A 72089-nucleotide genomic window follows, 5' to 3' on the forward strand; every position below is an offset into this window, starting at 1 on the left:
ATGAGTTGTCAAAGTCGATTCAGGGGACTCTCCCGTGGTGCATGATGTTCGCAGACGATATTGTGTTGCTGAGAAAAAACAAGATCTAAACATGAGGCTTGAGGAGTGGCGAACAACCTTAGAGACAAAAGGTTTAAAGATTAGCCGATCTAAGACGGAGTACCTACACTGTGATTTTGGTGAGATAAACGACAGTGAAGACGCACACATCACAATTGAAGGGCAGGTGGTCCCGCAGGTAACGAAGTTCAAGTATTTAGGATCATTTTTACAGAGCGATGGGGAATTAGACAGTGATGTGACCCACCGAGTTCAGGTAGGATGGTGTAGATGGAAAGCAGCCACAGGTATATTATGCGACAAGAGTTTCCCGACTAATCTGAAGGGAAAATTCTATAGGGTGGCAGTTAGACCTGCAATGCTATATGGAACAGATTGTTGGGCCATCAAGAAGGCACAAGTGCGGAAGATGGAGGTAGCAGAAATGAGAATGCTACGTTGGATGTGTGGGCACACAAGGCTAGACAGAATAAGAAACGTTGTGCTTCGCGAGAGATTAGAGGTGGCGAACATAGCAGACAAGATAAGAGAGTGGAGATTGAGATGGTTTGGACATGTAAAGAGAAGACAGACGACGAATCCTGTTAGATCCGTAGAAAACATTACTATAGAGGGGAGGAGGGGTAGAGGACGACCGAAATTGACTTGGGATGAGAGGATTAGGCATGATTTGATAGACCTAAACCTCTCTGAGGACATGGTTGAGGATAGGAATTCGTGGAGAAGTAGAATTAAAGTTAAGGATTTTTAGAGAGAATTGAATACCTTAGGGCTTAGACTTAACTTATTTAGGTCACATACCATAATGGTATTTCCCTTACAAACTTTATTATTATTATTATTAGCTTTTATATTGCGGTTAAACTGTGACCTTTTTATTAATATTATTATAATTAGTAGTAGTTTTTTATATAACTGTTAAACTTTGATTTCCTTTTTTTGCTTCATACACATGTTCTTAGAGCCGAGGGTCTCTCTGGAAGCCACCTCTTTATTCCTTTGGATAGAGGTACGGTGTGCCTACATCCCACCCTCCCCAGACCCTACCTATAGCTCTGCTGTCGGTGGGATTTTACTGGGTATGATTGATTGATTGATTGATTGATTTTTTCTTTTGTCTCTCTGTCGTATTTGGTTTTGATCGAGTGTTGTAACATGTTCACATAGGCGTTTCTTATATTTTGCATTATGGTCATTGGTCAGTATTGATGATACTTATCAATATGTTGTTATGTCGTATATGGTAGATAATGGCATAAACAATACAAAACTGTAGTGCAAATAGAATACAGACTTGTGCTAGATGATATTGAGTAACATGAAATGGTGCACAACGGTATCACTATGAATGTTTAACTATATAGTAATATGCAATACTGTACAACTGTAAAATGATAAATAGCAAGGAGTAATATAAATTGCATGATCGTAACTTTTGATAAAGCTATTAAAGTAATTTCAGTTGTTTTATGTTGTCTTGCAACATATTTCGGTTCTCGTTTATGAAAAGTGATATATGTTTAGATCTATTAATTTATTCTTGTTTCTGATTATGCATTGGGACAGGTGTCTGCAACCATGCTTTTCACTTTCACTGCATCAGTCGCTGGCTGAAGACTCGCCAAGTGTGCCCTCTAGGTATCTCATCATACTCTTTGTATGTATATATATGTATCCATGTGTAGTGCCGGTATATGAAGTGGTGTTAAAACTAGGGTTGAAAAAGTTGCTGAAATTGAAACTGAATATGGAGGCTAGCCATCTAGTATGGATCGTTTTAGATTTTTAAGTTCATTTTTTTGTTGATTCACACCATGTGGTTTGTTTTAAGGTTTATCATTAAAGAAAGGAGGTTAACCAAACTAAACAAAACCAAACCCTTTATGTGTATGTGTTGTGTTTGGGTAAAGATATATTCATTCATATTAAAAATTAGGGATGGTGTATGTTTTTAGGTTTCCAACCTTTTTCAGGTCAGTCTAGTATGTTTTTTTGTTTATACCAATTCCGACCCCATGAAATTGTAAAATGACAAAACATACTAGAGTTGTGGACTACAAAATTAAAATATTGGTAATAATATTTTATGTGAAGGATCATCTTTGCATTTTAAAGCTGTTTTCAACAGATACATATATTTAAATGATGTGCATAGTTGGCATTTTACATGTAATTTATGGTTTTGGTCGTCTAAATCGTTTTGAAAGCAAGGACATTTTGTCATATTACAATCTTTTGGCATAAGTTATTGCCGATAATATACTTGGTTGGCCCGTGTCGAGACGTGGGTGATGAAGATATGGTTGAGGTTAACCGATTCTCAAATACACTTTTAGTTGAAACATTATTTATTGCTTATCATTGTGTTTTTGCAGATAACAGTGAGTGGGAATTCCAGAAATATGGACATTAGTAGTCGCTGGAAGGAAAACATTTGGCTTTGCTGCTTTTATGATGTAAGATACTGAGTTGCTGATGTTGGTTTTGGACAAGTATTATGAAACATTTGTGCAGTTCATGACATTAGTCTTTTGTAACCTAAAAAGAAATGAACACTAAGCACATATCTTTAGGATATTAAAATTTGAATTTTCATGTGGCAATGCAAAGTTTGGATCTTGTTTGAAAAGCTTGAAAAATGACGAGTCTTGTTAGAATCGTTCATACACAATCATCAAAGGTTTGAACTGGCTTGTGTTATACTTGTGTCAATCAGACTTCAAATAAGTCCCATATATAAGTTCTTGTGTCTGAATCAGTATCTTTGGGTAATTACTTTAAACCGTTGCTAGCCTCTGCTTATGTAGGATTAAGTTCTTATCATCCTTGAACTGTTTGTCATTAATCATTGATAGATGCTAAATTTTATATTAATGAGCTGATAATTAGGTAGGCCGTGTTCAGTTGTGTCAATTCTTTGGATTAGGTTAGGTAAATCATCATAACCAAACTACTATGTCTAGTAATTATTTATCTATTCTAATAAACGAATCATGTCTATGTCTATGTAATTTTCCAATTTGTATAAATTAATAATAAAAATCAGCCGTTCGAAAAGAAAAATTATATACCAAACTTTCAATTAACAAAACACTGACAGGCTAAACTTACAAACGTAAATCTTATATATTTCACTAATATTTTTATAAGTCACATGTTGATTTCAGAGGCTATTTTTTTTGTAAATCTATATGCTGCTTTCAGAAGACGGCCGCCTTTCGTAATTAAGTAAAAAAAAGGGTTGGACAAATCTTGAATCATTGCTACAAGCCCGACCTTATTAATGAAGTGAACGCAACTAAAAATATATGTTTATGATATCATTTTAATGGCCCGTGTTTATTTCCAAAGATCATTACTCTGTTAAAAAACGATCAAAACCATATAAGCACGTATACATAATCTTCAATTCAATCACAAGCCTACCTAAATCATCACGCCGTAGGAGCATGGAGCATTGTAGTCGATTTCAAAAAGAAAAATATCAAAATGTAATACTTGTAACTTCAACGAACCAAACCAGATTACAACAACAAAAACCACCCAAAGCAAAACTAAAAATATGCATTATTATTTGATATTACCCCAAAAGATATACAACTCCAACCAAGCAGGCAAGCACTCAGATTTCGTAATCGATCATCAATCATTACACTGCCATTCTGTACTTTAAACTACAACCAACACTAACTATGCACCCGAACCCGAACCGTACCTGTGAGATCAATAATATGCTCCACGGTTGACTGGTCAAACCCGCCCACAAAAGCCTACACCTCAACCAAACTATAAACCAACTAACGGAATAACACCCATTGCACTCATTAATCTTACAAAAAGAAAAACCAAATAAAGCCCAACAAGCCCGATTCCCAACACCTTGTTCGGGCGCACATCGTTTCTCAAAAGAATAACAAGGGTCCACACGAGCCCGGATATCAAAAACCCCATTGTGTAGTAAAGGCTATTATCTTGTGGAACATTATATGGCTCGGGTTTTTCTGACCATGACCCGATCAACAGCGAGACCCCCAAACCCATGAGTGTGTTAAACATGGGACCCGCATAGCAACCCGATAAGGCGATCTGGATTCCATCCCCACCGTCCAAAGCTAATGCTATATTTGATACCAAGTCACCCATCGAATTTCCCCACGCTAATACCGTTAACCCAAGAATCGAGGGGTTAACTTTTAAAAACACACCGAACGCTACTAATAAAGCAACGAGTTCGTTTGCAATCATGTAGAACCAAACGATACTCATAAGAAACCCACCTAAAACCCATGGGAATAAGTATCTATAAGGTGGGTTTTCGGGTATCGTATGTAGATATGCAAGTGTTCCAAGAGCAAAACCGACAATAACACCAAAAACATACACGATTATCATGATTTGAGGTGCTAAACCATCTTGTGAGTTAAATATAAACGCAAGAAGAATTGGTGATAATGAAGCACTTGCAACTGCATATGGTTTTGACCATGTTTCCTCTTCGACTAAAGGAATAGTCAACCGTCTGGGGAAAGTCAAAGGGAATTCAAGAAACGAACAAACGGTCCAAAATTTGGCCCACGGTTGGTCAACTTCAATCCCGTCATCATGCCATCCCCATAACTGTCTCTCGTGTTCTTGAAACTTTTGATTAGAATAAATCGCGACGTGTGAAGCCCACATCCACTCGGGTAAAGAATTACGGTTTTGGTAACCGTAACCATCAGCTTCATTTTCAGCATCAAGTAAAGAACTTTGTAACAAATCATCTTCTTGAGAGAATATTCTAACACCAAGTGGAATCAACGGTGTAACAGCTTTTAACTTCTGAACATGTTTCCTAACAATTTCATTAGCCGCAACAAAAACCGCATACAACACGTATATTGACACAAACGCCCCCGCAGCCAAAATGCTCACTTTCCCAATAACAAGAATCAACAAAAGAAACAGTAACGTGAACAGAAAGAACCCAATGTCTCTAATAAACGCCTTCTTATCAATCTGAACCCGTTGACCCGCCACACAAATCGAAACAATCCCAACAACAACACACGTGACAAAAACCGCACCACCCAACACACTATTAAGCCCAACTTCACCGTTATTGGTTCCCATAAACGAAGCAATACTCGCAAACACATCGGGCGCCCCGTTGCCAAGTGGCAGAAGAGTGACACCCGCAACGGTTGGCGATAATTTCAACAAACTCGAAAGCTTTTGTAACGATAAACAGAAGTAATCGGCTGCAGTATTACCCAAAAGGTAGAACAATGCCACAAGCCATATAACTAAAACTATAGCACCGAGCGCGCCTTCATTGCATGAACAATAATAAAACTTCAAGTAATCAAAAAGCCCATCAGACGAACAATGCGGGTTCGATTTTAAAAACTCGCAGCTCGTTGAATAACCTAAATGGTCCGCTAATCCGGTACAGATTTCAGGGCTAACAGTTGCTGAAGCTGATGAATTCACATTTACATTTAATTCAATCATAGACCTAGATGTTGACCTCCGTTGACCATTAAAAATTGGGGCTTTTTTTAATGTATGATCAAATTGGTTGTAAATTAGGGCAATTAAAACTAGGGCAAATGCAATGGTGAGAAATTTACGAAATTGAAGGAATTTAATCATTTTAGGGATGATCGAAGCCTAGGGTTTCGATGCAGGTTGAATACTTGAAGTGGGTACGGATAATTTGAACTAAATTGGAAGCGATTGATTGAATAAAGAAACGAATGAATTGAGATGTGGACTTACGGAAGAATTTGCAGAGGTTTATAGGGTTTGCAGGTGAGGCTACGAATAACGATTATAGGTCGAAGAAGATAAAGGTGCTTTTGTTTTAGGTGATGGATGATTTTGATTGCCGGAATCGAATGTGAATTGGTTATTGGTGACGGTGATTAATATCGGAATTGTGTCGGATTGAAGATTTGTAATGTTTGGGTATGGCAGGTGGGTTTGTCTTGTTGGTCTTGGGTTTGTGATCCTTTTCATTTGATTGCTAATTTTTATTAACTTATAACTTTTTAACTTTTTAAAAATAAAGGTGTTTGGATGGCAACTTACTAATTTAATGAAAGAGTAAATTGTTATTTTCGTCCTTATGGTTTGGCAAATAATGCGAATTTAGTCTAAAAAGTTTATTTTTTGCATATGGACCCTTCATGTTTTCCAATTCTTGCCAATTACATCCAAATCACTAACCCCATTAAATTTAATCGTTAAGTTAGGGATAGACATGTCTTTTCACTCTTTATTATATGAGTAAATTGCCAAAATCGTCCCTGAGGTTTGGTCACATTTGCGAATTTCGTCCAAAAATATTTTTTTCGCAAGTAGACCCTCGATTTTTCCCAACCGTTATTATTATTATTATTATTATTATTATTATTATTATTATGTGTTTGTTCGATGACATATATAACATCTCACGATTCTTCTGTTAGAATCTAATATAGTATCCGTTTGTTTATTCTTCTTTATTTTTAATCAAATAAAGGGTTTAGCTCATTGTAATAATAATAATAATAATAATAATAATAATAATAATAATAATAATAATAATAATTTAAACAAACATGTAAAATGACAGTAATACCCTTGAGTTAACGTTGAATTTTGACCGAGTTAACAATTTGGACGAAATTGGCAACGGTTGGGAAAATTACTCATATGACTACTTGTGAAAAAAAATATTTTTGGACGAAATTCGCAAATGTGACCAAACCACAGGGACGATTTTGGCAATTTACACATATAATAAAGAAAGAGTGAAGAGACATGTCTACACCTAACTTAACGATTAAATTTAACGGGGTTAGTGATTTGGATGTAATTGACAAGAATTTGAAAACGTGAAGGGTCCGTATACAAAAAATAAACTTTTTGGACTAAATTTGCATTATGTGCCAAACCACAAGGACGAAAATGACACTTTACTCTTAATAAAAAGTTACAAGAAGCCAAAAAGATAAAATAAGGAATCTCAAACACTCCCCTACTTTCTACAAAATAAACATATAATGTGTAGTTATATTCTTTTAAACTTTTAATGAACATGCAACATTAAAGAGGTAATTGTATTATTTTAAATGATTGCGTCTAAGATCTATAGAGCATCCACTACATACACACGTTAGTAATAATTTTCTGGTTTATTGGATTTTCTATTGAAAGGTGTTAGCCAATAATAATTCATATATTCATTTTATCGTCGCTGGCGATCCCAGATTTAGGGGATATCGGGCTCAATTTATTTTTTACCCATAACCCATTTGAGGTATTAGGTCTACGGAACTTTTTATTTCATTATTCGTTAGGGCATACTAGTCTTTTTATTTTGGCTCGGCCGAGACAATTAAATTCTCGGAAGCGGCCTTGTACATCCATTTAATTTAGAGAAAATTACTGTTTGTGTCCATGTGATTTTAAGGCGGAGGCGCAAGGAGTCCCTGAAAATTTTTTTTGAACTGGTTGAGTCCCTGTAGGTTTCAAAAATGAACCATTTTAGTCCCTGCTTTTACTTAACTTTCAGGATAAACTTTCATTAAACTGAAACCACAGGGACTCAAATTGTTCGTTTCTGAAACCACGGAGACTCAACCAGTTCAAAATTTTTTTCGGAGACTCGTTGTGTGTGACACCCGGTAAATTCCCAATCCCTTAAACCAAGTAATCAACCTAAATATTAGGTAATTATGTTATGCGCGAGCGCGCCATGATAATCAGCGCGTGCATTTGTTATGTGCGCCCTGCGCGAGCGCGCCATGTTAATCAGCGCGTGCATTTGTTATGTGCGCCCTGCGCGAGCACGCCATGTTAAGAACCAGCGTGGGCATATGTTATATGCGCTATACGCGAATGTTTTGGCTTTATGTTTTCATGTACCTTAACGTTATGTTGTCTAATGAGTTGACCATCCCGCATGATGCTAAGGCGGGTGCATCCTAAATCGTTTGTGCGCGTGCGGAAGGGAACTAACCTCCCCGCATGGCGGGAACATTGAGAGCTAGTTTGTCTGAAGCTCCAAGATGGAATTGACTTCAACATAACTGATCACTATGTTGAAATACCAAGGCCACCTGGAGAATCTACAAATGAAACTCAATGTCCCTAACTGCGAGAAGGTTACGCACCTACCCGCAGCAAAGAAATGTCCTTCACGCAGAAAGCTATGCGCACAAAGTGATACGCACAGAACACTTAGTCTATTCTCCAGACGTAAGGAGATTACTCCCGCCCAAAAGGAAACAGTAGCGTGTTTCAGAGATTTTCCACTTTTTTTTACTGTACACTGACAAAAGTACCTGAAAAAGCACACTGTAACATGAAAAGTCAACTGTCAGCCACCCTATTCTCACCAACCCCAGACCTGCATGTCCTGACCAAATCAAAAATCAAAATCTTTTATCCACTACTCCACTTTTAAATAAATAATAATAATTTCCATACTTTATCATCATTACCCCTAGATATGAAAAGATTACAATCCCCTAAAGCAAAGGATTGTGTTCCCTTGAGTTTGCCTATAAATATGTAACCTAAATTATCACCCAAAACACACTTCAAAGAACTGCAAACTTGCACTAATCCTCTCCCAAGCATCCGTTGTTTCCATTTCCGATCCTGATACTAGGTAAGCCGAGAATGTAACCTTGAGATCTACTTTCCAACCCTTATATTCTCCCATTTCTTGATCTTAATATATATACTTCTTGTTATTTAATCGTATTCTAGACCTTCGATTCCGAGGCCAACACCAAGAAAACCCGAATCTCGATTAACCCCTTAACAAGAACCACAGGTGAGTCTCACAGCCCCTATTCTCGCTGTTTTCACTGTTTTTAAACTGTTTTCGGGGCGAGGGACACGTACTTAAATAATGTTTTATCATGGTATACTTACAAGCTATGCAAGCGATTATGTGTTTAAATTATATTTCATGATGAGCAATGCGAACGGTTATCTAAGGTTTTCGATGTATGTGCGCTAGAACTCGAGTAAGTGATCACTTTACCATTGGAACTCTAAGGGTAGGGACTGCTGGTTTGATCCACCCACTCGTAGGGGTGGCACCTCTTTGCATGGACGAGTGCCTAGTATGGTCATGGGGCAGTACTATGGGTTTGAGCCCGCTCGTAGGGGTCGCGCCTCTTTGCATGGACGAGCGCCTTGTTTTCCGGCACAACGTCCGCGCGTAACCCGCGGGACGGAATTATTGATTAGCTCGTAGTGGCAACGCCACTTTGCATGGACGAGCACATTTTCCTGAAACGTTCGCGCGTAACCCGCGGGACGGTATTACTTATTTTAGCTCGTAGTGGCAGCGCCACTTTGCATGGACGAGCACATTTTCCTGAAACGTTCGCGCGTAACCCGCGGGACGGTATTACTTATTTTAGCTCGTAGTGGCAGCGCCACTTTGCATAGACGAGCACAGTTCCCAGAAACGTTCGCGCGTAACCCGCGGAACGATTTTATCAGAATATGTTGATAGAACTATGTTTTACCAAGCATGTGTTTTAATGATGCTATCAGAATTATGTTTCAGAATGATTTGTATCAAGATTATGATGCAATACGATTTATCAAGTTACTAAAACTTGTGAACTCACTCAGTTTATACTGATTCAAATGTTTTTACGTGTCTTTCAGGAGATAACTAGGTAGCGCATGGAGTCACACTTAGAGCACCTCACGCTGAACATCTAAAACTAGCTTTTTGGAAGATTTTAGTTCTATCCCTTCGATGCGCGTGGTTGTTCCCGCCGCGCAAGGGGTATGGCATGGAAATCTTCAACAGTTTTTATACTTGGATGTTTTTATGTAATTTCTAAACAATGTAATGTATTTTGTATTAAACATTTCATGCGCAATGAAAATCTTTGAATGTTTGCAATGGCCCGTGCTTAATTATCAATCCCCACTCGCGCGCGCCCGGCTGTTTCCGCCGCTCAGGGCCGGGTGTGACATTGTGTCTCCGTCATAAAACCACAGGGACGCAAATAGTAATTTTCTCTTTAATTTAACTAAAATATACATCTATCCATAAAATTTGTTCAACTTGTATAAATTTGCATATCCTCATATATACTCATAACAAATTAAATAATACATTATTTCACCCACAAACATATATAATTATAAGATATGGAATGAATGTGTACACCCAAATCTGGAGTATTAATTTGTTTTTCATATAATTTGTGTAATTTGTGGTATGTGATATGAAGATGGGACTCTAATGTAAGGGTGTAAAGTAAATAAAATCATATATTTTTCAAATAATTTGGGTATATAAAAGGGGATAGAGACTATCGTAAGTGCTATGAATTAAACCTAGGTCTATATAATATATTTTGTAAATCTTTTACTTCTCTCGATTAATATTTGGTTCGTATCAATCAACCATTAATTACGTTTTCGACTAGTCCTATAGGATTATGTTGAATAAAAAATTGTTCAATCCAATTAAGTCCGTAGATTCTATCAATTTTGCAATATCCTCATTTTTGTGATGAAAATCTCATTGCGATCTCGAGTCCTTTTTTCATTTTTATATACCGAAACCGTTGAATTCATTAGATAGACGCCGATTGATTCTTGTCTAGTGAAAGTCGGGCATAAAACAAAAATAGAAGAACCGCGATATCACACATCTACTTTGCATGGACTCTGTAATAATCAAAGTTAAATTTATAGATTAACAAATAGAAAGAACAAAATCAAAAATTGTAAGGCCCCCGACCCGGGTGCCCTACTTTCTTGCTAGTTGGATTTACTCATTCACATAATTCGTAAAATCAGAGTTAATTAAAACTTTTCGTGGAATTAAAAGTCATTCATTCATTCATAACATAACCATCTTGTCTTAAACATCATAACATAAAACATTAAACGACGCGGTGTCTTCTTCATAGCGATGCCAGTATTCCTCTTATTGCCACGTGTCCTCATCAAGCAACTTGTCTCATTCTAGTTGCCTGCGTGCATACTAAAAGTCAGCTACGCTGAGTGAGTTCTAGTTAATTAACGTACATTACATCCACTTACTTACCAATACCGTCCGAAGATACGTATTGATACTTACTCATTCGTCTATCATTCAATCATACATACGTACATACATACATACATTCATACTTTCACACTAACAACATGCCTCAGATACTATAAATATCCAGTCCTCACTTACCTTGGATATTATAAGGGTCCAGTGCCCTACATACCTCGGAATTATAAGGACCCGGTGTCCTTCATACCTTGGATCCCCTCAGAGTTCAGTCCCTACTTACCTTGTATATTATAAGGGTCCAGTGCCCTACATACCTAGGTTATTATTAGGGCCCGGTGCCCTCTAACATACCATACCATTCTAACTTCATTTCATTTCCTTCTAATTCCTTCAATCATAACTAATATAACATTACGTGCATACTAATTAATCAATCCATAACGTTCACATTCATACACAAACATGTATCTAATATACATTTATCATTTAAGTTAAGTGTATAAATCTAAAAACATCGTAGTATGCACACAGCCCCGAAAACATAACACATAAAAGGGGCTAGAACTCACTTGGATCCTGTTACGCTCACCGTTTATAGTAATGTCCTTCCTGAGTTGTGCGCGGCTAACTGTTTAACACATATATTCATTAATTAACCACGTACTAACATAATTAATTAGATTTGTATTTATTAATCTAGCGTACTTGATAGGCTAGGCTCGTTTGTTTGGGCTAACGAATCAAACGGGATTACTTCGTTTAACGACGATCTTTATTTCCCGTTCACATTCTCCAATTATTATATATATATATATATATATATATATTTATATACCTTTATTTTAATTAAATATTATATATTTCTTTGCTTTAACGGATTATTTATCTTAAAAGTATATCGGGTCATACAGAGGTGACGAGGTTAGTTGGTTTGGTTTATCTTGTTGGATCATCTTGGATTAACTAGGAATGGCCCAGTTCACATCGCATGACTCAGTTCGCATCGCACGAACTCCCTAGTTCGCATCGCATGAGCCGGTTCGCTTCGCATGACCCATTTCGCATAAAGAAGTATTTCGCGCGAGATCCGGGATTCGATCCCGTGACCTCTCGCTACCCATATTGTGTCTCAATCACTCCACCAACATGGTCTTGTGTTTAATGTTTATCTTTCCCACCTTTTATACACAAATTAAATGGTCATTATGAGCTCCTTTTTTTTTCCTTTTTCCTTTTTCTTTCTTGTTTCTTCTTTTCTTCCTTGCTCACGAGAATTATTATTATCATTATTATTACTATTATATTATTATTAGTATTATTATTATATTTATTTTTGTTATCACTGAACATGCACAGCATGTTGCTGTCACTATTATTATTATTATATTTATTATTTTATTACTACTACTATTATTATTTATATATTATTATTATTACTATTATTATTATTATTATTATTATTATTATTATTACTTCCTTTACCATTATTAATCAAAAATCTCAACTTGGTTTGTTTCAAGTTCTAATCTTTTACCCAAATTTCGTTAGATCTATGAACGCCTCAAACTTAACTAACGAGCCAAATGAACCCGACTCTCAAAGTTCACATTTTTTTACGTCAAGTTTATATTTTTATTAACCTTTAGGCCCCGATCTATGGTTCTACCAATTTTCATGGAGAACCGACATTTAAAAGGACTACCTTTACACTACAAACGTACCTCTAGCGAAATTCGTTTTAGAGTTTTAGTCTTGACACGAGCTAGATCTTGATTCTTCTTGTTGTTTGGATGCGAAAATCACTAAAACGACTGGGATCTCGTTCTCGGGTTTCAAAGTATGGAGTGTGTGTGTGTGGTTATAATGGAAAGGTATGAGATTATGAGATCTAGGGTTTTAGGGAAGGTTTAAGGGGTATTTATACCCATATCTCATGGACATTAGGCCCATTAATTCACTAAGTCCATGTTTTATTTTTAAGTCCATATCCATTTAAGCCTACCATCTCTCATTTTAATTTATGACTTATTATTATACAACGATTAAATAACAAACTTTATTTAAATATTACTTTATTTATTATTTCTAAAAGTCGGACGTTATAAAAATCAATAACGATGAGTGACTTGACTCCTCTCGTCAGGGGCGAAGGTTAGGAGGGACTGGGGGTGACCCCAGTCACTGCCGTTTTCTCCGTTAATAGGGTAAATTTCGTGATTTTTCTCAAAAATTTTTATAGGTATTAAGCACGGTCACTGCCAATTTATTTTTCCAAAAAGCTACCGGTCACCACCATTTTTTTTAAAATATAATACTATATCGTTTGATTTTTTTTATAAAACCTCACGGTTTTTATAAACAAAAGTTATAAAAATTATAAAAAACTTAGTTTTTAATAACACTCAAATTTGGAGGGGCTTGTTGTAAATTTTTACATAACATAACTTAAAAAAAGAACAAACGGGAATTCACCGCCGCCGCTCATAAAAAATCAATAACGATGAGTGACTTAACTCCTACTTCTTCCCTTTTACCCTGTCTTCTGAGTTCTGAGTTCGCCACCGCCCACCGCCGTCCGCCGATCATCCACCGCCGCCGCTCATTCCTGCTCATCCACCACCGCAAGGTAATAGTCTATTTTCTCTACCTTTGTGTTGTTAAATCAAGGATTATAAAATTAGGGTTTGTAATTGTGAATCGGAGATTTAGGAAAATTAGTCAATTAAGCTTGTAATTGGTATTGTATGGTGAAATTTTCCTCTAACTTACCCTATTGATTCTTCTTAATTAGGTAAATCATGAAAAAGTAAGATACAATTTTTTCTTTTTTCAAAAGAAAAAAGGATGATGAACAAAGGTACTCACCCTCCTCTTGGTTCTCGTATTATTATCATATTAAGGATATTTTAGGTCTTGTTTTTTTTTAATTGTAAGAACAATCGTTTTCAATTAATGAAAAAAAAATTAGATATATAGATGTCATATTGTTTGATCCGACCCGACCCGAACCACCGACATGAACCGAACCACCGACACGAACCGAACCACCAACACGGCCCGAACCACCGACACGAACCGAATCGCCAACCTGAAAATTTTTTGGTCCGTGACTTCGGATACCTCCATAGCAAAGCCCAAGCTTCACCACTGCCTCTCGTGCTAACTAAATCGTTAATTTAGCTTTTTCTAACGTACACCAAGATTATAGGGCACAATTCCCACGTCTACTTTATATTCGTGCATCAAGCTAATATTTATTAATATTAACCTAACATCACGTTAAAACAGAACCTTATTTCACATGTCAACTTTAGCATCAAATGTCAAAATAAGTTCGTATATACATTAGCGATCATGCTACAGTCATAACATCCCAATTTGATTTCACAATGTCATTGACAAAATAGTCGGTCGGACCTTTAGACCAAAGAGCCAAATTTTGAAAACTATTTGAAGAGGTAGGTCCCAGCAGAGCCCAGTTGGACCCGCAAGACTCACCTTAAACAGGAACGTCTGCGCAGAGACCAACTGGATCCGCAGGACCAACCATGCTCAGAGACGTGACGTCCTTACGCGCAGTACGCAAGCTGGTCCCGCAGGAAATGCCTCCCAATGGTGAAGGACTCCGCCTGTCCCCGCAGCCTCGGATACAAGCCATTAGGGAAGGCCACCCGCGCAGCATGGCTACACGCACAAGGCACTTAGCTCTCGATCAGTGTCACCTGAAGGAATGAGCCAAGCCGGGAGCAATCCCGCACAGAGGCGGGAGGGGGAATACTCCCGCCCAAATAAGCCAGTCCGTATACTGAAGGATCTTTTACTGTACCTGACGAGGTATGGGCGAAAGATCTGATCAGAGATACGACAGCTCACTGATACAGTATGGCGAGCAGCATGCTCCTGTACTGTATCACTATTAGCCGCTGCCTACTCACCAACTACTGCCATACCACGTGCGTAGCCGTCAGTTGGTGGAACAGGAATAGTATACAGCAGGCCTGGTCACTATCAGCCGCTACCTACCCACCAACTACCAGCAGGGCACGTGCGTAGGCTACTGTTGGTGGAACAGGAATACTGTTGCAGCCGGCCATACCTCTTTGGAAACCTACCTTCGGCTATAAATACCACAAATGGTATGACCATCTCATCTTATCATATCTTATCATAATATACCTGATATCTGCTCTAGCAATCTCTTAATATACTTTTATATTTAAAGAGCACTCTAGTCTGATTCTCACGCCGGAGGGTGGTCACAAGGAGGAACCCCCCCCTTCTCAGTGACGAGCTCACGGTGTCTGTTTTGCAGGTTATCAGAAGAACCATCTTCCAAGGGTCTAACCCCTCGTGGGAAACATCTCTCCAACCCCCAGGTTACCAGTAACCTGCCCGGGGTTCGGTTAGTGTTTCTTCATTGGCGCCATCCGTGCATAAAGCTAGAACTACAATTTTCTCCAGTTTTTTCAAAACTTTATACAAAAGATGGTTAGAGAAATTCCGGTAACCACAACCCCAGCTATTGGGGGGAATACCGGCAACACAGTTTTTACAAACACTACTCCGGCTACCGAAGCCGGAGCAAGTGAAGTAAATTTTACGAACACTACCCCACTTACTAAAGCAGGGGCAAGTGCAGTAAATGACCGCCTACTGGGATCCACCGATACCCAGTTTGAAAAACGAAGACTCCCCCGCCAGACTCTCGACGAAGTCAAGGCATGGGCGGAGGCACGACAAAAGGAATTCCAGGCTGAGTTGAACGAACGCTTGCGTTCCGTGCAACAGGCCGACGAATTCGAATACTGGGAGGATGACTCGGAGGAATCCGACTCCGACGCGAACCCTCGTCATAAGGCAAAAGGGAAGCGTAAAGAAACGAAAACCCAACCAAAAAGGCATTTTGGACAAGCCTTCAAACCAAAAAGCATAGATGGAAGTCCACGAGACTTCTCTAAAACGTTCAGACCAAACGTTACAAATGCAGGAACGTCCAAATTTGCAAGGGACATTGCTGAAGCAATTGCCCCGAAAAGTGCTAAACAAATGCCTAACATAGGCACATATGACGGCCTATCTGATCCAGACGATCATTTGAACAGGTTCATAGCGGGGGCAACCGTTAGCAATTGGACGGAACCCACGTGGTGTTACATGTTCCAAATGACGCTGGTGGGGGCTGCTAGGGCTTGGTTTGATCGTTTACCGGTTAACCACATTTACGACTGGGCAGACTTCCAGCAGAAGTTTAGCCAACACTTCAGCCAGCAGCGAAAGTATACCGAGGAGCAATGGACAATCCTCAAATGCACACGGGAAGAAGATGAATCTCTGCCAAACTTCATCACTCGCTTCAACTCAAAGAAGTTAAGTTTGGGCAATATCAGCGAGGATCTTGTTCGCGCAGCCTTCATCCAGGGCGCGCAAGACCCAGAGCTTATCCGCACCCTAACGGGTAAAGACGGAATGCCATCCACATGGGATGGCATCATGACAGCAGCCAAACGCTATGCGGAAACGGAGAAGCAACTGGGTAGAGACCTTCCGCAGAACACAAACCTTTACACCCAGAGGACGAGAGAGGACAACGTCCTCACCGCCCGATTGAACAAAAAACGGAAGCAAGGCATTTGGCAGTCAAGGGTAAACTTTGACACCTCATCCGGCTTACAACACCGATTGGGTGAAAGGGATAATGTAAAGCCGCACCGGAACCCCAGATGGACGCCACTTACCAAAAGCGTCACTGACATATTTGCTAATGAAGAGCTCCCATGGCCAAAGCCTCCAGAAATCCGACATCGTCACGATGCCGATCGGAGCAAGTACTGTGACTATCACAGAACAAAAGGCCACAACACTGAAGAATGCATAGACGTAAAAGACATGGTCGAAACATTCGTCAGAGATGGGACGCTCGCGCACCTCGTGGCGAAATAAAATCTAAGCAGGCAGGCAGGTGCGTGTGGAACCACGGCTGGGGTAAACACGAATAAAAAATCAGCTTCAATAGACTACATGCTGCGTAAAGAACGAGATCCCGAAACAGGTGCGTGTCGGCTCGATGGCGCTCCCATCCCAACAACATGGAAGGGAGCTCATTTACACAGTTTGCATGTAAATCAATTCCAATTTGTAAAGAAAAGGCCAAGAGCCACTTCTAATGGAAATGATTCTCTCTAGAACATCGAAGATGATGATTTTACATTTATACTTTTCTGGACACTATTATGCCGGTTTTCACCGCATAATTACGTAAAGTCATTGCATGGGAAGGCGGTCCTACCCGCACGAACCCAATAACGTAACAAACCTTCACGCAGGTCAGTTGAAGGGGAAAAAATTCAGCACCCAAAAATGAAAGTGCCGGTCTATCCGCATGAATCATTAAGGAAACTGAATAATAACCTGTCAACAACCGCGCGTCGAACGGTTAAAACTATCCAACACTGGACGACATTCATATCACGTGAAGTCGTTGCGTGGGAAGGCGGTCTTACCCGCACGAACCCAATAACGTGGCAAACCTTCACGCAGGTTAGTTGAAGGAGTTCATCCCATTAAATGAAAGTGCCGGTCTATCCCGCATGAATCATTCGAGGGAACTGCACCAACAACCGCGCGTCGAACGGTTCAAAACAAAATTCTTAAAAAGATGAGAAAAACCTACACGCAGGTCAGATAAGGGTAAAGTCTTGCCATCCTACTAAGTGCAAGTGACGGTTCTACCCGCACAATCACGAAAGAGGAAGCAAAACTTCACACCTATTATCAACCACGTTCAAAGGTTAACTTATCCTCAAAAGATGAGAAACCTACACGCAGGTCAGATAAGGGTAAAGTTCTGCCATCCTACTAAGTGCAAGTGACGGTTCTACCCGCACAATCACGAAAGAGGAAGCAAAACTTCACCTATTATCAACCACGTTCAAAGGTTAACTTATCCTCAAAAGATGAGAAAAACCTACACGCAGGTCAGATAAGGGTAAAGTTCTGCCATCCTACTAAGTGCAAGTGACGGTTCTACCCGCACAATCACGAAAGAGGAAGCAAAACTTCACACCTATTATCAACCACGTTCAAAGGTTAACTTATCCTCAAAAGATGAGAAACCTACACGCAGGTCAGATAAGGGTAAAGTTCTGCCATCCTTCTAAGTGCAAGTGACGGTTCTACCCGCACAATTACGAAGGAGGAAGCGAAACTTTAACCCACTATCAACCACGTTCAAAGGTTCTTATTCTGAACACTTGGAAAATTGCTAATTTAAACTAAGTATGCAAGTCATAAAGTTTATAAAGCAAGGAACCCAAAGAAGGAAATAACAGTCTTATACGCAAAAAGATTAATATTTCAATGATGTATTACAACAGTGGCCGGGTAACTACCCGCCTAAAAGAAATCTATACAAAGCTGTCTATCCTAACGGTGGGAAGAGATCTTCAGGATCAGGCTTCAGGGCCACCTCCGCTTGGACCAGCACCGTCTGAGCGTGGCTGCCCAAGGAAAGCCTTAAGGATGTTTAGCCCATCATCAGCAGCAGCAGCTTCATTCACCTTCTCCACCACTGGATGCGGGAAGGCAGCATACTGGTTCACAGCTTGGTCATAAGCAACTTCAGTATTAACATTGAATAAAGGGAAGTTGGAGGGCGGAAAGCCTCTCTCAGCAAACCCTAGACCAAGCAGGAAACCAGTCTTCTCCCCATCCTCATGAGAAGCGTTGAGGGCTGCGCTCATTGCATCGTCGTAAGAGGTCTCTGAAAGGACCCGACGCACAACCTACAAAAGAAAATTACAAGTTAGAACATTTTCTAATTACAAGTAGAAAAGAGAAAAAAAAAAGAGGATACCTGAGGCAACGCTTCTCGAAGTAGCCATTGGAGGGTAGCTTGCACTTCGTCACGGGCGCGTTCGGCTTCGCTTTGGTTCAGATTGGCAAGTAATACTTCCTTTGCGGCAGCCTCTTCGACGCCCTTAAGCTTCCGCTCGGTTTGGTCAAGCACCCCCCTCTGGTCAAGAATCTCTTGCAGCTTCTTGGCGTCTTCCATTGCCAAGGCATCATGAGCATGCTGAAGAGCCTTTAATTTGCATTTAAGCTGCTCATTCTCTTCGCGAAGTGGCTCAGCAACAGCTTCAGCCTTGGCAGCCCTCTCAGTTGAGTTTCGCGCAGTCTCCTTGGCCAGCCGAAGCTGTTCATTCACAGCTTGGGCAGCCTTGGAGCGGGCCTCGAGTCGCGCCTGGACTTCAACCTCGAGGGCCTTGAATGCCTTCTCCTTCTCGGCTGCGGCAGCGGCCAACTGCCGGTTCTCCTCCCGAAGAGCCCGCGCTTCAGATATATCTTTGGCGCGAGCTGCTTTTAACTTGTCGTTTTCACGACAAAGCAGCTCGACGCGGGGCTGCGTCCGGGCCTGGAGAACCCGAAGCTCATTGGTTAGCCTACCCTCTTGGTAGCTAGCCATGGCTTCCCCCAACGCACCAGGAGGAGCAGCGTGGCGAGCCCAGTCCACGCACTCCACAGGGGTGCGAAGGGTTGTTCCTCGGCGTATGTTCCATCTTGGAACATACACTTCATTGGAATCCGACACTGCAAAAAAAAAAAAAAAAAAAAAAAAAAAAAAAAAAAAAAAAAAAAAAACAAAGGCAGTTAGGAAAAGATGATAAAAATATATAAGGGAAAAAAAGAACCCTACGTACCTGTAGGGTCAATAACAGGCCGATAGCCGCCAAACCCATCACCTGAACCTAAAGGAAATCCATCCAACAGGTCAGGCAGACGGGAAGGTGGCATAGATCGGCGGAAAGCCCGGCGTGTACCTGATGGTCCGGCCGTCGGTGCCGGTGGCGCAGGTATAGTGGCAGCCGCTGTGGTAGCCGTTGTTGGCACCGCCTCCTCAGCAACAGTAACCGCCGGCTCCGTGAAAGATGCTGTAAAAATTGCACTCACGGCCGGCGGAGACACCTTCTCAGCTGGAACAGCCTCAGGAAGGCTGGAACCAGCGGAAGCAGACGCCTGGGTCGACGCCTCGGGAAGGCTGACCAAGCCTACCGTCATTGGCGGGGGAACACTTGCTCCAACTCCACCCTGGAATGCGTCAACATCCACACCTGCACAAGCAAAAGTGTTAGAAAAATTTATTTGAAACAACAAATCTAGACAAGAATTATGGGGGTACTCACGGGGTTTCTTGAGCTTGAACGCACGGACGAGCGGGGGCGAACCCGATGGAGCCGGCCTCTTGACACCGGTAACCGTCGTCGTCGCTGCCTCCCCGGAGGTAACACCTGCAGCCTCCGGAGCGGTGGTCTCCTCACCACCGGGCTTCCCCGCCACCTCTGCATTATCTGACTCCGAGTCAGATAGGACTACCGGGTCGGCCGTAGAGGCCACCTTCTCCTTGCCCTTCCCGACGGCAGCCTTTTTCTTCCGCACCAGTGGAGGACCTTCTGCGGATTCCTCAGAAGAAGAAATGTCATGAACTCCAGCAGCAGGCACAGCATTGAGAGGTTCAGGGTAGAAGATAGGCTTACCTGGCCGTCGGTGGCTCAGGATCTCTTGGCCTGGCGGGTAAACCTCCACGAACCGACCCGCGGTCTGCTCTAAGATGGGCAACTCGTTCTCGTCCAGAGCACGAGTACCCATCCGCGCAGGACCATCTTCCTCCCGCGGATTCAGGAGCGACTGAAGATCGTTCCCCTCTGAAATCAAGAAAGTTAGTAAAAATCGAAGTCAGCAAAATGAAACAAGACGTACCATAAGGGACAGAGTTCGAACCATATTCAAGGACGATCGGAACCTTATCCGCATTCGCCGCCTTCCACACCCGGCTCATCCCCAGCATCACCATCGCCGACTCCGGAAAACGGAAAACCGGGGACTGTACCCGGGAAATCTTCGAGAACCATTCCGCCTCCTCGTAGTTGAGGGCGGGAAGGTTCGGAAGCGCCTGGCCATTCTTGAACTTCATGGCAATGGGGATGGCGCGAGCGGATATGAAGAAGAACTCTCTTCTCCAGGAGCGAAGACTCCGCTCGGTGGTACAAATCTTTAAACCCTTGATACGGGTTGTAAGAGTGTACCACCCTTGGATGCACCTCCATGTATAGAAGGTCATCAGGCGATCAACGAGGGGCTCAAGGCCCAGTATCCGGCACACCCACTCAAAGTGCCGGACCTTGGCAATGGCCATGGGGTGCACCTCTGTCAGGTGCACACCGTGCCTCTCTAGGACACGGTACACAAACTTTGTCAACGGAAACCTAAGGTTCCCGTAGACAAAGAATGCAGCATAAACCCCGATCTTGCCACTAGGGGCATCGTACACAGTATGGTGGGGTTCAGGAAACTCAGGCTCGAGAGACTCGAGCATGAACTTCCTGATGATATACTGGTACAGATCGACAGGAAGAGAGCACTGGCATTCGCCAGCAGTCTTCTGGTCATCAGCATCATGAGAAGACATGGTGGAAGAAAGACGAAAAGAGATTTCAGGGTAATGCTTTACTAAACAGAAAAATTCGCCGGAAATTACTTGAGAAGAAGAGATGAAAGTGGAAAGTGTGAATTGCAAATAACCCTCTCCCCCTTTATATAGTAATCGCAATTAATGCGGTGAATTTAATGCGGAGGAGAGAGAAATCAAATGTGCAATGAAACTATGACACGTGGCAAAAAGCAAGCTGGCAACAGCTATTGAAAGGACGTGTGCCAGCAATTTCGCGGCCACGCGCCCGAAAAATCGCTCCCACGCGCCTGAAAAAGCGACTGGAATGACCATGTTCTGTCACGTCACCATAACTTCCTGCACGTCCTGACACAGTCAGAAGAAACCGTCGCACGACGTTTCAGAGGTTTATCTTTTCACCAACTCTTCGAATTTCAAAATTCAAAATTCGAGTATTAAAAAGTAAGCGGGAAAATACCCCTTACCCCTTGGCAAGCAAGTAACCGTAAGACGGATGCGGGTACAGTGTAAAGGCAAAACCCTTCACATACCTAGCACCCGCAGGGAATTGAAGCCAAGAAAACCTTGGCGAACAAGTAACCGTAAGACGGATGCGGGTACAGTGTAAAGGCAAAACCCTTCACATACCTAGCACCCGCAGGGAATTGAAGCCAAGTACCTCGGCAAACAAGTAACCGTAAGACGGATGCGGGTACAGTGTTAAGGCAAAACCCTTCACATACCTAGCACCCGCAGGGAATTGACGCCAGGAATACCTTGACAGTAAAGTAACCGTAAGACGAGCGCAGGTACAGTGTTAAGGCAAAACCCTTCACATACCTAGCGCTCCGCTGGGAATTGAAACCAAGAAGGATCTTCTGGGCAATGCTTGCGGAAACGGAAATGGCATCCCCGCATAGCGGGAACATCGAGAACTACGTTGTTTGAAGCTCCAGGGTGGAATTGGTGGTCTTAACATAATTGATCACTATGTTCAAAACTACCAAAACCTCATGGAAAATACATACAACTGGGACTCAATGCTCCTGACTTGCGAGGAGGTTACAGACCTACCCGCATCATACCCAAAGACCAAGCAGGAAACTCGGGCATTTCTGCAAGTGACAAGGACTTCCGCGGAAAGAATCCCCATGGAAAACCTTACAAAACCCTTTTCAAAAACCCTTTGCTCAAGTCCAAAAGTTCACCTTACTTCATTAAACACTCATGAGAAGAACATTGGACTGGGGGGACTTGAAGAGGTAGGTCCCAGCAGAGCCCAGTTGGACCCGCAAGACTCACCTTAAACAGGAACGTCTGCGCAGAGACCAACTGGATCCGCAGGACCAACCATGCTCAGAGACGTGACGTCCTTACGCGCAGTACGCAAGCTGGTCCCGCAGGAAATGCCTCCCAATGGTGAAGGACTCCGCCTGTCCCCGCAGCCTCGGATACAAGCCATTAGGGAAGGCCACCCGCGCAGCATGGCTACACGCACAAGGCACTTAGCTCTCGATCAGTGTCACCTGAAGGAATGAGCCAAGCCGGGAGCAATCCCGCACAGAGGCGGGAGGGGGAATACTCCCGCCCAAATAAGCCAGTCCGTATACTGAAGGATCTTTTACTGTACCTGACGAGGTATGGGCGAAAGATCTGATCAGAGATACGACAGCTCACTGATACAGTATGGCGAGCAGCATGCTCCTGTACTGTATCACTATTAGCCGCTGCCTACTCACCAACTACTGCCATACCACGTGCGTAGCCGTCAGTTGGTGGAACAGGAATAGTATACAGCAGGCCTGGTCACTATCAGCCGCTACCTACCCACCAACTACCAGCAGGGCACGTGCGTAGGCTACTGTTGGTGGAACAGGAATACTGTTGCAGCCGGCCATACCTCTTTGGAAACCTACCTTCGGCTATAAATACCACAAATGGTATGACCATCTCATCTTATCATATCTTATCATAATATACCTGATATCTGCTCTAGCAATCTCTTAATATACTTTTATATTTAAAGAGCACTCTAGTCTGATTCTCACGCCGGAGGGTGGTCACAAGGAGGAACCCCCCCCTTCTCAGTGACGAGCTCACGGTGTCTGTTTTGCAGGTTATCAGAAGAACCATCTTCCAAGGGTCTAACCCCTCGTGGGAAACATCTCTCCAACCCCCAGGTTACCAGTAACCTGCCCGGGGTTCGGTTAGTGTTTCTTCACTATTGATCAGAATTGTCGTTTGACAAATATCTGAACAACCGTTCTGATCAAAGACAACCAAATTTTAAAAACTTTTCGGTCAAAACGATCGTCCTACATTATTCCAAACGACGTGAGATCAGATGTGTTAAGGCGCGTGCATAGTTGGACCCCTTCACAAGTATAAAACTATACATGAAGTAAAGTTACATGTTACATACGGGAAGCAAGAATTCATCTCGTATAAACTCATAATAACCATATACGTAGTGTGCTCGCGTGTACCTTTTGTCTACTATTATTATCTCATCATTTCTTGCAAATCAACGTAAGACGAAGAGGACTCAAGCGTAAGATTACTGATACAGCTCTCGGACCGGCTAATCCTAACGCTACCGCTACTCCTCAACGGACTGCTAGGCATCGACCTCAACGTTCTCGGCGAATCCAAACTCCGCCGGAGTATCTGTCTCATTGCTGCGATTAAATCAACGGTCGAATTCTCCACCGGTGACGCTGATTTCCGGCAAAAGTTCATATGACGTGTCATGGCTTCTTCAGTACTGATCAGCCTCTCACTCCTCCCTATCTCGTCGTTAACCGCCTCTCCACATAGTCCACACATCCAGTTACCGCTGTATCTTTCTCGGGTGCTTTGTATGTACGCTGGTGTACACTCTTCTGTCAATCCGCAGCAATCGCACTTTGCAAACTCTGATTCCGTTATATTTATTGAAGAATCCGTCGCCGGAATCACCGTCGTTGGAGACATCTCTGCTGCTGACAACAATTTTCAGGAGTAAATCATTAGGATTAGCATCGAAATCGAAATATCAAATAAAATTAATACTTAGATCTACCGAGTCAAACTGAACAATACGAGCATATTGTCACGGGCCAAATATTCAAAGGTCTAAATTTTAAAATTGTGCTTTTTAACACTTGAGTTTGCTGGCTAGTCTCTGACTTCATCGGTCATAGCCTCGTTAGGAGTGAAGGTGAACATGTGTTGTTGTGGTTACACAAAGAAGGAATCATTGGTTGCGAGCTGTTGACGCTGGCTTGATAAGTCTAAGACAGACGAAACCAGTGGATATGCTAGCCCTGGAGCAACTTACAGGGCCTCGAAATATGACCACGTGACCATATGCAAGGAACGTTTGATTAAGCATATTAGTGGACTCAAAATTAAAAATCAAGTACTCTGACGTAACCAAATCAAACTAAATTACGAGCATACACAACCAACGTTCGATCAAACACATTACCGTCAAAAACATTAACTCTATGAATCAAAATTCAAAAGCAATAAATAAATCGAATCGAATTAAGTGAAATTACCAGCACAAGCAAGGAAGATTCTATCAAGCATTGAATCTCTTCAACACAAGTAATCGTCGATCGTCCTCAAATATAAATTCTTAAGACTGATTTATTAAATGAATTCTCTCCTTCGGTCTAGATATCAAATCACAATAAAATGCCAAAACCAGGTGTTTACGTTAAGAATCAAGCAAGCACAGTGGTTTTATACACGATTGGAATGGGAATTGAATCCACGTCGGCAGGTCGTTAAATATAAAATGACCTCAGCCGGATTGGGAGGCAGGTAACCAAATAAACAATAATATCACTTGCCATCTGTACTTACTATTTGTCAAACCATTGAATCCCACCTAATAAATATTATTAACATAGTAATTAACTAATTATAAACGTGTAAAATATAATTGTCTTTACTATATTTTTCCTTCTTGTTTTGACAATATAGGCCTAACTTTGGTATATCTTTTTAATCCTGTGTACATTATTTTATAAAATTATACATGATTTACACGTTGGTACATGAATCCACTGTAGTCTTACATCTCCATGGCAGTGCAAATTGAGGTTTTTCCTGGTTTCGGAATATTCTCGTTGGTTATGTTATATACTTATAACCCGTTAAAAGGTTCGTTAGGGCAAAACTCTGTGAGCGCTACGACAGTCAAGTCAATAAACGTGTATAAAGGGTAAACAAGCATCATATGTATATATGTATATGAAAATCACATGAGTATAAGCAGCATTGATGAAAGATGCTTAAGAGACGTAAGTGACTCAGAGCACCGTTCTTAAACCAGATCATACCAGTTACATAACCGGTTTAATTGAGTCCATATGGGCTGGTTGGGTTGACAAAACAAGAAAGGGTGGTTGGACCGAATTTTATATTTTTCTTTCAAGATCAAATTTATTAATTATTTACTTTTTTATACTTGGTATTTTGTTTACATGAATTGTGAGAACATTATAAACACTTAATTATACGTGCCATATTCAACCCGATGTGTATAGGTGTTTATTATGTTACTAGTTTGAGACCAGTCTACTATACGTGTATTTCTTAAATACAATATTTAATAAATAATCTATATACAAGAAATAATAAACCGATTAAACACTATTAATACACAGTCGTTATACAATAGTTTTTAAAACAAATTTAAAGTAAAAGATTATTATAAATATCAAATATTTAAAAAAAATAGGAAGTAAATATCAAATTAACAAACATAAATTTTAAGAATGGTAAATATTATTTTACTATTATAAATTTATAAAAAATTGTGAGGTTTAATGTGGGAGTGACAAGTGGCAAACTTGTAACTTTTTATTAGAGACTATAGATTATTATTGTTATATATCTTACTTAAATAATTGTTTTATTTCTATAAAATTAAATACAATAACTATCGGTGTGGAGCCCGCATGTTGTGAAAAGTGGCATTGGCTTGGTAAAGAACGTAAAGAGAATCGTTTGAAGTTGATGTGGCTTTGTTTTAACTATCAAAACGTGATAAAAGAACACATCGCGATGGTAATTTAAAAGAAGCACGGCGAGAGGCCAATAAAAATAAGTTTGTCATGACGACAATTTAGAGTTTTATAGGACATAATATTTAATAAGGTGTAAGGAAAAACATAAAAAGAAAGACAAAAACAAAAGAAAAAAACCTTAAACCTTGACACGGCCATAACGACTTGAATGTTTGTATAACTTGTAGACTATGCACAAATTCATTCAACTTTCAATCACCTAAACAACTCTTTTTTTCTCTTCAAGTAAATCTGATTAGTGTTTTACAAATATTTATGTACTGCATTAACCATTATTTGTGTTTAACTTAAATAAATTATTTGTATTTATCAATCTTTATGTACACCATTGACCTTCATTGGTATTTAACTTATAAAAAATTGTACAACATTTTGCCGGTAAGTTATTCCCACGTGTACATGGTGGGCGTGCACCGACTCAAGCCTCTTAGAATGACTTTATTGTATTATATTACATATTAGACCAATAATACAATATTTGGTCATACTTTATAGAGTCGTCCTCTCGATAGTCCGGCAATAAATATACATAATTGACCTTTATATGTATTTATAAACAAGAAACTCAATTTCTGTCCTCCAACTGAGAAAAGAAAAACTAGTAGAAAGTTCCCAAAGTGGAAAACCAAATTATGCAAATACTTTTGCAATATCCATGACCAAATTGTCCGTCTTTAGACTTCTACCTAACTCCCGACTAAGCCCCTCAATTTATTAATACGTGCACGATGCTAATGGTGAGGATGGTGAACCGCTAACAAGTGAAGCGTGTGAGAAGCAAAGAGAAATCAGAAATTTATTGGCCGAGTATGAGTAAAATGATAAATTGTATCTATTAATACGAAGTCTTTATTTAAATGTTTTCTCAATCACATAATAATACAATTATAAGCTTTTTTAGTCGAACTATTATATACTAAAATGTTCTTTTTTGTAAATATAGAATTTAAGACCTTGGTTTCTCATAATGTGTATCTTGACAAGAAAATAAATAAAAAATAAGTAGAGTGAAGGTATATGTATAACTAACATGAAAATACTGTATATTTTTAAAGAGATTTCAAACTGAGAAAGGAAGTTTTCTACGTTGAAGTGTTGAACAACCCATTAGGCTACATGTGTCCAGCTATCATTCTTTTCTTGTTGGATCAACTTCGGCTCATAAGTCATACCTTTCTACTCATTTTAATTACCCAGTTATATCTGTAAGGCCCATTGACAGCCACAGGCCCACTGTTAACTGTGTACCGCCTATTCGGCTGTAACCATTAGAGGTGAAAGGAAAAACCGAACCCACCCAGAACCGGACCCCCAAAAAAACCCGGAACCGGTTTTTTATACTCGAATCCGTACCCGACACTACCCATAGGGTACGGATACGGTATGCATTTCAATACCAAAACCCGTACCCGAACCGGACCCAATTTGTACCAGGTAATACCCAAAACCGGAACCGGTTCCATACCCAAAACTGGGTTTTTCCAATACCCGAAAATGGGATTTTCAAATACCCGATTTATACCTGAAATTCCCGTCGAGAAAGGTTTGTTGTCGATGGCGTGAGTGAAGACCATAGATACTAGTCACAATGTTAGGTTTTTTGGTTTAAGCGCCAGTGAACTAAAATTTTTTCATTTCTTTTATTCTAACTTTCTTAATGCATAAATTTCTAGCCTGTAAAATTAAATAAAATTGATTTCATTTTAAAAACAAATTGAGATTAAAGTTTTTTTTATGTGTAATACACGAATTTTTAGTGTGTGTATGTTTGTGTGTGTGTATATATAGAGAGAGAGATGATCATGAGATAACTCCTCTATAAGAGAACTAGATTTACACCGTGGGATGACAAAACCACAACCTTGGGTCAAAGGAACCACACATGTATCTGAATTAGGAACTAAGACTGTAATATATACTGCATATGTTCCATTATGCCGCATATATGTAATAAAAGTAAACCCACGACTATGGGATGACAAACCCACATCCTTGGGTCAAAAGAACCACAACTGTGGTCTAATAAGAATTATCTAGTTCTCTCATTGTACAAACACAAATTAGTAAATGAGAGCGTCACTCTTTATAATTTGGTAAGCACTTGTTACTTTTCACGCTCCCTTTCTTTGCTTAATATACTAGAAAGGTGACTATGCGATCCGACAGTGGACACAAACATCTATAATCATGTAACATGTTATATTTGCGTTTTTTTATTATATATATAAAAAAACTATAACATATCACACTCAATTAAAAATAATAAAAACTCGTTTTCATGCTTTATTTTTAGAAAAATATTAGCAAATAAAAAGGTTACGCCTGCTTAAAAATTTATGGAGAAAGTTGATTTAAATGACAACAATATGTTTAAAATACTTGTAGAGTATGTCAAGAAAGTTGTAACTTTCGAAATATTTTAAATTATCTTTTTTTCTTCTATCATTTTCATATGTGCTATAGTTCTAAATCTTTTACTAGATATAGATGAGTTTGTTTCACGCATTTGTTTTTTTAATCTAGATCTTTTTTACTACCGTTTACTTTTCTCATTTTTTTCTCTTTCCCTAATAAATTATAAATTATAAGTGTGTTTAAAACAAAATATTTTATTTAACTATGGCCACAAGTTTTTAGCCTAGTTTATAATTTTTTAAAGTTGTGTTTCATCGATTATGATATGTAAATAAGTAGAGTTGGGATCGTGTAAGTTTGAGCTCAACTTATTTTGAATTTATTTCTATGGCTCATGAGAGGTTTTTCATACTCAAGTTTGATTCGGCTTTCCTTATTTATTATTTATTCAAAAAGGTTGACCTAATGTAACATTTATTTTACAAAAATAGTCGTATTAGATAAAATTGCATTAGACTTAATGCAACGTTTTTTAACCAATTGCAAATTTTTTCAAAATAATTAAATTCTGAAAATGTTGCATTATGTAACAGAAAAAGTTGCAATAAGTATAATGCAAATTTATCTAACACAACTGTTTTTGTATAATAATGGTTGCATTAGTCTAATTTTTTTGTAGTATTGTTTTATTTTATAATTATAGTAATTGTGTGTGTGTTTTTATAGATAATCACAATTATTGTATACAAAGTAGTACTACACTGTTTATTTATTTTTATAATAATTTTATATATAACAAATAATATAATTTAAAATTTATTTAAATAATAGTATCATTTAGGCTCGCATGCTTAATAAAGCTCGATATCCGGAGATCAAACGCTCTCTTATTGATGATTTGATAATAAACAACGTACAGAGAATTATTGAAGCGGAAGCAATAGATTCAAATCACTAAATTGATTGGATTGAACTGCATACATGATAAAGATTACAAGGAGAACTTAAAGAGAAAAACTCAAACGGCTAATTGCTAGAGAACCGGACAACCCTAACAACTTAAAGATTAGCCAGTTTATTTTGAAATTTAAATAACATAAATAAAACATAAATAAAAACTTGTAACACATCCTTGTATGCATGCAGCTAACGTGGACTTGGATCATATTTTATCACCCTCCCTTGATTCACGCTCCATAACTCCTAACCAGTGACGAAAATAAACAAACTTCTCTCGGGCTAAAGCTTTTGTCAACATATCAGCCATTTGTTCATTTGTTCTGCAGAATTCCAACTTCACTTGTCCCTGATTAACCATTTCACGAATAAAGTGATGCTTGAGCTCTATATGCTTGGATCTGCTATGCATGATAGGGTTCTTACTCAGATTGATAGTGGACTTATTATCACAATACATCACAGTTGCCCCTTGTTGTTTAAAACCCAGATCTTCCATAATTCTTCTCAACCATAAGGCTTGACAGGTGGCGGCAGTAGCAGCTATATACTCTGCCTAAGTGCTTGAAAGAGCAACAGTTGACTGTTTCTTTAAGCTCCAAGTTACTGCAACACTTCTTAAAGTAAATACACAAGCAGATATACTTTTCCTATCATCAGCACAACTTGCCCAATCACTATCTGTGAAACCAGTTAGGCAAATCTCACTTCCTGCAGCATACCATAAACCAAAACCAGTAGTACCTGCTACATATTTAAGAATTCTTCTAGCAGCACCATAGTGTATTTTAGAGGGACATTGCATAAATCTTGAGATCAAGCTCACTGCGTATGCTAAATCTGGACGTGTATGAGTTAAATAGATCAAACCTCCAACCAGACTTCTAAAAGTTACTTCATTACATTTGTCAGCCTGATCTTCAATTTGCAGTTTTTCGCTTGTATTCATTGGGGTGAGCTCATGTTTGCACGATGTCTGCCCTAACTTTGACAATAAACTCTTTGCATACTTTTCTTGACATAGGAACAACCCATCTCTAGTTTGTTTAACTTCAAGGCCTAGAAAGTACTTCAACAAACCCAAATCAGTCATCTCAAACATATGTTTCATACCATTTTTAAACTCAGCAATAAGATCAGAGGAAGAGCTGGTGCATATTATATCATCTACATACAAGCAAACATACATAGCTCCCTGAATTTCATCTTTCTTTACATATAGTGTAGGTTCATTTTCACTTCTTAAGTACCCATTGTGACATTCGTCAATTTCGGGTCTTGTTTGTATTCGTTTTTGTATTTGTTTATTATGTAAACCGACCCGATTTGTAAACCGAAGCTTATGTTATAATCAAAATGATGGATTTATGTTACAATATTGTTTCACACTTGTTGGGTCTTGAAAACATCCTATTTTTATTTTTATTTTTATTTATTTATTTATTTTTTTTTTTTGTTGTTTTGTGTTTTTGTCTTGATCCATTTTGCATGAAAACTCTTGTGTCTCACACTCATATTTGACCACCAACATTACCCTATATATACACCACATTTCCTCTTCATTTTCCCTTGCTACAACTCCAAAAAAAAAACTCTCTCAAACATCAAAGATTCAAGGTTATCTTCTTAAGTGTTCTTGAAGGATTTTGGTCTTTCATCTTAATTAGTTTATGTAGCCTTATTAATACTTGTTTATGGTTGTGCAACATATATATAATATACACCCCTTGTTTACCTTTGGTTGTTACTTCTCTGATTCCGGTCGGTGAGGTTTCGGACCCCATAAGGCAAGGCTTCATGGAGGACTTCGTGTCCTTAATATATATACATCTATATAACTTGTTCATACATATTAATCTTGCTTATTTTAGTTTGTTGGTCATGTTTACAAGTTCCATGGTTATGGGTTTTTAAGAGTCTATGCTTCGGTTTAACCGTAAATAGCTCTAAACCGTAAACCGAACTTTGTTACTAGTTTTTGTTTGTTTAAACATACTTAGTGTTAGATCTTAAAATCATTTTTACAAATTCTATGGTTATGGGTTTGTAGAATCTTACCTCGGTCTTAACCCGAAACACGATCCGAACCGAAAACCAAACTTTTGTTTAAAGACTTTATTGTTAACTTTTGGTATTTTTTTTTATTTGTACATTATTATACAAGTTCTTTAGTGTTTGGACATGTGGAAACCATCTATGAACTTGTTGTGAGATGGAAACCGAACCAAACCGATTCTTGCTCGCTTAAGACACACAAGTGTGTTTTTTTTTAGCCATCAAGACTTGTATATTTCTTTAAAAATAGTTACAAATTGATTTTTAAGTATTTTCTTAAGTACTTGGAAATGTTGGATCCAACTTGATCTCATAACAAAGTTTGGACCGACAAAACCGAACACTCGCTTGACGTGCGTTGTTAGTTCTAAAACAATGGAACTACATACTTGGTTAAGTCTTATTAAATTTTATTGAGTTATCTCATAACATTCAATATTTTGGAAAGTTGACTTTGGGTTTGACCAATTATCAAGACCCGAACCGACAACCCGAACACTCGATAAAAAAAAACCCGTTTTAGTATCTTTATTCCAAAGGGATTTGCATTCTTGCATTTTACCCACCTTATTACTTAACATAGGTTGAGTAAATATTAAGGTTGGATACTTTAACTCGGTTTCGAGCAAACTTACATTTTTAAAGGGTTATTATTATAAATTCTTAAATAGTCACATTTTAAACCTTGAACTTTAATTATTTACATTTCTCAACATTTATTTTGTTTAAAGACCTTCAAGACAACCTTTCTAAATTCAAGACTTCTTTTCTTTTTAGGCATTGTGCGTTAAACTCGTCGTTCCGACAAATCTCCAAATTATCATCTTTCAAGTTTACTACTTGAAGGTGAGTACTTCATACCCCATTTTCCATCTTTTATTTTGGGGGTGACATTTCATACTTATTCAACAAAATGCTTTATATTTGAATCTTAAACTACAAACGTAGTTGTATACTTTACCTAAATAATTGCTCGATTTGGTGTTCTATGCTTATATGTCTATGTGTTTATCGCTTTTGGTTGGTGGAACTATAAAATCCTAGACTATTTGGCATCCCCTTATTGCTAGGTGTCGTTAACGTAATGCAATTAACGATAACTATAAAATCCTAGACTATTTGGCATCCCCTTATAGCTAGGTGTCGCTAATGTGTTTAGCGATATCTATTTATCCAAATTACCACTTTTATTTATCGTTTCGTATGCAAGTTTTGTGGCTATCTTTATTATATACTGATATGATTTAACTTATGAATTGTTCACCGACCTTTGTGTTGACAAACTTTATTTTATGAAATGTTGCAGGTTTGCATCTTGGTTGATTTATGATTGTGAAGAAAACGACATCAAAGACCTTAGGATATTAGTAAAAAAATGAACAATATCAAATTTGCCATATTTTGTGATATCTTGTTTATGGTTATTTTATGGATAATTGTTATGTGACATTTTCGATGTTGTGAAATGAAATGAGTTTATTAAATACTGTCACTTTAATTAGTGTCATGTGCTTATGGAAAATCGTTACACCTTGGCATGTTCCGTCGCCTTTGGTCGGGGTGTGACACCCATTGCTAATAAAGTACCCATCAATCTTAGAGTACCAGGCTCTTGGTGCCTGCTTCAGGCCATACAAGGCCTTCTTTAGTTTATAAACATAGTCTTCCTTTCCTTGTGTCACAAAACCAAGGGGCTGTTCAACATAAATTTCTTCAACAAGATCACCATTGAGGAAAGCAGACTTCACATCAAGTTGATGAACATTCCATTCTCTTTGAGCTGCAACACTTAGAACCACCCTGATAGTTTCAAATCTAGCCACATGAGCAAATGTTTCTTGATAATCGATACCTTTTTGTTGAGTGTACCCCTTTGCTACTAGCCGAGCCTTATACCTCAGTACCTTTCCATCAACCCCAACTTTAGTTTTGAACAACCATTTTAAGCCAACCACCTGCCTGTCACATGGCTTCTCAACCAACTCCCATGTCTTGTTCTTCTCTATGGCATCCATTTCTTCAATCATGGCATCTTGCCATTCTAGTTTCTGACATGCATCATCATAATTTGCAGGATCAGTAACATTAAGAGCAAATTGGCAAGCATAGAAATCCTCCTCCACATCAATCTTATTAGCTTCCTCATAAACAGTTTCTAGGCCTTTTAATCTGTGTTGTCTATGTGTAGGGGTGTAAGGAATGGTTGGGTGAGATGAGGTAGTAGATTGAGATGAGTTGATAGTGTGTGTGGTTTGAGAGTTGGCTGATTGAGGTGAGTTGACAGTAGAAGTGGTTTGTGAGATAGAAGATTGGGTAGGTGTTTGTGTTTGATTAGGGTTTTGAGAGTTAGGAGTATGAATAGGACTTTGTTCATATGTTGGCTCATTGGTCATAGATGGTTCAGAGGTAATAGGAAATGGATCTGTATAATAGGTCTGGGAAGTATTGGTTGAGGTACTACACCATGTCCACTTTTCTTTTTCAAAGAAGGTGACATCCCTTCTTGTAATGAACTTTTTAGTGGCAGGATTATATAGTCTATACCCCTTACTTTGAGTAAAGTACCCAATAAAGATACATTTCTCAGACTTGTTATCCAGCTTCCTCCTAAACTGAGATGGAATCAGCCCATATGCCACACACCCAAACACCCTCAGATGGTTCACAGTTGGCTTCCTGTGACTCCAAGCTTCTAAGGGTGTCTTGTTTCTTACTGCCTTGGTGGTTGCCCGATTGATAAGATAAACCGAGGTTGCAACAGCCTCAGCCCAAAATTGATTAGGCAAACCCATCTGCTTCATCATGCTCCTTGTCATTCCCATTATGGTCCTGTTCTTTCTTTCCACAACACCATTGTGTTCCGGTGTATATGGAACAGTCAATTCCCTTTTAATACCAAAGGATTCACAAAAACCATTAAACTCGTTAGAGGTGTATTCTCCACCTCTATCAGATCTTAAGACTTTGATGGTATGTTCACATTCTTTCTCTACCATCAGTTTAAAGCTTTTGAATTTTGAAAAAACTTCTGACTTCTCAGTTATAAAATAGACCCAGCACATTCTTGTAAAATCATCAATGAAAAGCAAATAAAACTTACTTCAACCAAGGCTAGTGGCTTGCATAGCACCACAAACATCTGTATGCACCAATTCCAGAGGTTTAGTGGCTCTCCAGGACTTGAACGGGAAAGATTCTTTAGCTTGTTTCCCTACCACACAGCCTTCACATTTGTCTGCTTGCTTTATAGTAGGGAGCCCGATAACCATTCTCTTGTCATGCAACAACTTTAAGCTTTGTAAATGGTAGTGACCATACCTTTATGCCAAAGTATAGATACATCATCAATTGAAGTCTTGACCTCAGGGGCACTTTCTTTTACTGATTCAGCAACATTCAATAAGAACATGTTATTATTTTGTACCGGTACTTCCATAAGAATAAGACCAAATGCTTTGCTTTTAATAGCACACTTCCCATCATCAAAGAGAAGGGAATATCCCTTTCTCATAAGCTGGCCTACACTTAACAGATTGTACCCCATCTGAGGTGCAAAATAAACATCTTCCAGCAATCTTGAACTTCCATTAGGGTTTTGAATTTTAACTGTACCCTTACCTTCCACTGAAAGAGCCTTCTTATCTCCAAGCCTCACCATCATCTTGAAATTGTCATCTAAGGATATGAAACTTTCCTTAGAACCGGTCATGTGATTGGATGCTCCTGAGTCAAGGAACCATAGATAAGAAGTGTTGGCCTTATCACCATTTCCTGCCATGAGGAGTAATTGATCATCAACACAAGCCATGAATAGGTGTTGATCACTTTCTTCATGATTATCTTCAGAATCAGCAGCCACATTAGCACTTGAGGAATCATTGAGATACCAACAATCCTTTGTCATATGACCAAGTTTGCTGCAATTGGTGCACTGTGGAGTCTTGCCTTTATCTTGATTTCTTCCTCTACCTCTACCTCTAAAGGACAACCGTCCCCTTCCTCGGAAGGAGGTATTGTTCTTGAAAGGCCTATTACCATCTTGCATAGCCTGCAAAGCTTGTTCATCACTACTGCTTTGTTTTTCAGGAGTTGTTCTACTATTCATTCTCTCTTTTTGTGATTGTAAACATTCCATCAATTTGACAGGAGTAAGTTGGGACAGATCATGACCAACCTCAATAGAATGAACTACATAATCAAATTTGGAGGTTAAACTACGGAGTACCTTTTCCACAATTGTCTGATCAGTGATGTTCTCACCATAGGCCCTCTTTTGACTAACAAGAGCCATGACTCTCCCAAAGTAATTACCAACAACCTCACTTTCCTTCATAGTAAGGTTTTCAAAGTCTCTCCTCAGACCTTGTAATTTAACAGCCTTAACCTGAGAATCACCTTGAAACTCCATCTTTAGAATCTCCCACGTTTCTTTGGCCGTGGAAGCAGCAGCAATACGTGAGAATAGCTAATCATGAACGGCTTGTTGAATAATAGCCATGGCATGTGCATCTCTTTTTTGAGAATTCTTCAATTTTCCAGAATCTTTTTCTTTGTCATCAAAACCATCAGTAACTAGATCCCACAAATCCCTTGATCTAAGTATAGTCTTCATTCTCACACTCCAGTATTCACAACCTTCCCCTTTAAACATTGGGATAGGGAATGGAGCTGTAGGAAGGGTACTAGCATGATCGGCCATGAGTTGTGAGTGGATGATCGATTAGGGTTTTGTGGATTAAGAGATCAGATCAGGGAATTTTGTGGATTGGGGGATCAAATCAGATTGGCTCTGATACCAATCTGATGGTTTGATAATAAACAACGTACAGAGAGTTATTGAAGTGAAAGCAATAGATTAAAATCACTAAATTGATTGGATTGAACTGCATACATGATAAAGATTACAAGGAGAGCTTAAATAGAAAAACTCAAACGGCTAATTGCTAGAGAACCAGACAACCCTAACAACTTAAATTTGAAATTTAAATAACATAAATAAAAACTTGTAACACATCCTTGTATGCATGCAGCTAACGTGGACTTGGATCATATTTTATCACTTATTACATGAGCTCTTATTTAGCTTGAGTTCAGGCTTGAACTTGTTTAAACTCGACTTGATTCGAGCTTTTGAAAGGAGGATCTCAAGTAACTTGTTAACAACCCGGCTCGTTTACACTCATGAGAAATTACAACATATACTTTATTTTGTGTTTAGTAAAAGAATGACTAAAATTGGTCTTAATGCAACAATTGAGATACTTAACGCTGATTATTAATTAGATCACGTACTCTACGATTATTAGATGCAATCTATTTAATTAGCCGTTGATTACCAACATCAGATTATAACAACACATTTTTATAACATTATACACAATATTTTTGTTATTATATATATTCTGTTTTTTAGAAAGTAGACAAAAAATAAGCTACTGGTAGATCTATCCTATAGCTTTCATAGTATGATATTTGTATAAAAACACTGTGGATGCATGTGTTATAATAATGTTTGATATTAAAACGAGTGAAAGTGTAAAACTGAAACGGGTGTGCCGGAAAAGATAGCGATGGCATGCGGCAGTAGGGTTGGCGAGGCTACTGCTCCAAGTTGACTCAACACTGTTGCCCATTTCACCGTCTCTCCACAACCACCACTTTCCATTCCATACCCTATATAACTATAAACTATTACTTTTACAAACATTTTTCATTTTTATAATTTTCTTCTCACCTACCGAACAAAAACAAATCAAAAAGGATGTGAAACAGAAATGCTTTATTTTGGATGGTGTATTAGAAGTTGTTTAAATAATTAAAATTTAAGAACAAAAGAAAATCCGGATAAACTTTGTTGCATGTCAAGAGGCATGCGATGCACACTTGTTTGATACAACATGATTTCCGGATTTGATGAAAAACTTGACTGACTAGCTAGGAGGCATTGCCAACCAAGTACCCGCCAATACTATTGATTTGAACCATGTGTTAATAACCCACCAAAACAATGACGTACCGGTTCGAGCCAACTGAATTACCAACCAAACTCATGCACTTGTTTATGAGAAAATGTTGTCATTTTTTAACAAAACAATGTGATGATTTGGTACTTGTAGAAATATAATTCTGTTCTATTTTGTTGTTGGACACTTAACATGTACACGGACACATACATGCTTGTTTTCCTTTTCTTTTTGTAATATTTTTCATCACCATATTCCACTATACCTTGCACTACAAGAATTTAGCTTACTAGCTACCACATTTTTATAACTACCTGCTAAGATTCTGAATAACCCATCTAAATACTTTAGCTAGTACAATTGCAAAAACTTATCTAGAGTAATTAATTCTCTACATGGGAGAAGTTATTAGCTTTTGATGATGCGTCACACATTCGGGTCATAATTGTTACTATGAATTATTTGGGTTAATGAGACAAAACTGGATTATTAAAATTCAATTTGAATAAATTTTTTTTTTTGTATTTTTAAGAGCTTTTACATTTTCTTTTGAAGAAAACTATTTTGAAGTTAGTTATTTGTATGTTTCTCTCATTTAAAAGAAATTAATATAATATCGAGATAATTCAGTGTGATACAAAATAGAGATTAAAAGTCGATGAGAAAAGGCCGACAATTGTATAATAAGGATGTAACATCAAACAATGAAGAATATCCGACAAAATCCCACTGCATTTATCCAAAGTACACTTGAAATAAAATAACACTTTTTAACGAAATAGATATTTTTAAAGAATTAATATCAATACCATTAAATTTTTAATAAAAATATACACATTTTAAGAAGGTGATTTTATAAAAGTAAAGTTGCATTGAGATGAAGATATATTGAATCGATTTAATCCAACTTATATTACTGTCTTCTTTAATATTTTTAACTTACGCCAATTGGTGTGGATTAACCCCGGGGCCGCAACTATTGTTCATGTCGGCCACCACTCGTCACGTTCCATTGTGCTAGCCCCTTCTAGCGTTAACCCCTTACTACCCCCACCATTTCCACCTCCATAATGCCCCGTTAACCCCTCCGGCACAATGTTTAACCCCCCCTCTCTCTCTCTCTCTCTCTCTCATACACACACGTTGTTGACTCGGCGCCACCATTAGCCCACAACGATTAACCTTAGATGTTTACTCAATGCTTTTAAAACTAAACATGCTATAAAGCCATTGTTCCACCGATTAAATAGTTTCACATTCAAATATAACATCTTTATCAATTAAAGACGTTAAGAATACAAAAAGTATGTATAAATTACATAATCCAAAAATCTCAAACATTTGTCATTGAAATATAAACATGCTCAAAGTTCTTTTCAAAAAATTATAAACGAAGCAATCAAACATGAAATGTTAAATATAAAAGAAAGAATTCATTCGTCTAATTGATTCAAGATATGAAAAGCTAGAAGTTTTAACCTTGTCAGCCATTAGCATATAAAACTATGGTTGCAAAACTCACGTTTAGATGCTAAGTACTCAACGAGTAATTCTCGAGTACTGTGACTATGCAACAGCGTATATAACAATGAACGAGGTGCATGGTTATCTGCCTAGCAAATTTAATTTGTTTTCCAAGAGAATGCTTTTATTATCATAATTTTAGCAATCTTAAACGGTTAAACCACATTATATCAAAACTTAATTAATATAAATATAAGATGCAGATATAGTAAATTTTGTCTAAGAATACACACAGTGTTCTATTTTAAGTTACGTGTGTGAACACGATGGTAAAATCTTCAACAAATTTCATCTCCACTTTAGACACGTACCACTCTTTTATGCACGTTTATTGATGTTCATTTCAAACTTACAACCATTTCACATGTTCCTTTTTACTAACATCAATATGAATGATCACACAATTTTAATCTTCTATCATTCATTTGCTTATTGATTTTTAAGAAAAACTGTACGGATCTTACCTTTTGGAAGTTTAAAAAGAAAGGCAATTTTAAAAGATTCATATTAAAACAAAATTAAAGTTACCATGTGTGACCGATGAGCTTTCACTAATTGATTTAAAAAGTACTGTTATGTCACTGTCACATAGCCATATATATATTCATTAACTTTTCCATAGAAAACGCATAATGATTTGGCTAGTTATTATTTAATAATACCCCTCTCATTCTCTCTAAAATGGTGTTTGGCACTAGATTAAAGTAACATGACAGTGGGTTAACGGCCACCACTCATTGTCTTAAGAACAATGGTATAAAGTATAAACGAATCTTAAGTCACACATAAAATGCCAAGATCGATACGCTAGTTGCAAACAACTTGAATCAACCCATACTTGATCATAAATTGTATTTTATTTAATAAGAAAACTTGAACTTTATATACAAAGCTTAATAAAACTCGAAAGCCTAAGTAAACATAATCAAAACAATAAACAATCAAAAACACGTACATGCACATAAATAAATGAAAGTCTAAACTAATAACAAACTAACTGTAACGTAAGCCTCACTCGAGTTTGTAAAATTACTAACGAATCAAAAGCTCATGCTTTAGACGTAAAAATTAACAAATCAAGCTCGACTACAAGAAACTCAACAACCCAAACTCAAGTTTAACTACGCTCGGGCTCGACTCTACTCCACGCCACTCCAATTGGTTTACATTGAGAAACAGTGTAGTTAATTTATAATTACAATTACATGAAGAGATTATTAACAATGGATGGATTATTATGAAGATTAGTTGTGGCATATATAGGCAACTCTTCTTGATTACTATGAACTCGTATAGGAGAAAGGCTGTTAAGCTCAAATAAATCCGAGCTTGAATCACTCTTCCCATCTTCATCGAATTCGCATTCAACTTTCTTCAACAAATTCCTTGCAGCTTCACAAATACTGCGATTATTATCATCGATGACAGCACTTACCGGAACCTTGTTTATCAACTTGCCTCTAGACGACGGCGTTTTAGCTAGACACGAACGCGAAACCGAAGACGCGGATGAACATGTGGACGCATATCCAGACGTTGTTTTTCTGTTTAACCGAGCACTCCTCGCCTCCTCCGTATGATCTCCGGCGGTGTTTGATTTCTTATTGAATACTGAATTTAGAAAAGCGGATAACCGACCTCCGGGAGAAATCGGCTGCTTCACTTTCTTCAATTCATTGTAGATCTTCAACGCTTTCAATTTGGTCTTCACGAATTTACCTTCTTGTTTAGCTTTTACTTGCAAGTCATCGGGTTGATACAATCCGGTGCGGATAGGTTTAGGTTTAACCAGAACGCCGCAAAACGATTCACGTGTACATCTGATGGAGCTTCTATCGAGACTCGACGCCGATGAATGAGATTCTGTTCTGCTTCTCTCAAGAGTTACACTTTCTTTATAAACACCAGGTTGGGTTGGTCGAGGACTAATCAGTAATTCAGTATATTTATGTAGTGTGTAATTAAATAGCATTATTTATGGGAGATTATCTATTTTTATCTCTATAATTACAACAATGATAGAGTCCCGTGTTAAAAACAACAAAAAAATTAAATTTAGTAATATACATAATAACATACGTTATAGATTCATATGATGTTAATAATGATAAACAAAATTTTACAATTCATAAATCTCTGAAAGCCTCTTTAAATACAGCATTAGATGTTAACTTAATTGTTTAATGATTTTCTGGTACTAATTATAAGTAAATTAACAATATATCATTTATAAGTCAAGAAATCCAACACAATAACTACTTAATTGGAGTTGGTAAGCATCTTTAGTTTGAAACATGAGGTCTTAGGTTCGAGACTTGTATCACACATTAATTTATTTTTCAAAATTTTACAAAGTGTTAATTTTCATATGGAGATGGTTGTATATGAAGAGAAATCGGGTCATTAGTTATAACATAACTAAACAGGTTCATGCTCCATATTGTGTTTAGAAGAAGAGATGATAAAATAGAAAACTGTTCACATGACATCTATGTAGGTGAAAGCCTAGAATGATACCATGTGGAAAAATAATGTTGATTTAATATATAGTTAGATTAGATTAGACTAAAAACACTAAGTTTACCCTCTTACCTCTAATTAAATAATACTTTTTTAAATCTTTATCATTATCTTTTTCTCATCAACTCACAACCACTTTTAAATATATTAAAAGATAAATAGAGGATGGACCTGTTTCTCCAAATTTACTCACCTGTTTAAAATTATCTTCCTTCCACTCACAGGCACTTATAATCCTCTAAAAAACATTTAGAGAACCCCCTTAGATAATTATAGAGGAGCTGTCGAGAATGCTCTAATCTAAATCTAAAACATAATATAATAATTTCTTTATTATTATTATTATTATATATTAAACAGATGTTACAACATTCCCAGATCTCTATAATTACACTAAAAAACATTATATTTTCTCTCTCTTTTCAGCTAATTAATACTTTTTTATACATCTTTCATTTATTCAAAACTACTTTCAATAAACAATAAACAGTTATAGAGGGTGAACAGTGTTTCTTCAAATTTACTCATCAAAAAAGGTTTCCTCATCTTCTTTACTCACAAACACTTACAAGTACTTTATAATATAGATAACCCACTCAAAATAATATAGAGGGCATGCTAATGCTCTTAATACACCATTTTGTTCATGATTAAAAACACGATGACAAATGGGGCCCTAACTTTTTTATATCATTGAACAAGGCCTGCTCGGGGGACGTAAGTTTCGGGGGCCCAAACTTTTTTATGCATATATGTGTTTGATATACAAAAGATCTTTAGTCAAACGACATCATCAATTGGTCGAATCGGTTGTTAATTTTGGTGCTTAAAAGTCACTGGATAACTTTGCCAGAAAGTCTTAGTGGAGAAGACAACAAAATCAAGTTTTAAGTAATGACAAAAATAGTATCTGCCCTTTTATTTCATAATTAAACATATTATATTTACGTATTCACTCCTTTTAGTTTTGTTTTAGTTATAATTCACCCATAACTTTTATTTCAACATACCGTTTAAAATCCTTTAAACAATTATAAAAAATTGAGTATATATTAAAATAACTATATTAATTTTAATAAATTTTGTATTAATAACTCTTATAAGCATTAAGTTTTAGGGTTTCGAAAATTTGGACTTTACATTCATATTATATTTTAGTTATATTTATTGTTATAACATTAATCGTCGTTTATAAAAATTAGCATATATATTTCGTTATTCGTTAAGGCCTACAGGTCTTTTTATTTCGGCTCTGCAGTATTTAAATTCTCGAAGACGGCGCTCTCACTGAAAAATAGGTACAGAACGTATAGTTTTACAATATGTTTCATAGAAACCTCAAGACGAAATCATCTCGCATAAAAATCTTCATGGAAAAGAATGGAATCCATAAACGTGTGATCCAGTTGAATTGGGAATTCCCATGGTGAATCATAACGGAAAGTGGAAGAATAGGGAGATTCCATTCATTTCGAATCATGAACAAAGACCATTGATTTATTTTTTTCATTATGGAAAATAAGAACATAGCAAACGAGTGCACGATTGGTTCCATTCAAACCAAAAGTGATGCAACGTTTGTACATGAATGCATGTACATTGTGGGACCCTCGAATATGGAAGCCAGAATAATTGTTTGCCATCAAAATTTCTAAATCATTCATAGAAAATAACTTTTAAAATTTGAGAAAGTTACAAATTAATTATTTTATTCAAACTATTTTCCTCAAGACTTATGACAAACTACCAAAGTTAACATCTAAATCAAGATGATATGTCTCGGGTAATCAAAGGGAATGGGATACGGTTTCGTATAGTGAATGTGGTTAATAAAAATAATGATGAAGACTTGATTCCTGCTTCGGTTATAAGAAAAAAAAAATAGGAGATGGAAGTGAAACTTTGTTTTGAAAAGATGTATGGATTGGAGATTCTAGTTTATGTTCACGATTTCCTAGACTTCTAAATTTGAGGGTGAACAAAAATTGTTTAGTAAAAGAGAAATTGGTTAATTTAGCTTGGGTGTGGAACTAGAGTAGATGTCCTAGGGTGGGGTGGAGGATGTTCAGTTCAATGAGATGATCTCTCTTTTCGCTTCAGTTTTTGAGTGGTTCAGACTTCAGATGATAAACGGATTTGGGATTTGGATTTCGATGACGTGTTCTCGGTTAAAGGAGTCATATCTTACCTGAATAGTCGGGAGCTGCCAAAGGGTCCCATCCCTACAAGATGGAATAAATTTTTGCTAAGGAAGGTTAATATCATGCTTTGGCGCTTACTTTTAGATCGTCTCTCGACTAGATTTAATTTAAGTCGCAAAGGTTTTGATATTTCATCTATCTTATACCTGATATGTTTGAATTCAGTGGAAGTCTTGGATCACGTTTTTGGATGGTGTCACCTTGCTTCAAAGATTTGGAATACTATCAGTTGTTGGTTGAAAGTGGTTCTTCCAGTTGATAAAGGGGCAAAAAGTATTTTAGACTAGTTGGATTCGTTTAGATGCATGGGTGAAAAAGAAAAAAAGATGTTATTAAGGTGATCATCATTATTGCGTGATGGATTATTTGGAGAGATCAGAATTATGACATTTTTCTTCAAACAAATGACAACAAAGACAATCAATTTGATTCGATTGTTTATGTTTCATTTTTGTGGTTGTCTTCTCGTAACTGTAAATTTCATGTGAACTGGGTAGCGTGGCTAAAAAATCCGTTACTTAATATGTAATTTTTGTTTTGTCCCCGGTTAGGTTATTTTAACCGGGTGTGGTTTTTTTTTCAAGCTTACATTTCAAGAAAAAACAGTTTTGTTAAAAATATCTAATGATCCAGCTATCGAGAACACAAACTGTCAGTCAAGATTTTGAGATTGTAACACCATTATAACAATGGTCAACTACTGTTGGGATTTCAATATAGCAACTTAGATTATTTATAAAGTCGTGTGATAATTTTTAGATTAAAAGTTATTTTAGTGGTTCTCCAAAACACTTTAATCGGATAAAACTCTAAACTGAGACAAGAATTTCATATGGAAATTTGTGAGGAACAGAGAAAAAAAATCAATCAAAACATGAACGATATATTATCACTAAAACAATTTCCAGGCAGTTTCCAAGTTATCTATTCAAAGTTTAAAATTTGTTAATAAATAAACTCCAAATTAAACTTATGATTATGTGTGACATAATCATAAAACTCATTTTTCTAATGAATTTTTAATAAAGCCTTTTTTAATGAAAATAAATTTTTTCCAAGCTAACCTACCCAGTCAGGGACTCTGCCCCTTGGACCCTGACCCTAGAACGCTGTAACGGGGGGCAGACCCCGTTCGTTAGGGACTTTGCCCCTAAAGTCATGGTAGACTAAAGCAAGCGTGCACTCCGCACATCCCAAACTTACTTAATGTTTATTATGATTACATTGATCGCCCAGTTATTACAATTACACTAAAATACTAACACTACAAATGTTACTTCACGATACATATGCGTCAAGATCTCAAACCTCAGCACACCGAAATTCCATTGGTTGGACCGTATTTCTTTTAATGAGTCGCTCACAATCATAAAAATTTAAACGATGTTAACGATTTTCCTTCAAAGTTAAGAAAAACAAATTTTAGCATGATAAACACACTCAACTAAAATAATCTTTTGTGCTTTTCCCTACAAAATTTTAAATTTTCCAAGTATAATATATTACGTAATTTTTTTTTCTAGAGTCATATCTACTTACTTTTCATGGTACCCACACATCTTCGAATAATAGCTTGTCATTTCATTATTGGTCGAGAAAAAAAAGACCTCCTTCCACTAGTAGTACTCTTATTAAATCATGTGATTTGATAACAAAAAAAAACGATATTTTTAACTACCTATATACATCCGTGGGGAGGTTGATAAAAATAAATATAATGTCATTTTTATCAACCTTCACATTGGCAGGAGTTGTTGCTGTCTAATCACATGGCCCAACAGGCAAAACAAAGTGCAAGAATTTATCTTTATGTTTGTGTCCTTGTTCATATTATTGTGTTTCACCTGACAAATTCAGATGAGAAGTACTATGAAATTACCGCTTGTATTTCGGTGGTTTGCCATGGTTGCTAATTGTGGAACGTGACGTGCGCATATTTAGGAAGAGATTAAACTATCGTCATATGAGGCAAGGGCATCTCCAACGCACAATGCCCACAAACCGTCACATCAACTTCATGTCATATTCCAAACTTTCATCAAAAACATTATATTTTCGTCAACAACAAACCTTCATAAACTTATTAAAAATTATTAAATGTGTATGTGAGACTTATGTGAGACCATGGCGCACCTCGTCCACCTACTTAGTTTACAACCAGAGACTTGGTCCATGGACTTCACCTTCACAATAGTGAAGTTCTTGTCTTTCAAGTTCCGTGTCCAATTCCACATTATTTGGAATTGCTCACAAACTGTCACACCCCGCCAAGGCGGAAACGCGAGCGCATGACGTCATGTATACCATAAGCATATGATTATCACAAACATAGTAGTATTAGGATACCATTAGTTTTCAAAAGAGTTTTATAACCCACGAAATGTTTTTAACAAGATAATTATACATAATAAGAGATTTCTCGTATATGACCCAAATATCAATCGGGTTATATATCTAAAATCCCTCCAAAATAGGTATCCTAATTATGCATCGAGGTCTCGGTTTCATGATTTCCTTACAAGGTTGTTAATTCCCTGAAAGAAACATACAATTTAAAAGGTCAACACAATGGTTGGTGAGTCCACAAGTTTTAAGACTCGAAGTAAAATCATGTTGTTTATAAAACGTTGAATCAGTTCACAAACATGTATACGATAATTTATTGAAACAAATACGGTAATCCTCCGTAGAGTGCGCAAATTCTACGAATTAATATACGACCCATGAGCCTATAACCAAACCACGACTTATATCATTTTTGCCCTGTTCAAATCTCACAGATGGAATATACGCACCCTGTTTCGATGCAATATAGGGAGGTCAGCGCGACTAACCTAACAGTAGGGGGAAATGTCAACGTCAATAGTACTATTCGTATATTCCTGTGGCTAACTCCGTTAGCTAGTGGTTATATTATGCAAGCAAGGGACTTATAGCACTACATAGTTCAACTCAAGTTCGTATAAGGATCGGTTGTTTTGTTTCTAACTATCGTATATAACAGCAGTTGCGTATGTTTCCCCCCCCTAGTTAAAAGCAATAAAACAGTAAAAAGGGGTCGTGAAACTCACCTTGTGAGTTCAGTGATCAATTCGCTAGCAATTTTATATTAGCCCGGTCCTGCTGCCTTCACACGTCCTAAACGCGTAAGGTAAGTTAGTTCGTTATCGACTCACAAGTTGGTTTATGCTAGTCGCTTTCACCCAACTAGTCGTTTCGTTTATTATATTTGTGCCGGTTGCTTTCACCAACCAAACGTTTCGTTTGTTATGTTTGTGTCGGTTGCTTTCACCAACCGAACGTTTCGTTTAATTCTCGAATGACCCGTTAGTGATAAGTTTTTATATTCTTTTTGGAGAATAAATGTTTATGTATATACTTATATAAATATTAAGAATAAAATTCTTATTAGTGTCTGTGTCATTTGGATATAACATGTCCGTTTGGGCGAGTATTAATTATATATATTCGTGTCTAGATAAATTTTTCGTTAAGTTACGACCAATATTTTTGTGAAACATAATATGTTTATATTTTCGCCCAAAAATTTTAAAACAAATTTTATATATAGTTTTGTTCGTTTAACTCGTAAAAATATTATTTTTACGTCTAACATATATGTATTTCTCCAAGACATATATTTATGTAAAAATTATCGTTTCGACACAAAATATCATTATTAAAGGTAATACTTTTCATTTGCCATTTTCAAATGTAAAATTTATAGTTTTATTAAAAAGCATATTTTATTTACTCGGCTATAAAACGCATTTTGGTGTTAAGAATACGTTTATTTTTGTAATAGTCCGTATGTACTATTTTTAATCATATTTTCGTATTACAACTTTTAAAACCCGTATTTTTGATGTCAAAATTTATATAAATATTTCCAAACAATTTCATATGTCCCACCAAACTTAATATTCTTTACATATTTTTCACTAACCCGAGTCTTAGACTAACATCAAGTTTTTACTCGCTTATCCATATTATCCAATTTATAACACCGTTATATCATCATTTGTCCATGAAAATAATATTCACATATATATGCATGTAGAGAACATTCTTTTACCAACATCTATGTACAAATACATCTTAGACATATGACACTAAGTTTTTAGCCATCTTACTAACTTTGTAATATATAAACCACATTCAAGCATGTTTTTAACCCCTTATCTTTTAACCCTTTCAAATCTCTAAATATTTTCCAAGAAAAATAAATTTTATGTTCAAGTTTCTTAAGTTTTAACCAGAGGTGTTAGTGGGTGGATTATTAGTTGGATGTTAAAACTAGCATAAACACGATTTATATAAACATAAAGATAGATTGGTGAAGATTAGCTCACTTAGTTCTAGGTTTAGGATTAAGGTTTAGATAGAGATTAGAGGATCTCGAGCTTGTTTCTCCACGTAAAGCTCGTTTAACTTCTCGGAGGAGATCTTCTACGCCATCTTGGTCTTGAAACACAAGGAAATATAGATTGGTTAAGATGGTGATGTGTGTTTGTAACAAATAGGTAGAATATATATGTAAATTTTTAGATAAAGAGAATCGATGTGCGTGTGCATGTATTACCTTAAGAGAGATTTTAGAAAGAGACAAGGTGACGGATGTTGATGGTGGTTCACGGTGGCACGAGTTGTCGATAACGTACTAAGGTGGTACTAGGATGCGTTACGAGGAGTTTCGTTACGTGGCGGTGTCGCTTCGGGGATGTTACGGTGATGTTGCGGTGGATTACGGTGATGTTTCGGTGGCGAAGGTGTGTGGTGAAGGTTTGGCGGCAATGCGTTGTGGTGACGTTACGGAAATTTTACGGTGGAGGTGGTGTGCGGTGAAGGAGGGTGTGCTATGGTGGCCGCTGCATATTGTGAAGATGGCGATGAAAGGTGGTAAGGTGTTGGTGGAGCTATAACCTTGAAGTAAGGGAGGGAGGCGGAGATGGACGTGACGGTTAAAGGTGGCAGTACTGTGGTGGCTATTTCATCACTTGAAAGAGAGATGGTAGGGAGGTGGTTGTTCTAAGGTGGTAGCGGGACTGTGAAGCCGGTTGTAGCATAGAAGAATGAGAGTGGAGTTTTGACTTTTGAGTTTGAGGGTGTGCTTGTTCATAACCAACCTGGATTTGTTTATATAGGAAAGTGGAGTATGGTGTTTTTAAATTATAATAATCCAAGTTACTTTCTTTTGAGTGTTGTATAAGTTAAAAACCTTTTCATTGAAAAGAGTATGGAACATTGAAAGAGATTGGTCAAGATACGGGTAAGTAGGATATGAAGTTGGAAAGAGTTAAGATAGTGGTGTATACGATAGATATTATGATGATTAGATTTTCTTATTTTGTCCATGCATGTATGCATGCATCATGTATCATGTATATTAGTCTTTTTTTTTATTATCCTTTTCTTTTGTGTAGGATTTAAGTTGGCGAGCTTTTGTTTTATAACACACAAAAACAAGTGTCCCAAAATATTAGAATTTTGTTTCAATGTTTATTAGTTTATAAGTTTTGTAAAAGTTTGTCATAGATGGGTCTAGGTGTTTATTTACTTACATAATTGTAGATGAGAAGTCTCGTCTATAATTTAGTGTAAGATTTTTCAACCTCATATGTAGGTGCATGTATCTTATAATAATCTTTAACGCTCGAACAACCATTTCGTATATGTTATTCGGATATATATATATATAACATGTAGTTGTATATCATAGAGTTCAAGCCTATTGGGTCGTTTAAATATGTATTCGAGCCGTTTAAAAATATCACCAAAGTCCGTATTCGTCGGACAAGTTCCGTAAGTTTAAGTAATTTAATTATAAATAAACTACTTCTATGCAATATATCGTGCATATACGGGTCTATGCTAGACTTGTCGTGATTAAACTTAACAAAATTTAATCATGTAAGAATTAACGTTAAGAAACCATAATTAAACATTGTACGGAAAAAGGGCCTGTTTAGCGGAGTGTCACACAAACCTCCCATTGGAGGTGCCCGACATGAATAGTCATTGGTTCATTTTATTAAAAGTTAATATGATTTACACTTAATCAATTTTCTTAATAAATAGTTTTATTATAATATCTTTTTAGTCATTAAACCGTACAAAATTCTATTTATATTGTTCAGTTGTACAAGTCAAAGTGGCAATTGCATAAACAAAATATGAAAGAATTCAAATGAGAAAATAAAATACAATATTATTACCCTCGACTACTATAAAACTCCATCGTAATACTAATCTTTTAACCATGCTAGTTATTTTAATATTCTCTCTCCCCTCTCCACACACGCACATGGTGCGCTCTCTCTCACCTACTTTTATCGGTTGGCAGCTTCCGATTCACCATCTTTCAACCCCTACTAGCTGGTAGCCGCATGGCAAATGCAAACCGATTAAGGGTTGTCATGCCGACCCTTTCCCTCACAATATATTAGAAGATGATGATTAATGATGCAAAAGTATTTTAAAGTAGAGGTGTACAAAAACAAATTAGTTAAGCGGAAATCAAACCAGTTCGTTTTAAAACCGGTTTCTACCAAACCGGTTCCCAAACTGAACCAGACCTCCGGTTTGTATATTGATGTGGGGGCTAAAAGTTGTGTTTTGAATGCTTAATATCACATGTTTTAGTTGACTATTATTGCTTTGAACGTGATAACTTTGTGAAGATGTTTGCTTGTAGGTGATTGGAGCTTAATGGAGTATTTGGAAGATTCTTAGCGTGAAGTTTAAGCGAGCATGGAGGTGTCGGAAGCACATGGGAAGTTCGGGCTATTTGCGAGATTGAAAACGAAAGGAAACAGAGAAAAAATGGTATGTGCATAACTTACTCCTTGCTGGGTATAGATGGGCGTAGCAGTTTTTTTGGTCTTTGCCTAGACCTAGAGTAGCTTACGCCTTCCCAGGGTAAGCTACGATGGGAGGCGAAATATGATTTTTTGATGCAGTTTTTAGGGGTATAAAAGTCTGATGTTAACCTAATATGAAAGACATTTTTTTAGCCGTTTTAGGAGCTCTTCCACCAACTCCAACCCTCTCTAATCAAGATTTGTTCCATGGTGATTCTATCAAACATCATATTTATTGATTCCATCATGTTTCTTGGCTAAAACCTCTTTGTATTCATCTTCGGATGTAGGATTCATGTGAGAAACTTTTGTTTCAGTTTTGTTCATGGTGTGGGATTAAGCTTTTATTTAATCGTTTGATTTCGTTAAATTTAACTTGTGTTTTGAAAGTTAAACAGTCTGATTGTTATCTGTTCTTCGTATTAATACCATATCGTTCGTGATTAGTACTTCATGGCTAGGTATTATATTGACAAATTCTGATCGGATTGGTGATTTTGTAATAGAACCCGTTAAGTTTAGTTTACTAATCATTACTTAAAATCAATTCACGTATAGCGTCCCCGTTAAGGATGTCCCATTGAAGAAGACTGGGTTATTAGTTAATTACAGAATCTGAACTCCAGGGTGGTCACTATTTTCTCATTAGTTTTTTTACAAATCTCTTTTAAACCACTTGACATCGTTTGTCCGCCTCAATATAATTATTTTAAAAGCAATTAGCCAAATTAGTACTTTTCAACTGTTTTTGCATAGTAGGACTCAAACCGTTACCGATGCTAGTTACATGCTAGTTAAGGTAACATTAGTAGAGTTTGGGTCCGTTTGGCTAATTGAAGTAGCCAAACTGATCCAGACTGGTTTGATTGTAAAATACCCAAATTATTATATGATAACCGTCGTCAAGTCATGCAAAAACATTTATAAAACTCATGAAAAGTACGGTTTGATTGTAAAATAACGGTTTCTAAACCGAACATGTTTGATCAGTTCGGCTAATTCTATGTTTAAACAGGTTTCTAAACCGAACATGTTTGATCCAAACCGGTTTTGAATATGCAAAAACCAAACCGGTTCGGTTTATAAAAAAACGGTTTGGAACCGGTTTTATGCAAACCGAACCGAACCGGTTTCGCCAAAATTGGTTCCCAAACTGCCAGTTCTAAGACTGGTTCCCCTTAAGATCTGCCGAACCGGTTTGAGAAAAACCAGTTTAAAGTCGGTTCTAAACCGGACCGAACCGACCTGGACCAGGCCGACCTATCTTGCTTTTAAACCGGTTTATAAACCGGACCGGTTTGACTCAAACCAATTTTGACCAGCCGTTGACTAAACCGGTTTGGTTTATAAACAGGTTCGGTTTGGGTTTAAAACCGGTTTTGTACACATCTACACCTCTATTTCAAAGTACATGTATAAGGCCCAGCCCATAATCAGACCTAAATAGCCCAGTAATGGTCCTAGGCAAAGTATTTCAAAGTACACAAGGCCCAGCCCATAATCAGACCAAAATAGCCCAGTAATGGTCCTAGGCAAAGTCCGTTTGTTACAATTCAGACTTCAGAGTTTCAGACCCTTACTGTTTGCATACATTGCCATAACTTAGCTGGGAAATATCTTTTCAGTTTTTATATATAAAAAAAGCGGCAAATGAGAGGATTTTCTGAGCATGAATTCATAAATTTTCCATAATTGTCAAAAAATGTATCAAGAACTTTATTAATCTTCAACAACAAACACAAAACCCGATTCGTTACAATTAGATATGATGAATTACAATACAATATCTACAAAATTGTCAACACAATGATTATGTAACTAACAAGATAAAACGAATACACTCGTACAACACAATGAGAACATTAATGCGATGAACTCTCAATCTCTAACCTAACCAGTGATAAAACGAATAAGATGTAAACGACAAGTGAATCGAATGAGGATGGGACAAATGGACAATACCTTCTCTATATACATCATGCACAAATGAGCTCCGGATGCCAAGCCCACCAGGCTTCCTCAGCTACAAGCCCACTTCATGAATATTTTATACAAACCCAATCATCTTTATTTTATATCCTGAAATCCACAACAATTCACGCAAACAAAAAATAAAACATTCGAACACATAAAATGAAAATGAAAACTAAACTAATAAAAGCAACCATTATCTAATTCAATTAAATGTGTATTACGAAAAAAATAAATACATCACAACTTTCACAGGTCGAATATAAACCCCTCAATCTTTTAGTTGTGAGGCGCACCACTTAAACATCAAGAAATCCATCCCCTTGAGAATTAGATGGGAAATATCTACATGTGTGTTCTTTTTAAGAACGACGACTTTTTTTTTTTGTGTGTGTTTAGGCTATCGCACTCTTCAATTTGGAGAGCTCTGTTGTCTCACTCTAGCCAGACTATGTTGTTTTAACCGGGCCGACGCTGACTTTAGAGTTTGGCTTGGGCGTTCCCCCGGGAAACCATACCGCCAGTTACCAATTGACAGTCGTTGTGCCGCCACAAAAGCATAACTCTCTGACGTAACACACGATGGGACGAAAACCTGAATAGGCTTGGCAACCTGAATTAACAACCTCACAAGACCTTACTCAAATTATTCATTACCAATATTCACATAAAGTGACACATATGACGTATAGTTAACAAGTAATTAACTTTCTTACTTTAATATTAAATGTGTGGGAACTTGGAAGTAGCTGTATCAAAATGTTAAACAAAACATTTTCTAAATAAAATTAATTAGGTTAATTATATGTGAAAAAAATAAAATAATAAAACAAAAAAATATTAAGTTACAAAATCTAGAGCAAGTATGAAACTATTTAGAGGAAATGTAGTAAGCTCCTTAATTGCCCTTTAAAATTTTAAAGTTAAAAATCTTAAATATATGTCAAGGAAACCTTTAAAATCTCTTTGGTTGTTCTTTACATTCTTTCAAGTCATCAGATTGCTTTATTTGTAAATGAAGGATTCTTATGCATTTGACCCAAATTCACAGGTATCAGCATCACCAAACCAGGTAGCCCTTAAACGGGTTATAACATCTCATTAAATTAATAATTAATCTCACTATAAAAATCCCATAAAATAGGGATATGCTAAAAACTAATACTTGATTTTTTATATCATTTATAATTAAGAACAATTTTATAGTAAAAAAGAATAAACGGGTCATAGATCTCACCAAACTCAGATAGTTTTTAAACCGAGTTATAGCATTTCATTTGTTTGTGACACTCTTTCATCATCAAATCCTAAGTATATTATTAAATTTCCTTACAATAAATAAAATTAAAATCCAAAAAAATATATGAATATTAGAAACGAATAACGTAAAACAACGCCTGTAATACGGGGCACAAAAGCTAGTGTATCTATATTAAAAACAAATATATTATTTTTGCCTTATATAACATAATTTAAATATTTACTAGCTATTTAAGTATCTCTTATAACATAACCAAACCCAAATAACATAATTATCTTTTATAACATAACCGAACCCAAATAACATAACCAGTTTTTAAAAGCGATAACTCAGTTATAAATGCTTTTATTATTCGGTAATGGTTATATTTGGTAAATAATCAAATGAACTGAACTGATATTAAAACAAATTTTTCTATATAGACATAATGCTATATGGAATGGTTTTATTGTAACTTTGTAGAAATAACACTAATAGTTTGGTCGATCTAATATAATATTGGATTTATTAATTGAATGTACTTAAACCAAAATAACCAAACCATGTTTTTCAGTAATCAAAACGATTGCTTATATAGTTATGTGAACATAAAAACCAAAACTTTGTTTATAACTTCGGTTTTAGCCAATAACCAGATCGAGTCATCGACCCATACACTTTTATTTTCGAAGAATGATTTATAAACAAACCGGCCAACAAGACACCCCTCTCCATGAGCCGGAGAGAGGGCCCACAAAAAGAACTTACAACAAGCTAAATTTACACCGTTCAATGGTCTCATAGTTGGACCTATACTCACACTTGAGTTGCTAGATCAATATATAAAAGTATCATACAATAGAAATAAAAAAAAAAACCTTTTTTTCTTGTATATAATGATTAAGAAAGAAAGTTACATCTTTAAACCATACACAAGAACCATAATACATAATAATAAAGGAAGCTTAGGTGTACAAATCACTTGATAATAACATAACTTCAAAATGGCCTTCAAGGCTTTCACTAGTTTGCATAATTAATAGGTATAATAACATCTTCAATATATGTAAGCTTTCTAGACCCAACATTCAAACTCAAAGATATTGCTGCTGAATTCTGGCTCGGTTCTGTTCCCACCACATTCTTGCATGCATCTCTCCGAATCTTTCTCGACTACATATCAAATATCATAAAGCGTCGTTTAGTATAATCAGAACAAGTTGTAACATGATCATGGTTTAAAGTTTGTACCTGAATCGGACCCGCCTAAGCTCGCGAATGCCACCTGGTAAGGTTCTGATAGTAATGTACACACCGGGCTCATCCTGCTCGACACATTCGTTTTCCAATTCACTAACATTGCTCAAAGATGGTTCTCCAGATTGATCAGCCCCTTGAGAAGAACTGGTTCTTCTAGAAGCTTCTAACGAGGATGTCTCGGTTTTGGGCCCGCTTATGTTGGAGAATTTGGTAAGATTGGGTTGTTGGTCAAGTGAATCTGATGATGAATATCCTATTCCAGTTGGATTGTAGAAGTTTCTAGGTGGGTGTTCTTTGCTAAGTGGTGGTGTTACAGGACTGGCATCAGTAGATTCAGCTATTGAGCTCTGAAAAAACACAAACTTTTAATCTTTTATGTATGATTACAAAAATAATATTAGTACTATGGTCTATGGTAATCTTGATTAGAAGTGATATTAACTACAAAAGGTTAACTGACTAACATTTTAGTTATGATCGAAAACTTATTGTGTTTCTTTTGTCACATCTTAGAAAAATTACAATTAGTTAATGTAACGTATTTTCTAGGCTTGTAAACGAACCAGGCATTCACTGAACTGTTTAGAGGGAAGTTCGTTTATTTAATAAAAGAATGAACACTAACACACTTTTTGGTTTATTTGTTTACACGAGCGAACATGAACACATACCTAGCTTATTCGTTTATGTCCTTGAAAGCCGGTTTTATTCTTTAAAATTCATTAATGTCATTTTGTTTACGATCATTTATGTTCGTTAGTTTACATTTGTTTAAGTTTCTTCATTTAGATACATAATTACCAAACTAACCTTAGCTTCCGATCTTGGTGGAGACGGCAGCGGTACTCCTGCCTGATTAAACCGTTGAACATTGTACAACTCCATAATCTTCTCACAATTCTCAGACCACCATCTTTGAGCTTGCCATTTGTTAAACATTTCACGACTGATAATACACAACACAATAACATTAAAACGTGCTAACTATTACTTAATAACATAAAGGTTATTTCTCTGTAAATTTAATTACTTTTTATAACTAACACGTAAATATGCAATATTTTCAATGAAATAAACACGGGGTGTCGATGCATATGAAGAAATAGGCACAACATGGGATGACACCAACAACAATCAATCAAAAACATTAAAATGGATTAAATTGCCAACAAAATATTTAATAACAGGACCCATTCTGAGGGTTAATTAACAGGCAATTATTAAATTTAATACTGTTATTGCTATATAAAATCAAAAATTTTGTGGACACATATCAAGCAGACCGGACCCACAATACATTCGGAGAGATGTCACACTCTGTTCCTTGGACTGTTTTTGTTTTCTTATGCAGTCTGGGTTGTTAGTTGCTATGCCCCATAAATATGCTACAGAACACGTTTTACTGTTTTAGGATTCAAATATGAATAAAAATTTAAAAGAAAAAATAATCATTTTATAATAAAGTTAATACGAGTAAACGGCGCTTTTTGTCACATTTGTTCAAATTTACTATTTCCATTCAATATTTAATAAGTTATTTTGGTCCCTAAAGTTCAATATTAATAACTTATTTTTGTCACATTTTATAATAAAGATAATATGAGAAAATTACGCTTTTTGTCACACTTGTTCAAATTTACTATTTCTGTTCAGTATTTAATAAGTTATTTTCGGTCCCTAAAGTTTTATTCTGTATAAAATTTTGAACTGAAATAGCAAACTTAAATAAGAAAGCGAAGCTGAAACAAATTCGTTTAAGGTCGTTGCCACCATGAGTCAACGAAACGAACGTGATCAGGACACCGGGCTCCACCTGAGCGACCCATTCCTTACCCTCATCCTCCTCCATAAACACGACCGCAGTCTCAGTCCGACCACTCACCGACGCTGGAGTACTTGCACCGCTCGAAAGCCCCTTCAATCTAGCTTCCATCTCCTTACCCCAAACCCGAGGTGTCGAATTGCCAGTCCTGTTATACCCGCTAAAAAACCGACCCGACATTGAACCACCAGATTCAGAGTCCGTATAACCCCTACGGGTCAGGTTGGTGTTAGCTGATGAACCGGTACATGGCTTGCAGTGTTTGTACGCCCCGGATGCCTTCAATGCAATGTCCTTGATCTATAAACCAATAATTTTGTTTTAATAACACAAATAAACTGCTGTTTATTTTTTTTTTAAACGATAAATGTTATTTATACTCTACTTTACAGCAATAATAAATACAGGCATTAGACAGTTATAATATGTTATGTTATAATCGAAACAATTTTACCTGAGAAGTTAGTGATTTAACGGCTTGTTTGGTTCTCGGTGTAGCGGCCATGTCTCCGTCGTCTTCCTCATGTAGCGATCCACCGATCGGCTGCTTCGAACACACGATACATGTCAACATTTTCGACAATTGGCGTCAATTGACAAACCGAAACACTCTAATTATATATATACTAGAGAACTTTTAATGGGTGGAACCAAAGGTATAAATATGTAGAAACAACGGTTGAAGGATCAGAAGATGTTGGTGTAAAGTGAAACAAGCAGTGATGACACAAACGCACGTTCTCTTTTGGGTAGATGAAGGGTGAGTCGGCTAAGAATATTGTGTTGTGTCTGTGACAGAAGAGGGAGGTTATGATGGAATGGAAGATAAGAAGCGTGTGGGTTATAAAGGTGATGGGTCCGAGAGGTTGCCGGTGAGTGGTAACGGTGGCCGTTGATTAATCGATGGAAAAAGGTGAAAAAGGAAGCCTAGTGAGTAGCAGCTACTTTGCATCGGTACTCCAAATTACTTTCCTTTAATGTTTATATTTCTAGCTTCTCTTGGAAATTTCATTTTTAAATTTTATTGGGAGAAAATGGAAATTTTTGTATTTTTGGTGGATACTACTACAACTTTAATAGATATAGAAATGAAATAAATACTCCAAATGAAATAAATTTATGAGAAAATTTGCACACTCTCTCCTTTCTTTTTATGATTTATTTTATTTGGAATTAACTTTTCATTCTCTCTTTTTAACTTGTCTTTTTCGTGTGTATTTCAGTTTTGACATGGGTTAATAATTTTCGTGAACTTACCATTAAAGATGGTCTGACAACCCCTTTCTATACACGTGTATATGTAAATATATGAGGTGTATAATAAAGCACTTTTGTTAAAACCGTAACAAAACTTTATAAACATAAAACATGGTTTTAAATATTTTGATTATACAAAAAAAAAACAATTAGTAACATGGATATTTATCTTTTTCTTGGTGGGGGTGAGTTGTGAATTCAGGAATGGACGTCAAGGATGAGGTGGCAAGTCGTTCGTTAGGGAGCAGTATTGCACCCTAGCGGCAATGACATAACAAGAGAGATGTGCGGCATATACTTGTCAATATTGTTGATATTAAAATGAAATATGCTTAACATATAATAAATTTGTGAGAAAATATGGTCACACGATCCTTCGTCTCCCCCTCCTTTTTACAACTTTCCACCTTTTAGAGTTATTTTTTTTTTCATTTCTCTACTTAACACATCATTCTCGCATGTCTTTCAGTTTTAACATAAATCTCAGGATTTTCATGAAATTGCCGTTAAAGATGGTGAAACAACGTATATGTGCATATACCATGTATATTAAAAAACATTTTGTAAGAAGTGTAATGAAAAAAATTTTAGTAAACACGAAACACGTTTATATTATTTTTAATCTAACAATAAATATCAGTAACATGTATATTTTCTTTTCCTGATAAAGATGGGTGTTGACTGGGAATGAGATATGAAGGGTGAGGTGGCAAGCCGTGTCGCTAGGGAACATCGCCTCACCCATTGCGTCAAGGACAAAACAATAATGATGGGCTAACCATTTTGGATATTTTACGTCTCTAATCATACCTGCCTTTAGTAGTTTCTGTACCTCTTCTTGAATGATCGCATTTCTCTCTGGTGCAAATTTCCTTCTTTTTTGATGAATGGGCCTGAAAGAAGGATCAATGCCAAGTTTATGGGTTATAACATCTTTAGAAATACCTATCATGTCTTCGTGCTTCCACGCAAAGGTTGACTTTCTTCGTTTTAGGAAGGATACTAGATCCTTCTCAATAGATTCTTGTATTTCAATGCCTATCAGGACTTTGCCGTCAGGATCCTCAGGATATAAGACCACTTCTTTGGAGTCTTGTTCCCCAGTTTCCATGACATTTCTCCTTGTTTTCTGTGATTGCTATGCTTCCCTCAACTTTTTTGTAGACTTCATTGAGGAAGTGTAGCAATCCTTAACGTCTTGCTGATCACTTTCGATCTTCACTATTCCCCTGGGGTAGGTAGCTTCACACATTGATGGTAGGTGGAGGGAACCGCCTTCATTTCGTATATCCATGGCCTGCCAAGAATAACATTGCAACAAGACAAGGAATCGATAACACAAAATTTTTGAATAGAATTTACTCCCTCTATATATATGGGTAGTTTGATGTCCCCCAATGTATTCTTTGTTTCCCCACTGAACCCTACAAGAACTGAGGATCGTGGGACAATTTCCGACTCCGGGATATTCATCCTTCGAAGTAATTCTAGTTGGATAATGTTAACTGAGCTTCCTCCATCAATGAGTATCCTGCGTACATAATGGTTATAAATAAATAAAGTAATGACTAAACCGTCATGATGAGGATCCTAAACATTGACTCGATCATCCTCATCAAAGAAGATAGCTCTTTGCTCGGCCATTGTAGAAGTCTTGATTAGCCTTTCACCATTCTCCAGTTTGCACTCTTTGGCGTACTTATTTGCAGCCGAGTAAGAGGTTCCGCATATGTCGAATCCTCCAAAGATCATGTTGATAACTTGAGCGTCTGGGGAGGTGGAGCAGCCTTTTCTGGAACCGGTTCAGGATCCTGGTTCCTAGGCTTTTGTCTTCCAAATAGCTCCTTAAGGTGGCCCTTGCTGAGGAGGTATCTTATCTCCTTCCTCAAGGCTATGCAATCATCTGTCATATGGCCGAAGTCCTCGTGAAAGGCACACCACTTCGATTTGTCTTTGGGGAGAGGTGCCTTCTCATTTTTTCTCGGCCATCTTGCTTTGTCGCCCAAGTTCCTAACGGTAAGCATCACTCATCCCATATCTACAGAGAAGCAATAATCGGATATTATCGGGCAGTATTCATCGTCTTCCTCCTCCTCTACAGCGTTGATCTTTTGGCCACCTGGCTTGTTGTGCAGCTTAGAGTTGCTGTTTTTGAAATAGGATCCTTGTTTTTTGTCTTGAGATTCATTTGTCGCCGGAGTGCTCAGTTGATCTTGTATTCTTTGATCCTCTTCCAACCTGATGAATCTTAAAGCTCTGTTTCGGACTTCATCCAAACTCCTGCAAGGGGTCATCACAAGATCTTGATAAAATGGAGAGTCCTTTTGTAACCCCATTTTGAATGCCTCAACAGCTGTCGGGACATCCAAGTTTGGAATTTCTAAGGCCTCTCTTCCAAACCTTGTAAGGAATTGCCTAAGGGGTTCCCCACGAGGTTGGACAACTCTATACAAATCACTAGTTATTTTTTCGAAGGATCTACTGCATGAAAATTGACTATTAAATAAATTGATTAAATGAGAAAAGGAAGTAATAGAGTAAGGAGGAAGACTTAGCAGCCATTTAAGGGCGGATCCAGTGAGGGTTAAGCCAAAACCCTTACACAAGCAGGCTTCCTTCAACCTATCTGGGATCGGGTTGATTTCCATTCTTTCGCGATGTAAGGCTACATGTTCCTCAGGATCTGTGGACCCATCATATAACTTCATACTAGGGGTAGTAAAACGCTTTGGTATCTCAGCATCGCAAATTGGTGGAGCAAACCTGGATATGTTATGGCTTCCTGTTGGTACTTCGGGTGTGACATCTGCCCTGATCCGACCCGACCCAGGTACCCGTTTCCCTTATCCGATCTCTTTCTTTTATGATTTAATATTTATTTATACTTATATTTTACTTTTAATAATAATAATATATTTTCCTTCCCGCCTTTTTCTCTCTCTTTCTTTCCGCCGTCCCCTCCCCCTTCCTCCTCTCTTTCCGCCTTCTGTTCCCTCTTGTCGCTGTCCCGCCCTTAAGCCTTGTTTCCTCTTTTTCTTCTAACTCTTTGCTTGTCCTTTGGTTCCTCCCGCTTAAGGATGTCTGCAGCTCCACGCGCCAGACTCCTTACATGGAAGCCTGCGTGAAGACATCTTGTTCCTGCGATGCGTGGAGAGAACTCTTCTCGCAGCGCGCTAAGGATGTATGTTATTCCCGCAATGCGCTAAGAATGTATGTTCTTCCCGCGATGCGCTTAGAATTCTTGTTCTTCACGCAGCACGCGAAGGATTTGTGATTCTTCCCGCAGTGCGCTAAGGATTGTTGTGCCAGCCTTCGCGCTCGCGCACTCAGCCTTCTCGCGCTTAACCCTTGTATCTTCTGTTTATTCCAGCCTGTATGCTTTGTGTTGTCTTATCTTCTGTGCTGTTGACCTAACCTAGCTAATGTCTGAATAGTTACTTTCGGCGCTGCATGCGTACCAACCCCATTGGTTGGTAGATAAAGTGACTGACATTATCTTTTGAGATCTGCTTTTGCCATGCTTGACCAGTACCTTTATCTGAACCGCCCATGCTTTTTACTGTTTCCCTGACAGCTTTATCTTGCCCCCCTGCAGCTGCCATATCTTTTGATATCTTTACTTTTCAGAACTTTTTTACCGTTGATATCTTTTCTTTTACTTTTTGAGATCTTTTCCCCTTTTTCTGGATTTGTGTCTCCTAGGGTTTTCCTATAAATAATAATAATATTTTCATAACACATCACACACAAACACTTAATCTCTTATTATCTCTTCCTCCCTTTTTGCTCTCTGCCGTTGTCCTCCTGCCGTCTTCCTCTCCTGCCTCCGTCTTCCTCCCTGTTCTTCCCTGCTTTTCCGGTAATATATATATATTATATATAATAATTTACTTATTAATTATCCTAACTTATAATCAAGACTTAAAACAGATCATTAAAACAATAATCTTATTTATAGGTTAACTTGTGCTTGTTTAAAGTTGGTTCTTGCTTTATCTTACACCGCATCGTTTAGCAAGTGAGTTATCTCGTATCTAATCCCTTTTTATTTTAAATGCTTTGGGATGTTCATGTGTTCATACAAAACTTGAGTCTTAAACTGTTTATGAACTTTAGTCGCGCAGTATCCCATGTGTTGAGGACGTAGACTTGGCTGTTTATTTGTATGTGTGGATCATTAACCGTATTGACGGTCTATTCCGCAGTTTTCATGGTACCATTAGATGAACACGGGAGAACTATCGTTTATGATTTTCTCTTTTGTATACACATGCACAGTTAGTCTTGTTTGTGAGCTCAATTGTGAGCACTGGCAGTCTTGTCTCTTAGAGTTGGTCCCGATCAGATTACACCCTTGTTGAAAACCAGACATACACATGTTGCGCGCAGATTTATTGTTATCTATGTATTGTATTAAACTTGATTTCTCACCAACACGCAAGTGTTTGACGTTTATTTTAACACATGTTCAGGTTTGCAGTAGCTGTTTTGGAGCTTGTGGACACGTAGGACGTTTTCACTTTTGGACCTAGAATTAAAATGTATCAAGACAAGTTAATGTTGTTTGAATGTTATAATTTATATTAATTTATGTTTGATTTATGTTCTTTATTTTCCCCGCTGCGCGTGCGCGATAAAATGTGTATTAATAAATATTGACACCAATAGTGTCGCGAGTAATGAAGCAATATGTGGCGCCCCGATGTATAATCCGCCTTTGGTCGGGGTGTTACAGATTGGTATCAGAGCTCGTTGACTTTAGGATAGGTGGTTAGACGTAACGGCCTAGAATACCTAAGAGTCCCTTCTCGCGCATGAGAGAAATCTCATGTTTGCGCGCTTATTGTTAATTACTCGTTATTTGTGAATATGCTCGCGCTTGCGCAGTATATGATTTTATGTTTTAATTCGCGATATTTCGATTTTTGTTGAATTTCGATTTTTATTGATTTTACTTACATATTCGTTTGTGGGATTTGAAAATCCGAAAAGTCATGGTGATACATGAATAGTTGATTTTCAATTTCCATTTACGATTATGTTCTGAGGTTGGAGACTTGAAAAGTCATGGTGATACATGAATCGTCAATCTCCAATACTCGTTTACTCATCATTTTAAATTGGGAATTCGGAAAGTCATGGTGATACATGAATTGTCGATTTCTGATTCGAATTTGTTACCTTTATTAAGTCTGCATTTAGGGTCATTTATTTTACTTTAACTTTTGATAGTATCTAACTCCGTGAAACCAAGCTTTTCGAGGTTAAACTTTGTGCTAAAACTAAGATATTAACTAAAATTAAAATTTTTATAGAATGCCTCCGCTATCTCGCCGATTTCAGAGAAGAGAAGCCTCGCGCATGCGTAGACAGCAACGTTCCCAGGAAATGGCCGCCGCAATAGCCCAAGCTTTGAGCCAAAACAATACCAACACCTCCAGTTATAACATTAAATCCTTCAACGCGGGTAACCCTCCAAAGTTCACAGGTCTTGAAGGAGCCACCGTGATGCTCCAGTGGCTTGAGAAAATAGAAAACACTTTCCTCCACACCCAATGCCCCTCAGACAGACGAACCCTGTATGCTTCCAGTGTCCTGGAATCTAGAGCGCTTACATGGTGGAATGGAGTAGCTCATGCGCGTGGCGCAGAGGCTGCTTCTAGCATGACATGGGAGGAATTCAAGGAAATTCTTACGCGAGAATTCTGCCCTCCCAACGAAGTTAAGCGCCTGGAGGAGGAATTCTGGAACTTGAAACAATACAGCGGTGAAGCGCGCGAGTACGCGACGCGCTTCCACGAACTAAGCTTACTGGTCCCTCACCTTGTTACCCCTTCCCGCCGAGCCATAGAGAAATTTCTTGGGGGTCTTCCCATGGAAATTCAAGATTCTGTATGGGCCAGAAACCCAGTAACCCTCTCTGACGCCATCGAGTTGGCCGCTGTGCTCAGCGACAACCATGTCAGAGCAGGAACCCTGTTCCTGCGGGGAACTGAGAAGACCAAAACTGCCCCTGAACCCGCAGAAACCAAACCTGAACCCTCAAACCATAACCAGAAACGTAGGCGCAGACAAGCTTACGCGCTTACCAACCCGCCCATAGTCCAGCAACCCGCTTACCAGCCTCTAGCATACGCCCCTCAACCTCTGTCGGCCTACCCAACACCTCCTATAGGCCACAACTATGCCTTAACCAATCCCGCACTCCCTGCCCCGCCTCCTAAGAAACCTTACACAGGAAACCATCCCTTTTGCCCAACCTGTAGATTTCACCACCCAACCCAAACCCCGTGTCGACTTTGTACCCGATGTGGCCGCACTGGTCACATTGTAGAAAACTGTAGAGTCCCTCTCGCCAATCCAATTGCGCCAACACCACCAGTCTACCCGCAGAACCCACAACCAACCTACCAAAACCCACGACCCAGGTCGTGCTATAACTGCGGTGATCCCAGTCATTTCCGGAACGCGTGCCCGAGACTACAAGTTCAGATTACGCAAGCGAATCCGGTGAACCAGATTTCAAACCAAGTAACGCGTGGACGAGCTTTTAACATAACCGCGCACCAAGCGCAAGCGAATAATGACGTAGTTAATGGTACATTTTTACTTAACGGATTTTATGCTTCTGTACTTTTTGATACTGGCGCCGATCGAAGCTTTATCTCTCGCGCCTTCGAGCAGAAGCTTGCGCGACCGCGCAACGATTTAAAAGAAGATTTTTCAGTTGAATTGGCTAATGGTGAAATTATTTTAATTAACTCAGTGATTAAAGATTGTACGCTTAATCTTAACGAAAACGATTTTCTAATCGACCTCATCCCCATGCCTCTTGGAAGCTTTGATGTTATTATTGGTATGGACTGGCTTTCGAAGAATCGCGCCGAAGTTATTTGCGCCAAGAAATTGATTCGCATACCTCGAGAGAATGGTGATCACATCTACGGCGAAAAACCCTCCAGTGGTCTTAAGCTTATGTCTTGCGCCGAAGCCCAAAGACTCATGCGGAAGAAGTGTGTTGCATTTCTAGCCCATGTGGTTAAACCTGCTGAAGAAAAGAAGCTTCGCGATATCCCTGTCGTGCGTGATTTCCCTGAAGTTTTTCCTGATGATCTTCCTGGTATCCCTCCCGCTCGTGAAGTCGAGTTTCGTATTGATCTTGTCCCTGGTGCTTCCCCCGTGGCTAAATCTCCTTATCGTCTTGCACCCGCTGAGATGCAAGAATTGGCCAGCCAACTTCAAGAGTTGACTGCTAAAGGATTCATCCGCCCTAGCTCTTCGCCCTGGGGTGCTCCGGTGTTGTTCGTTAAAAAGAAAGATGGATCGTTTCGCATGTGTATTGATTACCGCGAGTTGAACAAACTCACCATTAAAAACCGGTATCCCTTACCGCGTATTGACGACCTCTTTGATCAACTCCAAGGTGCCTCTTGTTTCTCGAAGATTGATCTCCGCTCTGGCTATCATCAGTTGCGTATCCGCGATGAAGATATTCCGAAGACTGCTTTTCGAACTCGTTATGGCCATTTTGAATTCTTGGTCATGTCCTTCGGTCTAACCAACGCACCCGCCGTTTTCATGGATCTAATGAATCGGGTGTGTAGGCCTTTCTTGGATAAATTCGTGATCGTGTTTATCGATGATGTTCTGGTGTATTCTAAGACCAAGGCCGAGCATGAGCAACATCTCCGATTGGTATTGCAAAAGCTTAGAGCTGAGCAGCTCTTTGCCAAGCTCTCCAAGTGTGAATTCTGGTCTGATGAAGTACAGTTTCTTGGTCATGTTGTAAACAAGATGGGTATTCATGTTGACCCATCCAAGATTGAAGCAATCAAGAACTGGATCACGCCATCCTCTCCTTCTGAGATCCGTTCCTTTCTGGGCTTAGCTGGTTATTACCGGCGCTTCATTTCGAACTTCTCGAAGATCGCTTTGCCTTTAACAGCTCTGACGCACAAAGGTAAGCCGTATATTTGGGGCTCGAAGCAAGAAGAAGCCTTTCTAACGCTCAAGCGTTTGTTGTGTGAAGCTCCTGTTCTCGCGCTACCTGAGGGTAATGATGATTTTGTCGTGTATTGCGATGCATCCAACCAAGGTCTCGGTTGTGTTCTTATGCAACGAGGCAAGGTTATCGCTTACGCATCAAGGCAACTTAAGGTTCATGAAAAGAATTATACAACTCACGACCTCGAGCTTGGTGCAGTTGTTTTTGCCTTGAAGATCTGGAGACACTACCTTTATGGTACTAAGTGTATCCTCTACACTGACCATAAAAGCCTTCAGCATATCTTTGATCAAAAGGAACTTAACATGAGGCAACGCCGATGGAACGAACTCATCAGCGATTACGATTGTGAGATCCGGTATCATCCTGGTAAGGCTAATGTGGTAGCCGATGCGCTCAGCCGAAAACCCTGCCAACTTAACTGTATCTTGCCGCGCACCCAGCTTCACTTCGCGCCGATTCAAAGCAACCTTGAATCGCGTATTCGTGACGCGCAGCGCGCATCCATCAGTAATGGTAACCTTCGCGCCGAGTTAGCGTGTGGCGCGGAAGCGCACTTTGTCCCTAATCTGAGTGGAATTCTCTGCTATCTTAATCGCATCTGGATCCCTTGTGATGAGAATCTTCGCGCTGATATCCTGTGTGAAGCGCATAAATCTCGGTATTCTATTCATCCTGGCGCTGATAAGATGTACAAGGATTTGCGCATTACTTATTGGTGGCCCGGTATGAAGAAGGATATTGCTGTGTTCGTAGCTAAATGCCTGACTTGTTCTAAAGTAAAAGCTGAACACCAACGCCCGTCTGGTTTGCTCGAACAACCAGAAATTCCTACGTGGAAATGGGAATGTGTAGCGATGGACTTTATTACCAAGTTACCTTTGACAGCAAGCAAACATGATAGCATTTGGGTAATAGTGGATCGATTGACTAAGTCTGCTCACTTCCTGCCCATTCGTGAAAACTACCGTGTTGAGCAACTCGCGCAGCTTTATGTCAAGGAAATTGTCTGCCGCCATGGTACTCCTTTGAGCATCATATCCGATCGCGATGGCCGTTTTATATCTCGCTTTTGGAAATCTCTCCAATCTGCGCTAGGAACTCGCTTGGACATGAGTACGGCATATCATCCTCAGACTGACGGTCAGTCTGAGCGAACTATTCAAACTCTTGAGGATATGCTTCGATCTTGTGTTCTTGATTTTGGAGGTAATTGGGATTCACACCTGCCTTTGATCGAGTTCTCTTATAATAACAGCTATCATTCCAGTATCGGTATGGCCCCATTTGAAGCACTTTACGGTCGTAAGTGCCGCTCCCCGATCTGTTGGAGCGAAGTGGGTGAAACTCAAATCACAGGACCCGAACTTGTTCAAGAGACAACCGATAAAATCGCCAAGATCCGTGATCATCTGCTGACTGCCCGAAGCCGACAGAAGAGTTACGCAGATCGTAGGCGAAAGCCTCTCGAATTTCAAGTTGGTGATCTTGTTCTCCTCAAAGTGTCGCCTTGGAAAGGTGTTGTCCGCTTTGGGAAGAAAGGTAAGCTTGCTCCTCGATATGTTGGACCATTCAAGATTCTCGCGCGAGTGGGAAAAGTTGCCTACAGACTTGACCTGCCGCCCGCGCTCAGTAATGTGCATCCAACGTTCCATGTATCCAATCTCAAGAAGTGTTTAGCTGACGAGAACCTTCACATTCCACTTGATGAAGTTCAAGTTGATGAAACTATGCATTTTGTTGAGAAGCCTGTTGAGATTATGGATCGCGAGGTTAAGCAAACCAAGCGCAGTCGCATCCCTATCGTGAAAGTTCGTTGGGAGTCCAAGCGCGGAGCCGAGTTTACATGGGAAAGGGAAGATCAAATGAAGATCAAGTACCCGCACCTGTTCTCTGCGCAACCTACTTCGAGATAAATTTCGGGACGAAATTTCTTAAAGTAGGGGAGACTGTGACATCTGCCCTGATCCGACCCGACCCAGGTACCCGTTTCCCTTATCCGATCTCTTTCTTTTATGATTTAATATTTATTTATACTTATATTTTACTTTTAATAATAATAATATATTTTCCTTCCCGCCTTTTTCTCTCTCTTTCTTTCCGCCGTCCCCTCCCCCTTCCTCCTCTCTTTCCGCCTTCTGTTCCCTCTTGTCGCTGTCCCGCCCTTAAGCCTTGTTTCCTCTTTTTCTTCTAACTCTTTGCTTGTCCTTTGGTTCCTCCCGCTTAAGGATGTCTGCAGCTCCACGCGCCAGACTCCTTACATGGAAGCCTGCGTGAAGACATCTTGTTCCTGCGATGCGTGGAGAGAACTCTTCTCGCAGCGCGCTAAGGATGTATGTTCTTCCCGCAATGCGCTAAGAATGTATGTTCTTCCCGCGATGCGCTTAGAATTCTTGTTCTTCACGCAGCACGCGAAGGATTTGTGATTCTTCCCGCAGTGCGCTAAGGATTGTTGTGCCAGCCTTCGCGCTCGCGCACTCAGCCTTCTCGCGCTTAACCCTTGTATCTTCTGTTTATTCCAGCCTGTATGCTTTGTGTTGTCTTATCTTCTGTGCTGTTGACCTAACCTAGCTAATGTCTGAATAGTTACTTTCGGCGCTGCATGCGTACCAACCCCATTGGTTGGTAGATAAAGTGACTGACATTATCTTTTGAGATCTGCTTTTGCCATGCTTGACCAGTACCTTTATCTGAACCGCCCATGCTTTTTACTGTTTCCCTGACAGCTTTATCTTGCCCCCCTGCAGCTGCCATATCTTTTGATATCTTTACTTTTCAGAACTTTTTTACCGTTGATATCTTTTCTTTTACTTTTTGAGATCTTTTCCCCTTTTTCTGGATTTGTGTCTCCTAGGGTTTTCCTATAAATAATAATAATATTTTCATAACACATCACACACAAACACTTAATCTCTTATTATCTCTTCCTCCCTTTTTGCTCTCTGCCGTTGTCCTCCTGCCGTCTTCCTCTCCTGCCTCCGTCTTCCTCCCTGTTCTTCCCTGCTTTTCCGGTAATATATATATATTATATATAATAATTTACTTATTAATTATCCTAACTTATAATCAAGACTTAAAACAGATCATTAAAACAATAATCTTATTTATAGGTTAACTTGTGCTTGTTTAAAGTTGGTTCTTGCTTTATCTTACACCGCATCGTTTAGCAAGTGAGTTATCTCGTATCTAATCCCTTTTTATTTTAAATGCTTTGGGATGTTCATGTGTTCATACAAAACTTGAGTCTTAAACTGTTTATGAACTTTAGTCGCGCAGTATCCCATGTGTTGAGGACGTAGACTTGGCTGTTTATTTGTATGTGTGGATCATTAACCGTATTGACGGTCTATTCCGCAGTTTTCATGGTACCATTAGATGAACACGGGAGAACTATCGTTTATGATTTTCTCTTTTGTATACACATGCACAGTTAGTCTTGTTTGTGAGCTCAATTGTGAGCACTGGCAGTCTTGTCTCTTAGAGTTGGTCCCGATCAGATTACACCCTTGTTGAAAACCAGACATACACATGTTGCGCGCAGATTTATTGTTATCTATGTATTGTATTAAACTTGATTTCTCACCAACACGCAAGTGTTTGACGTTTATTTTAACACATGTTCAGGTTTGCAGTAGCTGTTTTGGAGCTTGTGGACACGTAGGACGTTTTCACTTTTGGACCTAGAATTAAAATGTATCAAGACAAGTTAATGTTGTTTGAATGTTATAATTTATATTAATTTATGTTTGATTTATGTTCTTTATTTTCCCCGCTGCGCGTGCGCGATAAAATGTGTATTAATAAATATTGACACCAATAGTGTCGCGAGTAATGAAGCAATATGTGGCGCCCCGATGTATAATCCGCCTTTGGTCGGGGTGTTACATCGGGAATGGGTTTGATGACTCCTGGTACACTCGATATCATATCCTTGAGCTTTTGTATCTCGCGGGCTATGGTTTGATTGATTCCAGTATCCTGCATACCACCATGATTAGTGCCAAAAGATAGGTTATCATAAATGTTACCTTTTGTGTGATCGAAAGATCTAACTCCATAGCTGAGCCCGGGGTACGTCGTTTCAGCATCAACACTTGGTCCGGTAGGAGCAGTAGTCTGCATAGGTATGAAGTCGCTTTCATGGATTTCCGATGGCCTGGATTGAGGTTCTTTTAGAGGCTCATTTCCATAAGGATAGTAGGATTCTGGATGATGATGGATGATGGATTCTGTTTGGAAGCCCAAGGATCCTGGTTGAAAGGTTGAGGATCCTTGGAGTTGATGGGTGGAGGATCCTTGATAAAATCCAGAGGGTCCGGATTGGAAGGCTGAGGATCCTTGCGAAAAGTGATTGGAGGATCTCACGGGTTGACCCAAAGATCCTTGTTGAAGGATAGATGATCCTTGAGTGTACTGGTCAGAGTATTTCTTCTGGAAGAGGTTAGAGGATCCTTGTTGAGGGTAAGAGGATGCTGGATATCTCTGTCCCGGGAATTCCGGAGTGTTAAAGTTAAGCATTTTTGGCATGATGGGGCTTGCGTCTTCAGCAGCCTTTTTAGCTCTTCTAATTTCCTCGATCTCATGGAGGATCCTCTGGTTGGTCTTGTTCTGCTGCTCCACATAGCTCTTCATCTGCGAACACAAAATAGAAACATCGTTGTTAGCAGTTACCGTTTGGGAGATGGTAGTGGATTTTGATCCGGAGAAAACAACAGTCTCCTTCTTCTGAGCAACAGTTATAGGTTTTTGTGGCTTCATATAGACATGTAGTGGTGGTAAAGACACTTGAGCCGAAACTCTTGATGCAGCGGTTGTAGAAACGGCTTTTCCTTGAGAGGCCATTGAGTTATAACTTTGAGTGTAGGGATTGAATAAAGGTAAGAATTTCTGGGATTAAAGCACCAATAGCCCCACGGTGGGCGCCAAATTGTTTTGGTTAAAAATCGGGCTAAGGATCAATGAACCAAATTCATATGTGAGGATTGGTGAAAAAATGAACGAAATAACCAAAGTAACGATTATAGGCAATGAACACGAATATTTATACGAGGAAAAGCCCTTGGTAACTAGTATCCCGCCAGCATAAAAACCTCGGGTAGTGAAAACTATCACTACCAATTATATTGAACTAAAAAAGATTACAAATGGTGGAACAATAGCTGATCGTGATTACAGAGTATTTTTGCTAAAAATTGTAAGTGTGCTTGAGTGTTGTGTGTTTTTTTTTTGTTTGATCAGCTAAGGTTCAATATATAGATACAAAGATTACAACGTAAACTAACTAACTCCTACAAATCCGGTCATGTTTGTTTACTCCTTCAACCTGACCGTTTACGAGCTTGGACGAGTGGGGAGGACCAGGTAAAATACTTCATCCGCAAGAATAGAAATTTCCAATAGTCACGTGTTTTATCTGCAAAAATTAGATTAGAATATAATTGAAATTGACTGTTGAGGATCCTTGAACCACAAAGGATCCTTAGTCCCGCTGTTT

General features: G+C 38.2%; 6 protein-coding genes across 6 annotated transcripts in view; 1 reads left to right on the top strand and 5 right to left on the bottom strand.

Moving 5' to 3' along the window:
- The window catches only part of LOC143542389 (RING-box protein 1a-like), a 5329-nt gene extending 2725 nt beyond the window's left edge, over nt 1-2604 (top strand). Inside the window, exons 4-5 of the mRNA XM_077034984.1 lie at nt 1627-1698; nt 2436-2604. Of these exons, the coding sequence (XP_076891099.1) occupies nt 1627-1698; nt 2436-2473 (110 nt within the window). The 3' untranslated portion in view covers nt 2474-2604. The remainder of the gene's footprint in view (nt 1-1626; nt 1699-2435) is intronic.
- A 1077-nt stretch (nt 2605-3681) lies between these two features.
- On the bottom strand, nt 3682-5982 carry LOC143542425 (cation/calcium exchanger 4-like). Its single transcript, XM_077035012.1, has one exon. The coding sequence runs from the start codon at nt 5692-5694 to the stop codon at nt 3847-3849; it is 1848 nt and encodes a 615-aa protein (XP_076891127.1). The 5' UTR covers nt 5695-5982; the 3' UTR covers nt 3682-3846.
- An 18044-nt stretch (nt 5983-24026) lies between these two features.
- On the bottom strand, nt 24027-24497 carry LOC143542408 (uncharacterized). The gene has a single exon (XM_077034999.1). The coding sequence runs from the start codon at nt 24495-24497 to the stop codon at nt 24027-24029; it is 471 nt and encodes a 156-aa protein (XP_076891114.1).
- A 10764-nt stretch (nt 24498-35261) lies between these two features.
- LOC143542409 (uncharacterized) lies at nt 35262-36380 on the bottom strand. Its single transcript, XM_077035000.1, has one exon. It carries the CDS (start codon nt 36378-36380, stop codon nt 35262-35264), a length of 1119 nt encoding a protein of 372 aa, XP_076891115.1.
- Nucleotides 36381-40660: 4280 nt separating this feature from the next.
- On the bottom strand, nt 40661-41431 carry LOC143542410 (protein BIG GRAIN 1-like A). Its single transcript, XM_077035001.1, has one exon. The coding sequence runs from the start codon at nt 41429-41431 to the stop codon at nt 40661-40663; it is 771 nt and encodes a 256-aa protein (XP_076891116.1).
- Nucleotides 41432-55071: 13640 nt separating this feature from the next.
- On the bottom strand, nt 55072-57907 carry LOC143542390 (protein Brevis radix-like 3). The gene is made up of 5 exons (XM_077034985.1): nt 57788-57907; nt 57233-57633; nt 56322-56457; nt 55503-55858; nt 55072-55424 (listed from the first exon to the last, which is right to left on the bottom strand). Exons 1-5 carry the CDS (start codon nt 57905-57907, stop codon nt 55346-55348), a joined length of 1092 nt encoding a protein of 363 aa, XP_076891100.1. The 3' UTR covers nt 55072-55345.
- Between the last annotated feature and the right edge of the window lie 14182 nt (nt 57908-72089).

This window comes from Bidens hawaiensis, unplaced genomic scaffold, assembly GCF_021521415.1.
Source record: "Bidens hawaiensis isolate Kalapana, Puna unplaced genomic scaffold, B.hawaiensis_p1.1 tig00012838_1, whole genome shotgun sequence".
Lineage (NCBI taxonomy): Eukaryota > Viridiplantae > Streptophyta > Magnoliopsida > Asterales > Asteraceae > Bidens > Bidens hawaiensis.

What these genes read in the sequence shown, in the direction of transcription:
- LOC143542410 (XM_077035001.1), bottom strand. Translation starts at nt 41,431, where the DNA reads ATGCTATTTAATTACACACTACATAAATATACTGAATTACTGATTAGT.
- LOC143542425 (XM_077035012.1), bottom strand. Translation starts at nt 5,694, where the DNA reads ATGATTAAATTCCTTCAATTTCGTAAATTTCTCACCATTGCATTTGCC.
- LOC143542408 (XM_077034999.1), bottom strand. Translation starts at nt 24,497, where the DNA reads ATGTCTCCAACGACGGTGATTCCGGCGACGGATTCTTCAATAAATATA.
- LOC143542409 (XM_077035000.1), bottom strand. Translation starts at nt 36,380, where the DNA reads ATGGAGTTTCAAGGTGATTCTCAGGTTAAGGCTGTTAAATTACAAGGT.
- LOC143542390 (XM_077034985.1), bottom strand. Translation starts at nt 57,907, where the DNA reads ATGTTGACATGTATCGTGTGTTCGAAGCAGCCGATCGGTGGATCGCTA. An exon ending in AGCTTCGCTTTCTTATTTAA is followed by an intron (nt 56,458 to 57,232) that starts GTTTGCTATTTC and finishes GTGTATTATCAG; the next exon opens with TCGTGAAATGTTTAACAAAT. An exon ending in CTTAGGCGGGTCCGATTCAG is followed by an intron (nt 55,425 to 55,502) that starts GTACAAACTTTA and finishes TTTGATATGTAG; the next exon opens with TCGAGAAAGATTCGGAGAGA.